This window comes from Clytia hemisphaerica, unplaced genomic scaffold, assembly GCF_902728285.1.
Source record: "Clytia hemisphaerica strain Z4C2 unplaced genomic scaffold, Clytia hemisphaerica genome assembly, whole genome shotgun sequence".
Taxonomy (NCBI): Eukaryota; Metazoa; Cnidaria; class Hydrozoa; order Leptothecata; family Clytiidae; genus Clytia; species Clytia hemisphaerica.
In genome coordinates, this window is record NW_027104412.1 from 280,306 (window position 1) to 352,394 (window position 72,089).

Sequence of the window (72,089 nt, forward strand, 5' to 3'; positions counted from 1 at the left end):
ATATCAACCCGCTTATGCTCCCTTACGGGTTGTGCTTTCCTTACAAAGTATTATACAACTTTAAATTGTATATCGAAATCACGCAGACATTGATACGAACTTGGGTAAAAAGTCTGATTCCAAATAATAAATGACCATTAATATTCCAAGTAATTTATATTTCTCCAAGGTAACAAAACTTCCGACAAAGTCGAGGATAATATTTAACTTTCAACAAAAATGTCAGCTATGTCTATCCTCTCCTTGAGGACTGGTCTCCTTTTGACCTTACAGAAACGGAAGGGAAATAAAGAAAAATATTTGTACTCTCAAATCGTTTATCACAGTAGAGAGACACAGGGAAACAGTTTTGATCTTTGAAATGATTTATGATATTCCATATTCCAAATAATTTTGTAAAGGTCGGATTTAGCTCAAGAAAAGGAGGTATTTTCAGGCGACATTCTAAATAGATGTTTACATGAAGACCAAAGAAAGTCCAAGGGAGATTGTACGAAACATTCCTTCTTAATTCTAGCTTCGTTAAGCCACACCATTGAAAACCACACGACTGGTCAATATCCTTTTTTAAGAATTTATACTTCGTGATTCCTGCCTTTTCGTTTTGACCCACTTATCATTCATCATCGATCAATCACCGTGATAACACCATGATTTCTGGTACTGCATGGTTTTTCAAAGATTTGTAGCAAACTAAGTCAAATGCCCTGCATATAGAGCCAGAAAAATGTCCAACAAGCTTTGGTTTTCGGTCATTCCGACGATTTTATTTTGATATGTTTAACCTAGCATAGAGTATCAGATCAATATGGAACAATTCTCTAGATTGTGACCACAGGCTACTCTAGGAATAAGGATTTTATGATATTTTGACATTCTGAAACTTCCCTCCTGTCTGACATAATATTCTTACTAATGTTGATTGTATAACAAACCAGTTTTCCAATGGTTGATTTATAATACTTTGAATTTATGGTCAGTTCCCTCTTATGTTAGCAAGACTCCAGTATGGTCTTAAGAAAAAATGGTTACCAAGTGAATGAAACACGATATAGGTACTTTTTTCCACACCTCATAAACTTTTTGACTGTATATTTTTCCTCGTAAAGAGTCAAAATTTCCGAAAATCTTTACCAAAATTTGACAGAAATCGACCAAATTTTAGGGAAAAATCTATTTTTCGTCAGCTAGCTAATCTAGTCAGTTGAGTTGAAGTTTTTACAAGATGCTCGCATAATTGGTTATTCAAAACAATAGAGATGACGCGTTCTTTAGAAAAATATAATAAAAGTTTTTGTTTGAATAGTTAACGACCAATCCAATGACAAAAATTCTTGTAAAATGTTCAACTTGACCCAATCTAGTACTAAGTAGCTATTCGACTAAGGTTCTCAGGTACTGTATAGTGTTTTTTTCTGAGCTATACCCGTATTGGCACTATAAAATGTTTGTTTATTTAGTTATTTTTTTTAATGCCAAATACCGCTGTTTTGTTTCTAACAAAGAAAGAAAGAAAGAAACAAACAAACAAAGCAAGAAATGATTTAAGATTTCAGATTGTAAAAAAACAACATTGAAATAGAACATATTTTGATGTGCTATGATGAAGCTCTGGCAAACTTCCTTTCATTTAATTCCGTAAAACGTCAATTTCATTGTTTGTTTTCAAACTATTGTTACCAATATACAGTTGGAGGTTTTCAACTTAATAGTTGAAGAGATACAATATAAAACAAATTTCAAACCCAGGGTCTTTCTTGCATACAATACACGCACGCTTTTTTTATAAGAAAAAGAAAGGTGTTTTCATTTCATCATGAATATTTTTAACTTTTTGGGGAAAACCACCCCTATGTCATAGACCCACTGGGAAAATCTGGCAAAAATTTCATCCCCGGTAGGAAAATACAGTAACCCACTGGGAAATCAACTTATATTTCATCCCCACTTGAATTTAAATGTTTAAGAATTGAACTCCAAAACCATCCCCACTGGATTTTTTAACCTTTGAACAATAGAATTTCTATTCCAATGGGATTCCAATAGGAACTTTTATCCCCACTGAGGAACAAAGTTTCACTGGGGCTGTGAGGCAGGGGTGTATCCTGAAATATTCTTACGGTATTCTTAGGTTTGAATCCAATCCCAGCCAAAATCTAGACCGTGTGTTTACTACATATCATGCTGAAGAAAGCAATAAAAAAAGATGTTTTTACACTTGAATCTATCTCGAAAAGGGGAACGGACGAGTTTGTGATGTTTTTCCGCTATCTCCTGCACGTTTTTTTATAAGAGCATGCAAAAATTTTGAAGCCTTTACATGTTCTTAACTTTTTGAGTTTTAAGCCTAAAAATGTTCTAAGCTTGTTCTTATTAATTTGGTCATTGAAGGCTTATGTTCTTATACCATAAAAACTTGTAATTCTTCACCGCATCAGCTTCCCAAGGTCAAATTCACATTCTGAACAAAAATGACCTGAAGAGTTCTATAAGCCATTCTGAAATAAATCACAAACTACATTAACAGGTAGGAAGGAAGTTTGTAATATTTTGAATTTATTGGCCTGGGCCTGAAGTTGGTTGTCAATCAAATTTTACTTTATTTTTTTCTTATTTATTGTGCTAAAACCCTCCTTATATGGTCCATGAAGCAAATATATGACAACGAAATTGTGAATTCTTGTTACAACTTGCAATTTGATTCTGTTTTGATTTTAACAACCATGATGATTCTTGTTTTCAAAGAAATCTTCAATATTTTTTTTCAATTGCGTCAAAGATCTTATCTAACATACAAACATATATGCATCACTGATCTTCCATACTTTGGCACAACACGAATTTAATTTTGGAAATATTCTAATTCGAATGACGTAATATGACATCATAAAGAGATAAGCCCACCACCTACGTATCAAACATGTTCTGCATATGACGAATTCAGCATTGGGGATTAACGGGGAAATTAATATATGGTAAATTACAAAGGATATAAATAGATATTGAAAAATGCTGTTCGTTAAAATCAATCTCAGATTTTACAAAACAATGGATTCAAGTGCAATTTTAGAATAAAAAAATGAAGACCATTTTAAAGGGGGGTTTCAGGGGGTACCTGATACCGCAATTCCGCCAATTTTTTCTCCAATTTTCGTCAAACCGTCTCAAATTGAACCATAATTCCGTCACCGAAAATTCCTTTGAAATTCAATATTTTTGTCGAAAATTCCGCAAATTTTGAATATCTTTTACCAATTCCGAAATTCCGCAATCTTTTTTGCTAAATTTCGTTTTTCCGCAATAAAATTGTCTAATTTTCCGTCTCAGTCAGAGAACCCAATTTCCGTAATTCCGTCTAAATTTTCGCCAAATTCCGCCACTCCGTCCGAAAAAAGGGCCGATTCCGCTCCTCCGCCAACCATGAAACCCCCCCTTTAAAAGATCGCATTTTACTCATTGAGCTTAAAGCATCGAATGGGCAAAGATCATTCAAGGAGGGTAACGCCCTTAAACTCTTCATCGCATTTGTTGCTGGATGAGAAATGAAACCAGTTAACCACCTGAAACACTTGACATGCACGGTTGTAGCACAAAAGACAGATTGAAAGTAAAATTCATCGACATACTTTGAAAGATATGCCACGTGAAAACAAAGAACGCGCTAGATTCAATCCGTCACACTAAAAGTGGAGCAAAAGGCTTTAACATTTCTTCCTGGAGAAAGTTTGAAGATCCCTCTAGCTCTTCGGGCTTTAAACTCAATGATTTTATTGATCTCAAACGTTGTCATTGATCCTGCCATCTTTTTTGTCATTAGCAAGATCGCCGAAGTGCTGACATCCCGGGCTGACATCTCTTATCAATAGTAAAAATTGAAGTTCTGATGAAGCAGTTTCATATTTGGAAAAATAATTTTCAATATCTGTTCTAAACATGCTACTTACAAAAAGGGGAGGCCCCATATGCTATAGAAGACATACAAATTGATTAGATAAGTGCATCAACGTCTTTCGACAACGTCAGGATGCCAAGCGTACGTGAGTTTTCGAAAAGGAATTGATTTGTAAAACGGGAATAAAATTCCAGGAAAAGGAAAAGCCTTCGTTAATGCATTCACCCCTGTCTTAGTGAATGATGTTGCACCATCCAGAAAATACCATGGCTAATACACTAAAGTTTTCTTCTTCCTGTCAGGAATCCTCTCCGAAAAAAAGTAGAAATTTTCCGAATTTTTTCAAAGAATGGTTTAGGAAAGATCTTTGCAAAGAAATTCCAGCTTTATAAAAAAAGGAGGAGGAGCCGAACAAATACCTCAAAAACATTGTCATCAAAAAGTTGACGACGTCTTTCTCTTGACAAAGAATGATGATATTGGCTTTTCATTGTATTCACGTTGACAGCTCAGTTTTCATCAAAAGACATCACACAGAAGGTTCGTTGTAGACCGCGGGAAAAGAGAAAAAGAGTGTGTCAAGAACACAAACAATTTTTCAAGAAAATAATACTAGCCAGTGCCTTACTCTAAGTTATACATGAAAAAGAGTGAATTTTGCCTTCAGAATGCTTTTTTTATCACACATTGAAAATCAAATTGAAGATTAGACTTTTTGAACTACCAAGAACTGTAGCGTAGAACTTCATCAGTGAAGTCAAACATCAAACTCCCTTATCGGCAGTGTTGCCTGCCAGGGTCAAGCTAGCTAAGTTTGCTACTAAAGTCCGAAATGAGCCGTGGATCTCTCTTTTTGTTATAGCTATCTCACCAAAGCCCAAAGGTGCTCGAATCGACCAGGAATTAAACCCGCTATCTAACACACTGTATCAGGCATTTGTGCAAAAACTAGGCGGGCCGCGCTAGGCCGCGCAACCTTAGTAGGATTTTTTGGCTTCAAACCTACCAAGGAGATTCGCTTCTAGCCCTTCGGATTTATACTTCATTGATCAAAACTATCAAATTGTCAGAATGGTCAGATACTGGCTAATGGCTCATTGACGCTTTCTATAAATAGGTACAGGCAGTCTTCATTTTTTTTCTTAATTGACAAACAACGACCAATGGTTTAATTGAGTTCCGCTCTCTATTCTCTCCATTCTCCATTCTTTGTCGTCAAAATAATGATAGACATCACATCATTAAAACCGTCATTAACTTTGGAGAGAGAATGTTTATAAAAGGAACATCATTGCTACCATATACAATGTCATTTAGATTCCAACAAGAGTTGTTGCATTTGGATTAGAACGTAATTTACTTTTTGATAATCACCACGAAAAGATAGAATTTTCACCATGATGTTAACCAAATCGAGGAGTCAATCAATGCTACTTTTAATTCTATTATCATTGAGATTTGAAGAATCTTACCAATTACCGACGCTGTCAGAGGATTTGAAGTTCTGCAAAGCACAACCAAATTTTAGCCAAGAACAAATGGAGTTTTGTTACCAGAATACTAACTTGGTAAAGAATTTGATAGAAGGATATCAGTTAGGACATCAGCTTTGCCAGGAAGCTTTCCAGAACGGTGCTGGTGGTACACGGTGGAATTGTACAAATAAAATTGCTAAGAACAACAAAAATGTTTTGTTTGGTGTTGCTCATCCAAGAGGTAATTTGATTAAATCTTTAAGCAACCTCGTTCCCAGAGGAAATTGTACAACTCATAATCACTATTATAAAATGGCAAACAGCAAAATAAGGGACGTGGTACGGCTTTGATCTATAATATGTACACCCCAACCCCTAGCATTTATTTTCTTATAGGCTCCTTAATTTTATCCCTACTGCCAAAATTATTCTTGAACTACAGTTTCGAGTAAAAGGGCTGCAGCCAGGAGGTAGCTTGTGTGTATCAAATTCTTAAAAGTTTCTTCAAGCAGGAAAAATAATTCAAATATTTTAGACACTATGGCATAATATAACAAAAAAAAGAGACAACCAATTTTTGTAACACGCTCATTAAAGGGAAAACAATTAAGTTTCAGTAGTTAGGAAAGAAAAAACGATCGTAAAATTCTATGAAACATCCATTTTGGTCAACCACTAGGTCCATTTGCTAGCCAAAACATACCTTGTTTTCCTATCAATTGAAAGCCATTATCAGAAATTTTTTCCCACAATGTCAGTAAAAAAAATGTTGTTTTCGTCGTAAAAAATATTGCGGGTGTCTGTAAACTTTGGAGCCATCTTAAATGTAATTTGGTTAGTTCTACATCAGAAATATTTCTGTTTGTTATATTAATAATACAATAATGACGTCAGACTAATTATCGTACAATTAAATAAGGCATTTATCTCAGCATTAAACAAAATTGACAAAAAGTAGCAAAATTTCAACATCTCTAAACCACTGTACCAAAATATTTTACCTATTAAAACGTGTGTTCTTACTACACCCATAAAACTCCAATGATAGCTCAATGGTCAGTATCTTCTTCTTCTACAATCATACCCAAATGCACATTCAAAAGAGTCCATAATATATAAAAAAGCAACAGGAACCCTTTCAGCAAAATTTCTTCTTCTTTTCATTATAGAAGGTTCAAAGGAGCATGCTATCCTCATGTCATTCACATCAGCCGGAATGCTATATAATCTCATCAAAGCATGCCAAAGTAACGAATTCTCATCTTGCAAATATACCGACATTTACAACTGCCGACGGTCTTTATCGGGAGGCTGTTACCACTTGGACACTCAAGTTCCCTTACGATTGATAAGAACTTTCTTCTCATCCTCAAAATTCTCAAAATCAAGATATCAAAAATTGCTGAACCAACATAATCGGGAGCTAGGCTTACAGGTAAGAAAGACTTTATCAATCAGATTACTGTATAATCCATTTGCTTTCGATGGAATAGCAAGTCTATTGTAAAATAGGCTGTTGGGATCCTCGAACAAAGTGTGCTAGCAGTGACTTCGTAGGGCTAAGCCAATTAAACGACAGTCTCTTTAACTCGAACCTCTATAATTCGAACAAGTTTCATGGTCCTTTCAGTTAATAATGCCTTATAAACCAATTTCCATATTTCGAAATTTTCTTAACTCGAAAAAATTTGTCCTCCCCATGAGTGCTCGAGTTATGGAGACTCCATTGAAATTCTGAAATGTCTCTTCTCTTTCATCTCAATTTGAAACTTCTTTGTTAATTTCCTTTGTAATAAATCGCATCTTAAATTTCATTTTTCTTTTCTGTTTGTAGAAAGTAAAGAGTTTGATTCGTATACGATTCGGTCGTGAACACTTATCACCACTCAAAGGCGTTATACCATCTTTAAAAGATATTTATATTAACCAAAACCAACGTATCAAACGGAAATACACCAAGGAAAAAATACCTACAAAACTCTTAACACTAAGATCAAAACTGGTATACACATTGCGAGATGGGCGCTTTAATTATTGTAACCAAAATGAGAATTGGCTTTGGAATGGTATAGGTCGTAGAGCTTGTGAAATTGAAACTAAATACTACCACTCATTTGAGAACTGTGTCAATATGTGTTGTGATTATGGATACGTAAATATTCCAGAACTCAAAGAAGTCTGCGTCGGCGAGAACAGTAAAAGGGAGTGTCAAGTGCAGACCATTAATAAATATTTTTGCAAATATGCACATGAGGCTGTACGGTCGTTTCAAGATATACCATGGCATGATTTTCGCTGAGACTTCTTCACAGCTTACACACAACCTCAATACGACGTTTTATGGATGTTATAAATATTGGATATGGAGGAACGAGGTATGGCAGTTGAGTTGATAATGGATTCCTTACACTTAAAAGCGAGAAAAACTTCTGTGCTAATTGTTATGGAAGATTTATATAAACTTAAGATTTCAGAATAAACTTGTATTTAAAAAATGTGAATTTATTTTTATTTTAAATTGATTGTACAGAAAACGTTGTAGATAATTATTTGTGAAATTGTTATATAATTTGAATTTATAATAAAGATATTTCGTATATTTATAAAATTTTAAAAGATTAATTTGAAGAAAATTCAATCTCTCGTAGGAAAGCTAGAAAATTCAAGAGTCTATTTTACTACCAAATGTTATGGGACAAGCTGGAGTTTTTACAAGCTCTTATTTGATTTGGTTGGTCGTTAAGATGTAATAAAAGAATCTTATTACTTTTTCTAAAGAACGCGTCATCTCTATCACTTTAAATGACCAATTAGTGAAGTATCTTGTAAAAACTCCAAGGCATCTCAATGTTATGTCCATCAAAAAATTGAAGTCAAACTTGCTTAGACCACGTTCACACGCAACGTTCCGTTGCGTGTTTCGCTCCGATAAACGAAACGAAACGGCTCCGAAACACTGTGTGAACGTCAAAAAAAAAAGACGTTACGGAACGGAACTGCTCCGTTTTCTTGCTCCAAAACGTTCCGAAATGAGTATGAACACTATTCGCAACAAATACCACACCGGAGTGATACGAAACCGTAACGTCTAAACATGTTCTTAGAGTCCACTTTTAAAACTCAACAGCTCGCCATTGTTAACTCGCAAAGATAGTAGATAGGCGTTCCCTCCAGACTTTGTTCCCTAAATACACAAGCTTTTAGTCTAATAAACCACATTAAGTCAATATTCCGTGCTAGGTTTCGACTCCACAATAAACCATGGATGAGGTGATAGTGCGCTGGCCTTGTTCCCTAGTGGTTCATGCCGAATTAACGCACTCGATCAAAAAACTGTGTGTCAGTATTTCGCAAGCTGGTAAGCAGAACAAAATAAACTAAAGCGTCCTCTGTAAGGAGAAGCCAGTCATCACAATCAACAAACTAAGAACAATCACATTTCCTTTTTGAGTCAAGAAATAATCAAAGTAAATGTACCATGAATATCTGGCCAAGCATCGGGCCTTTCATTAGCCTGTCGCTGTCCGTATTGCTGAATGTCCGTTTTTGAAGAAGCACCGTTTTACCAATTTAAGTTAATTTTGGAAGAAACGGCATCTTCTGATACGAAGTGCATAGATTGCGAACAAACATTCGATTATTGTTATGTCGTGATTGTCATGATCGTCAGACATAGGAAATTGCTTGTGTGTGGGATGGAATCTGCCACATAGATGAATGGCTTAAGAAAGAAAATCAGTACTCTGCAAACATTATAATTTGTATGTTGTATAAGGTATAAAAACTATTTTCTATATATTCCTTATAGGACTGTTGTACTGAAATCGACCCAATTGAAATCACAGAAGAATGATCCACATGCACATAATCAAAATAATTGATTTTTTACATATGCTGTAGGCTCACTCGAAAGAATTAATTACTTCTACTTTTCCTGACCCTCTTTTATTGCTCTTAGTGAAAAGAAAACTTGTTTGTATAGAAGTGCGATTCCTAACCTTAATTTTTAGGTGACAATTCTTGTAAAACCCCATTTTGGGACTATCTCTTCTTTAGGGGTAGTTGTTTTCGGTGAAACTGGGCTGTTTAATAATTTAGAACAAAATATCATAATAGAAAACTTTTGCTTGTCTGAATAGGTTTGTTATACCCTACATAGCTGGAGCAAGAATCATCCCCAGCCAATGGCGCAGTGCAGCATGGTTGCATTAAGGCAATATATTGGAGGTCTGCAGAAAGCAATTACCATCGGGTGAATCATTGACGCCATAAAATAATATTTCATTTTTATATTTCCGTTTTTCAACAAAAAGATCTCCCCAAGATTTATCATTTCCACAATCAATGAAATATTGTTTTGCCATTGATTTATATCTTAATGGCGTTCGATTTAAAAGCCAATATTAATCTCTGTCTACATTGTGCATCAAATTTTGGCTAAGACATCAAAAGCCATCGACAAATGTGCTAATTTTGATTTAATCACAGTAATCAACTCTCCCGCTCTATGGCTACAAAAATATATCTTCAATGTTCAAAACAAATACTTGATCAAAGTAACAAAACCTTTGAACACCGGAGGGCATTAAAACTTCCCGAAAAATATTATTTCTGAATCAAATTACCTCCCATTAACAGACAACGATAATTAAAAAATTCACCCCCTCCCCTCATTCAGATGGATGGAATAGTCAGTAACTGGATACACTTTTTCACCATTGAAGCATTATATTGTATGGGTTAGTTGTACAAGAGTTTGCTAATCGAAATACCAAATCAAATCACCCTGAAGATCTAAACCGAGTTTCCGCATCTGCAATTCGAGCTTTACTAATCTCATTTGAAGGCAATCGATACTTCGATTATCAGTTGATTTAAAGAGAGAGTCATATATCAGTGAAGGTAGCGATGTTTCCCTAACACCCTGTTTGAAATGTTTGAGATTCGAGCACAGCCGATTGCTGTGGTGAAAGTTTGTGATTGAAAGCTTCACACTATCAATCGGTAGAATGTTAGTGAGGCACAGTGATAGCCTTATTCAGATGGCGAGACAATGTATACCGAATTAATCGTTCTACATCTATGCAATTCTAGCCTTATTTAGCTCCCCTAAGATTATTGGAAAGACGCAATCTACTTTTGCCAAAGCTGGGATCATTTGATTAAAAGCTAGTAGAAAATGTTCTATTTCTTGAAATCTTCCATAGTGAAGAAAGATTTCAGTAATAAAACTCGATAATGAGCCATGGTTGATGATGGATTGCATGTGTAGAACAAACAAACAACTACATCAGTTTCACAATACAGAGGGCAAAAGAAATACAAACTTCCAGACTTATTTATAGCCTTATTTGGATACAAACTGTCGATTGGATAGTCAGAGAATGCATAATTGAAATGCTTTCAGTGTCAGAGAGACAGAGGAAAAAATATGTCTTGGTAGACACGCCTCCTTAATAAGAATATTCATTAAATTACCCTTCAAACTGTCTGCAATCGTTAAATACTTTATACCACAGCAAGCCAAATTGCAGACGAAATTTTCCATACAAATTATGCAATATGTCAATAATCTCTGTGTTAAACTAAATGTCTTTTCCTGGCCTTTATTGGTTGTGTTGATAAATCACTTTTTAACTGGATATCCGATGATGATGATGATGATGATGATGGGATAAATCACATGAATGATATATTTCGAATTCCAAATATTTCCCCGTTTAAGTTAGGTTAGGCGACCTTTTGTTGAGATGTTCATCTTTTGACGGAGTACGTGCTACTAACTTTGTCAACGGCTAAAAGGTGGTCTTGAGAATTGCAGTTGTTGGAGATCGTTGGAGATCGCCGGTGTTAATCTTAAAGAATGAATCAGATGGTTTAATAAGATATTTAGCATGCAGATTTTTTTTTCACTGAGGATTGTCATCCTGGATGGCATGAAACTTTGAGTATCAAATTAACTTAAATCGTTTTCTTCACTCAAACTAACATATAGATTCCTTCTATTGTTTTGAGCAAAACCGTTAGAAATCCCAAATTGTGATATCTTGACTTTGGAAAATAGTTTTTAAATATTGGAAGGTTTTACCTAGGACCACAGAAGGTTTCAGCAGACCAAATATCTCAAACCATCTGGTTATCTGTTTAAAAAGGATTCATAGCTATTAAAAAGAAGAAAGGAGACAATAATTTACAAATGTAACCTCCGGGTGGGCAGTTCAGACAAACATGGCATATGTATTTCGGCAAAATATTTCGGTTTCATAAAAGAATGAAAATTCCGGGCTATTTTTATGAATTCGTTTAACGAGATATTGAGCACTATTTTAATAGTTGTTCGACTACACAGCGAAATTCCGGGCAGTATGGCAAATGTCACTACGCCCACACCAGCTTATAAATAAAACATTACTGAAAGACAATATATCAGACATTCTTCAAAGGCAATATGCACCAATATATCCTTATCCTCCTCGAGAGAAGTAATTCCTATAGAACCCAACACGACATTATGACATGTGCCTAGAGCCAATATATACCATATGATTTCCGCTTGCGATACCAGCTGTCATTTTAAATCACTTTGCATCGAAGTGGGCAAACTATTTCAAGAGACTCTTTCCTTCCTGTATTATATGTTAATGCCTCATCATAAAAAAGAAGTTTCCGGGTAGCACTAGACTTCGAAGACAATAAAAGTGTAACATGAGGATATCTATAAAGGAAAGCGACAACAACACGTTTCTACATGCGTGAACAGGTGCTTTCTAAGAATGTCTAAAGCGGTTCTCTTTTGGATAAAAATATCGCCATGTTAGCTAAATGCTCTTGTATATTTTTTTGCTCAATTTTTTTTGTAGTATCTCCATTGGCATATGAACTAGAGGCGTTGGGTCAACTTTTGCCACCTACCAAATATCATGTATTTACTTCCCGGTCCAAAAGTTAAATTGGACTTTTCCAGAAAAAAAAATTGAATATGGGGGATGGAGGATATAACAATTTTTAGTGATTTACAGTGAAGGGTACGGGTATGTGGCTTTTTGGAACCTGACAGTCCCAGTAGGGTAAGAAAAATAAGAAAACTAAATCTCAGTCTAACAATGGGTCTGCTAAAAGATCGAAATTTGGTCCCAATAAGGGTTGTAAAATTCACAAAATTTTCCTTATTTTTCCTCCTTTTTAGTCCACAAAGGGTCCAAAAGGTGAAAATTAAGGCAGCACATACTCCTCCGCTCGCAACCCTTGTACGTGGCCCGAAAGTAACATTTTTATAGGCCTCCATCATGACGAAAGAAGATCAATTGTTTACGGGGTTACTTTTTGTCAAGCACATACAGTACGGATCAAATACACAATCAATATTTTCATCTGACTGTATTATATATTTATCACTTTTTAAAGTTAAAAGATCAAAATAATCTACATAATGCTGATAGTAAATAATTTCAGTATAATTATCTCTACTATTTGACAAATAAAAGCCTATTGTACAAAACTTACAGTACTTTCAATACACAATAATGTCACTGACTTGTGAGACCCTCTATTCACAGAGATATAGGTGGAGAGACGATTCTAAGTTGGAAAATAAACCGAAAAACCATCATTTATTCATTACACCCCTGTCTCACAGCCCTGGTGGGACTTTTTTTCCTCAGTGGGGATAAAGATTCCTATTGAAATGCCAATGGGGATAGAAATTCTATTGTTCCAAGGTTAAAAAAGCCAGTGGGGATGGTTTTGGAGTGCAATTTTTTAAACATTGAATTTCGAGTGGGGATGAAATCAAATCAAATTTCCCAGTGGGGCTGAAATTCCAGGGTATTTTCCCACTGGGGACGAAATTTTTGCCAAATTTTCCATTGGGGCTGGGGTCCCATTGGTTCTGTGACACAGGGGTGTTCACTCAAAGTTTTAATAATAAATCTGGTGGAAAAACTTTGGGGTCCTGAGCGGTCTCAATAAATTTGTTTTAAAGATATTTACTCAAAACCATAAAGAAAATTTAGATTTATTTGTTAAAATATACAGTTTAGGGATTACAGGATAGATTAGAATGGAAGACAGTGTTAAAATCAAATCATCCCTAAAACCATAATCACAGCTCTATAAGAGACATACAAACGAGAAAAAAAATCGTATTTACGAATCTGCTTATACATTTAAAGTTTTTAAACAGCTTGGATTAAATTTTTATAATAACAGTTCTTGAACTTCAAGATAGACTCTTGAACTTCAAGATAGACAAAGTCTTAGTGTTCAAATGATGAATGATGAACAGAGCCTTAGCCTGTATTCTATTCAAAATGTAGTCATTGGAAGCATACAAATGAACCACGGGGATAGGTAAAAAGCTCACATAAGAGTTTTGCCAAAAATGATGTAGTCCCGACAAGTCGCAGTCTTCCTTACACCGACAAAGTTTCAGGCATCATATACGAAGCACCAGTCTTATACACCTTCGACGTTGGCAGTAGATATCTTTGATGGACGATAGATATCAGCAAATTGAACTGAAGTCCAACCAGTTGAAGAACTTGAAGAATCGAACTTTTCGGCACATTGTCCACCAGCGCATGACGCGCCATCTTCTTTAGAATTAGAAGAAGACGAAATGATATTACTGCTTCTCCATTTGTTGTAACTTCTGATCATGCGCATACGATATTCTTTGTTCGAATAAATAGCATAAATTACTGGGTTACAGAGAGTTGAAGACTTGGCTAGGAAGGAGATATAAAGAACAGCATTCTGGGAAATAAAATCGTCACCCATGTTTATGGTCATTAGGGAGATAATAGCGTATGGGGTCCAGGCTATTAGATATGCTGACGTCATCAGAACGACCATACTGACAGCTTTTCGTTCCGATTCATTTTTCTTTAATTTTTCTTGAATTTCTTTAGGTAAGGATGCGTTTCTGGATCGTTGGCTATCTACGCTCTTTCGAAGGACTTTCAAAATAATGAAATAGCAAATTATGATGATGAGGAACGGGAGAACGAATTGACATCCAAAGAGAATATACAAATAAATACGATTGTGTAGCGATCCGTCTTTCCAATTAATCGAGCAACGGTCCTTGGTTCCGCCGTAGCCCGACCAGCTCACCCAAGGAATGAGAGCGAATACAAAGCTGATCAACCAAGAGAACGTCACGGAGACGTATGAATAAAACTTTTCAGTTGTCAAGGTACCAAACGGATACAGGACGATACAGGCACGTTTGATCATCATGAAAACTAAATGATTGATTGATGTCAGGCCGAAAAAGGTAACGGCGAAAGCTGTAAATTTGCAAGCAGCTGATTCTGCATCTTGCAACTCACCGTTAAAAAGTGACCGGATTTCAGCCGGGTATCCGAAAAGTGCTTGTAAAATATCACTGACTGCTAAACTGAGGATTAGGAAATCTCGATGAGCGTCGTGTCGCGATTGACGTGTTTTGAGGAATACGATAATGATGAGACTGTTCAAAGGTATGGAGAGAACGACCACACTGGTTAGAATGACAGCAAAAATCAGAAGAGCCATCGTTTGATGAATCTGAGTTCACTTTCTTGGCCCGAGTTCTTCTTTATCGATCAGTTAATTTCCTTCTACAAATTTGAATTGTCCTCACTTTCTTGACCTGAGCCCTTCTTCAGTGATCAGTTAATTTGTTGTGCTGACATAAATTTGACTCGATTGTTATCAGTTGTCAGACAGGTGAATTCTGTTGATTTCTCAAGATATACTTGCTGTCTGTGATTCACTCTAGCTGTGTGCTGTACTGATGTGCAACTGCCTTATTAGGGCAAGGAACAGTCATCTTTAAATACTGAGAGTTTAACCAGAAATATTGGTATTTTTAGTAATATGGGGGAAAGAGAAATTTCCCCTATTTTTTTGTGAAAAAAACAGCCGTATGATTTTTGGTAGGAAACCCAACTTAACCCACAGTGTCTATTTTGAAATCAGACATCTTGCAGTTGGATGTGGTTTATGAGAAAAAATGAAGACTTCCAACGATTGTAACTTATCTTTTTATCTAAACTAACCATAACATATATTCTAAATCATAAGGATTGATTGTTTCTTTGTACTTTGTCTCCTAAGGAACCTTTGAGTGGGTAATTTTAGCAATGGGAACTGTCTGGAGCCGCAGATGTTACAATGAAATCAATGAAATCAAGGAAATCAATGAAAGCATTTCTGTAGAAGTAAAAGACAACTGTTTTTAAAGCATTATTTTCCGAAGAAACAACATTCAATATTTCACGTAAGCTAGTATGAATTCTCATTTGGGGATTTCCTTTCTATTCCAGATACAAATTCTCGCCATAAACTTTTTTTTTTTATAAGCAAGTGTATGCCCCTTGGCCAGGCTCGTGTATGCTTAAGTTCTCAAAGCATCTAGGCATGGTTTATGGTTATTATATGCTTAAGAATTATGCTTATGATTCACCCCGAGCCAAGTTTTTTAGTGAAATTTCAGATATTTTGTAAAAAATTTTGGGAGCAGTGGAATGTAGCTAGCCGTATAATGTCTTATTTTTTACTTGACCTCTACCAAACCAGATAAAAATGAAATAAAAACAGATAAAAATGAAATAAAAACAGATAAAAATGACCACTTGAAAAATATTTTAGGTTGACATATATGCTCATGTTATGCTTAGGAATTCTGCAAATCTGAGCCTTCATATGCTTATAAGCGTTATGCTTATAAAAAAAAACATGTAAATCATAGAAAACTTTTGTATTAAATAATTGATATATAATTGATTTGCATTTTTTAAACTTGTTCTTGAAACTTTCCGCCTTTTTGCGCGCCATACGACACCACACGGAGGAATCATGGATATTGGTTTCATAAATCAAGATCTATAGTATAGTTCATCGAAAGTCGATGGATTTAACATCGATTAACGTCAATTGAAACACAATCACAAACTTTTCCTGGTCTCGATTAATCAACGATTATCGATAATTATTTATATTAACGATTCTAATCGATATAGTGACCAAAATATTATCGATTCTAACCGATATAATGACCAAACATTATCAGTTCTCATCGAATCGATATAATGACTAAACCTGATCAATAACTAATCGATGCAAGATCGATAACTATGTTACATTTTCGGATACATAACTCGTTAAACGAAAGAAAATCATTTAACAAGCACGAAGAAGAAGAAGACTTGAGGTTTCGACCCTTACATAAATTAACCATCAAATTGCGCTGTAAACACTATCAGAGATATCTTTATTATTTACATTTAGAATCTTCAAAGAATAAATAAATTTGATTAAAAAAAACGTACCTTTCAAAATTCAGCAAGCATCACACGTTCCATCTCCAATTGAAATGGTCGTCCAAGATGTTTCAATAAAGTTCATCAGTGTAAAGTTCATTTTTTCTCATAATTTTTGCTGGAAAATAAAAATTCAATACAATTTAGCTTAGGATAAACCTTTCCTTACCAAGAAAAATTTTTGATAAAAAGGTTTCTTTTCGCGTGGATGAAGAATCTGGGGATATTTCGTTGGAAATGTCCTTAAACTTCGGGCCTTTTAGAGGTTATGGGGACTAAAGCTTTCTTGGAAAAATTCCCAGACTACAGTATTCAACCCTGGCAAGGGACTTCAGCTAGATCTATGTATAACTTAAAATAAAATTTTCCACGAAAAAGTAGGCTTTGAGGTAAGGTAAAGGTAAGTTTCAAATGAGATTTCATTTCGCGAACAACAGAATTCGCGAAATTTTCTGAATTTTCTTTTGCATATCAACCTTTTGAAAAACTTTTGTGTGTATTAAATTTCGCGAAACAGGTAAAAACTTGGTCCTTTAAACGTCAAAAGGAGCTTACTTACAAGTGTATTTTAAGTTAAAAACCATTTGTTTTCGAAAATTTAATTTGCTAGTTTTATTTTCGCGAAAATGGCAAAAATATTAAATCTTGCGGAAATAAATCCAATTAAAGTAATCCTCAACCCTCAATATTCACAATACCATAGAGGTTCAATCATTATCTTATAACTCAAAGGTCACACATCCCTTGGTTTGGATTTCCTCAGCAAAAGATGAAAAGATAGCTTGAATAGACTATTCTAAATTTCAAAACATCAGAACTGTAATTTCAGTTTTAAATGTAATTTTCTCCAAAAGATTCATAATTATAATATTTTCCTAAAATTACCACAAAAATATATATACCAACTTACTCTATGAAAATGATACTAAAAAATTACAATGTTTTGAAAGCTTGATTATATAGAACAATTTGAAAATACAAACTAGAGAAACCTTCTAATGTTAATGTATAAAATTAGAAATTGTATGAGTTATAAAATAGACAGTGCCTTTGAAAAGCAATAGTCCATCTATTGCAGATGAAACATTTCTCAGCTTCCCAAGGAAATCTTTCTGTCAGAAATCCCCCTAAACCAACCCTTTTAAATCAACCGACAGTCTCTATTATATTGACATTGACAACTCTTGTGATGGGAATAAAACTGATGAAAGCCTACCTCTTGGTAAGATTTGAATATTTCGATACATTGCTAAAATTGAAGACCGTGATACGAAATTATGGTTTTTATTAAAGAAAGTAGAGAGAAAAGTATTTTGTAATAATTCTACCTACCTACCTTGTTGTTTGCATGCATAGAAAGTTCAAGAAATTGTTTATCTCAATCGAATCATCTCCATATAAAACATCAAGTTTATATTTGGTTCAGGTCTTCTGGAGACTTCATATTATCTAGAAATCCAATATGTAATATCCAATTTTTCATACATATAAATTAAATTCAAAATTTCCAACACTACAGTAATTATCATTTTTGATTTTTTAGGATTTAAAACAATCCTTTTCGATGCGACAAAAGGTGACAGCCGGGTCAGCTTCCATAAAAAATAGTTCAAAGTTTGATTAAATTTCTACTTGGTGGTGAACTTGTTTTTTATTTTCGGCAACTACACTTTCTTTTTTCTCTGTTGTTTGTACTTGAGACAAATCAAGGCATTCTTTCATGAATCCATCGACCAAGGCCTTGTATTCCTCTGGATATTTACGGTAATGTAACACGTGATCAGAATTTTCCCAAACTTTCGATTTCAACAATGGAACACCCATTTCTTTCTGGTGTTCAACAAAATTTCTTACACTCTCAATCGAAGCTATTTTATCATTTTCAGAAGATAAAAACATTTGTGGTAACATGACTGGGATATTACGTAAAAACTCAGGACCGTAATTATGCATTTTAGACGTGCGTACTGCATAAGCATATACCATTTTGCCAAGAACATTGAAAACCATATTACTTAGAGCACCAGTCGAGTTGCCACGCATACCATTTGCAAATTGATGGGCATTACCAGATTCAACTGTTGCAGAATCATAAATGACACCACAAATATTAGGTTTTGTTTCATCTTCACTCAATTGAAATTTAGGCACTGTACCAAAATGTTGCTCGATATATGGGAAATAATAATTCATTATGTTGACATACATTGCTGGACCTGGTGTGCTGAACAACTTGAAAAATACTTTACGGCTTGTGTTGAAATTACGTTGTGTAGTCATAGCATTGATAACATTTTGTGTGTCCTGAGCAAAAAGTGTATCATAAAACATTGAGAACCGATACAACTGCATGGAAGAGGATACAACAGTACATCCAAGATCTTCATAAATTTGACTGTATTTTTCAATTTGCCGTAAATTACTGTTACTCCACCCAATGATGACTACTAAAGGAGATTCTTGAGATTCATCCACATTTTTGATGACAATTTCTTTGTTGTATTTAATAGTATTATCTTGTGCTGTGGTGCTTGCAGACCGGATCAGGATACCTCTTATTAATGGTTTGTAAAGGTCTGCAGTAGTTTTCTTCAAAACATGGGTAGCTAAAAATTAAAAAAAGCTCTGTGATAAAGAATGAAGTAAAATCCCTTCGCTTTATGTTCAGTACGTAAGATTTTAAAAGAATTTTCATAGGTTGGTTATCATTCCAGACTGTATGTAAAAGAACAGGCTTAGAAAAAAAACAAGGTAGGGAGAAGGTAAGCAATTTTCAATACACTTATAAATACAGAGCGGAGCGAAGAAGGCTGGTAACAAAAATATCTTCCTTGTAAATTCATTACCAGTTCCCTAAAAAGCTGATCGTGTCGCTAAAAGTTGATAGGTGTATTCAGTGTTAATAAAGTATGGAAATTATACCTCGTACAAAAACCATTGTATTGTATACTTTCTACAAATATTTGTATTTTTCCTAAGATTCAGTTTTCCTTTTTTATCCTTAAAAACAAAAAATTGTTATTAGACATATATATTTTTAACAGTCTAGAAAATAGAATTTTTACCTAGAAAAACCCTACTCTCATTAAAAAAATATACCTTTTAGTCAGGGAGCAGAGCGCCAAAAAAAATGTCAAAAGTTGTATTTTGGTAGGACTTTTTAAAACTTACATGAAATGAAAGCTTATGCTTCATAGAGTTCAAAACACTTTACTTGCCATCTTGAATTTACTTGTGGGCTTTGAAATCAATCAAAACACATTTCATTTTTCAGTTACAAAAAAGTTCAGTTTTTTGTCGCCATCTTTCTTTCTCATAACACAGCGTTCAAAATATTTGAATCTTTTCAGGGGGTTCATACAAAATGAAACGAATAAAAGAAATGAGAGAATCATTTTCTTTTTGTATCTTTTGTATATTCGCCTGTTTTATAACATTTATTTACATTTCTGTTTACTTTAACAAATGTGAGATAAAAAAGATTCTTTGATCTTTTAGTGAAAGAACTAGCCGTCACACCCGGCGTCGCACCCGCCGAGTAGAGTGTTGTTGAACACATCAAAAGCCCTTTGGATGGTGGGGCACGGCGGGAAGGTAAAAAGATCTGATTTGTAAGCCCAAACAACAAAAAATTACCACTTTAAATGGTTGAAAACTAAAAATATTGCAAATTTCATGTTTGGTGATGTCATTTTGGTCATTTTGGCCCAAAATGACGTCATCGAAAGGGTGATAAATTTTTTACTCCACTAAAATGAATTAATCATTTACCCAAAAGATTCTCTCGCTGATTTCTGATCCAATGAGGGGTCAATCATGGCTTAAATCCTTCTCAAACTCAAGATATTGTATTTTTCCGTTTTGATGACGTCATCGGACCCAAAAAGCCTCAATTTGAATATATTTATTTTTGAAAGTCTCTAAATACTCACCCTAAACCTTCCCAACTAATTCCACGTAAACTTTCCGATCAAATGAGGGGTCAACCATTTCCTAACTCCTATCCAATCTCAAGATATCGCATTTTTCCTGTTTTGATGACGTCATCAACTGAAAACGCCTAAAAATTCAGCCAAATTTCAAAGTCACACTCAAGCCTCATAACCCCTCCCATATTTATCTCCATAAAATTCTCGATCCAATGAGGGGTCACCGACCTCCCAACTCCTTTTCAAACTCGAGATATCGCAATTTGAAGTTTTTCCCAAATCTGTGACGTCATTGGGTCCCTTTACCCCTAATGTTGTCAACGGTCAATTCGCGAATTTCGGAATTTTTGCGGTCAACGGGTAGCTTATGCCCCAAGGGTCCCAAAAAACCGAAAAACGTCAATTATTTCCACGGGAAAGTGGCTTTTTAAATTTGCGAAAGATTTGCACTGCAACGACTTCTTAAAAAAAACGCTAATTTTCACACTCTTCCCCTGACCACTTTCGCTTTCGTTTTCAACCATCTAACCAACCAACCAACCAAAATCGGTCACGTAACTCTCGAACCCTCATCTCAAAAATCCATAATGGCTCCCCCACGGCTCATAGAAAATTAGACTTTTAGTATATAGATAATTTGTATACAAACCCCCGTCTATAACTTTTATAAATGAATACATTCCATTGCATTTCGTAAACAACAAAGATTAAAAGTACGCGAGAAAAGCGCGGGAAACCTTTCTACCATGTGCAATGTGTATTGCACAGCAGGCTCACATATGTTTACACTTGTTTTTTTATTAGAACACAAGGCTCTATCACTTAGGCCGAAACCCGGGGGTACTTAAGCAAAAATGGATGCTGGGTATGGGCGGACCTTGGGTCGGTTTTTTCACCTTCCAAAGTCTCTCTAAAGGTTATATAAATCGGAAAATTTCAAAGTAATCTCTCTAAGGTCTAAGGGTCGGAACATTCGCTTGAGTTTTAGAAAAAAAATTTAACTCTAACAGGAAAAATTGTAAAAAAGTCTCTCTAAGAGGGAAGGAAATTTTTCGAAAAAGTCTCACTAAGGGTCACTTTTTCACTAAAATTTGGTCTCTCTAAGGGTCGGTTGGTTTTCATCGGAGGTCCGGTCCGCACACATACCCCTCTCATCGATCCGCCAACCCTAGTACCCCCAGCAGCCGAAACCTGAGAAAAATTAAGAACAATAAGGTTCCAGCCAGACCTTTAATCTCAAAATCGGCGAAGAGTATGTTGTTACTTGTTGGGGAGATAATGGAGAGCCTTTTCAAATATCTTACGGATCTTACGTACATTCCCAGTTTAAATATCACGAAAAAAGCTGGTTCTTATAAAAAGAAAGCATGTAACAAAATGCATATTAGGCCTGGGCCCTGGCCTTTTTATTTGACTAGATAAAGGGATAGACCAACGGGACATATTTAAAAAGATTTTGTCGTAGGATAGACCTTACCTAGTCTTAGAGACATGTATTTTTGGCACTTGACGCTGAGAAAAACAAACATATCATATCAGGTCCTTTGAGGTGTTCGAGGTGACTGTTATGTCCGTCCTAAAGATGGAAAACTGGCCCTTAGAGAAGCGTTTTTACGACCCTTAAAGAGACCATTTTCCCAAAATTTTAGTCCAAATTTCCCCAGGGTACTACTAGGGTTACGAGCTTACGACATACGAATATGTACCGCGCCCAACTTTCTTAGCCGGACTGAAAAAGAGGGAAAAAAAGCGAATTTTATGAGCCTTATAGGGCTTATAGGGGATAATTTGACCAAATTTTGATCTTTCAAGCAGCAAAAAGTAGAAATTTCCAGTCCATGGGACTCAAATATAATTTTTGTATTTTTTTCAACCCTCTTTTGTCTCAAAAAATGCACCCTTGGCTGGAACATAATATTCATATCCAGAAAGTGGCGTCTCGCGATTTACAAATTTACTCGAATTTACTGACTCAGTAAAGGGTCAAATTAAATTCCTGTCAACAAGATTTTATTTTCAAGAACTTAGATTATTAGTCTGCGGCTCAACTTTGAAAGTGATAGAGTATAGTGACTAAGGAGGTACAGATGGAAAAAAATTATAATCTAAACCCTGCAATCAATCTTGATTCAGACCCGGTGGAATCTTCTATTCAGACCCGGTGGAAGCAGGCAGAGGAGGCTTCACTTTAGCCTTGCTTCTTTTCAGCAAAATGCACTATTTTCTCCATATCCTGGTCTAGTGAAATTTAACTCATTTAATAGGTTTTCAACCCCTACATATTTACGGTCGTTCCTCCGGGTCTGTTTATTAAAGCAGAATTTGGATTGATTAGTAAATTTTCCTTTTGCCTTGAAAAAATGTGGTCGGGCAAAGCCAGGCTGCCCCCTTCCATACTGCTGTGGTCCCTGCTTAGTTAAATCAAAGCAGAATTAGCTGTCTTGTTCAAGAATACACTTCACTGGCTGATGATACACGAGGGAAAATTACGTACAGAGGTGACAGTGGAGTGATAGCAGCTCATTTTGAATGTGTTTCAGCATTTCCTCAGCACCTCTTACAGGTCAATATTTTAAATCTTATCATGGTAGTTTTGAAAGAGCACTTCGTCGCATCAAAATAAGAAAGCCTTAAGTCCATTTTTGTAGTTTTGAGAAAATCAAGTTTAAAGGTTTGAAATGGCTGCCATTTTTGACCATGTTGGGCTAGCTAGCTGCTTTTTTGATATGAATATAAATGAAGAAAGATCTTTCAAGTTCTAAAGTATCAACATTGTCACTTATACCATTGCGGAGATATGAATGCTTCTTCATAGCATGTTTTTCGAGAATGGACTTAAACCTTTTTTTCTATGTAAATTTCCTTGATTAAAACTGAAAATTTGAAAAATTTCCAGTGAAAAAGTGTCTTAACTCCAAAATGGACTTAAGACTTTCTTGCTTTAAACTTTCTTAACTTTTTTGAACTCTTTAACTAAAACCTTAATCTAAAAGGTCCTAAAGTCCAACTAAAATGACAATGGACTTAAGACTTTCTTAACTTGAGAAAATTTCAAAAATAAAAATTCTTATTTTTCAAAAAACTTAAAATTAGGCCACTTTAGGTTGGTTTTTGATGGATTTAAGCCAAAAATTCGATAAAAAATGGGGTGTAAAGCATCGGTATGGTCATAACTCAATTTTTGAAAAAATGGACTTAAGGCTTTCTTATTTTGATGCGACGACTTATGAATTCGAACTAGAGTTTTCAGGACAAAAATATATCGCTAAGTACTGGGATGTTTTCCTTTACCTTTCTATATATTGCAGTTCATCCGTATACTTTATAACACATTAACATTCCCTTTAAGAGTTACCTTTAAGGGAAGAAATTTTCGCGAGAAGAAATTTTCGCGGAATTTAATTTCGCGAATCAGAGTTTCAAAATGGCAAATTTCGCGGAATTTAATTTCGCGAATTACACCCAAATTTGCGAAATTAAATTCCGTGAAAATTTCTTCCGCGAAAATTTCTTCTCGCGAAAATTTCTTCCCTTAAGGTAAGTAATTTTACAGACCGATCGACAGGGTAAAAAATAAACTTTTCTCCAGCGATATTCATCAACTCCCTTGACCAAGACACATAAAATATTAGATTTAATATGTTTGTTACAATTTCATTGGTAAAATCGTTACGGTCAAAGAATTCTAAAGTGAAAAGAGTGCAAAAGTATTGGTCTGTAAAATACCCTCTAAGGTCACGTGGCTAGACCAAAATACAATACAATCATTTTGTCTTATGAAGGTCTTTTAGTGGTCAAAATTTGGAATCAATAGCATTTGGCGATCCCGAGATATCAGGGGGGGGTCAAATATGTCCCCCCTGGGATTAGCCATACAGTAAACTTTTGTCCGTGCAAGGCCCCACAAGTAAATTCAGAAAGGCAAGTAAACGGTTTTGTGACCCTTTAGGCCTACTAAACCATCCCTGAAAGTTTCAAAAAGTCCCGAGTGTTATTTGATTTTTTTGGCGCTCTGCTCCCTGACTATTTTATTAGTATACTTTTTACATAAAAATAAAATATATACCACACTTTTTATATTTTTTTGTTTACCAGTGCATTAAAATTTTCAAACTGACCCCAAATTAACCTTTCAAATTTGATTTCAGCACAATGAAGTAGGAGATGTCCTTAATGGTTGACAGTCCTGCATTGCTTAACGTGCAAAAAATGTAAAAGATTACATATATATAGTTCATTATGAGTGCCTCTATATCAACTACAAATATTTGTAACATCATGTAACTATCTCAAATTGCATGCAAATAACAAAGAACCTACAGTGAGGAAAAACATTCACCATAAAGACCACGTCATACAAAAACTGAACAAGAAAGTTGACACCAACCAGCACCAACACAAAAACAGTGATTCCTTCAAAAATGACCGCAAAACTTTCCGGCAGGAAACTACAAGAAATGAAGGAAAAGACAAGAGTCTGAGATTTAAATCCATTTTTGACCCCTAAACTACAATTTTGCAAAGTCTCATGCTTGTACGCCTTTGTTCACAATTTTTACACAATTAGACCGTACTAATATATGACAATCTACACACTGGCAGGTTGCTGATAGAACAATGATATGCAAAAAAACTGACAAAATTCTTTCTTTTTCATTCTTAGGTGACGTCAACATTGATTTTGATTTTGACATAAGTAAAAATGGAAAACAAAATATGACAATGCATAATTATTACCTTACTATTACCTCCAAGAAAACTAAATTAATGCTGCGAAAGCGCTATATCGTTTACTTGACTCGCAAGCAAAAAAATGTGCCGCATAACTTCTAAAGGGATTCATGAAAAGATAAACAGGCACTTTTTAATAATTGTTTTGGAGAACGTGATCAGCTAATAAAAACATCTCTAGGTAACTGTTGTGGAGTAATTAGTTATTCAAGATAGACAGATAATAAGATAATTATATATATCACCGTGGATGATCATAAAGAAAAAATTTACACTGACCTTCTAAACAGTGCGTCACAAACAGCGATATTTCGATTGCACGGAAGCGCTTCAAAACACCAGCTTTTTTGGAGTTTTGTCTCGTTTACCAAAACGCTTCAATCTCGCGTAGGCTTAGGGGTCAAGACTAGAACCCCAATACGAGACATTTGCCTGACCGAAAAAAATCATCATCATCAATTTTGTTAATTGTCAGATAGAATCGTTTACTCACTGGACATACGCAACTTTCTGAAGTTTCGTTTTTTTTCGGTTGTGCTTCATTTTAAAAATAACGAAGATGAAAAGTTACCATCACTCCCGCAAGTAAAAAAAGTACTCCGACTAGTCTAGGAAAAATGCGCTCGCGCGGCGAATAGAATATCTCGCAAATTAATATATGCATAAAACTGACAAAATCATTTCTTTTTTAAGCTTAGGTGACGTCACCATCGATCCTGACTTGACAATGGAGAACCAAATTTGGCAATGCATAATTATTACGAGCGGCCGAGAAAGTTTGTGTGACGCAAAAATTGCGCGATAAACGAAGCCCTAAAAAAACTCCCACTGAAAATTGAAACTAGGAATTTATTGAATATTTCACTAATGAAGTATCAAACTTTTTGTTTTTTGTAATTATTATAAATTTATAATTTTTAAATGCTATCTTTTGAAAGTCAAAGGACAATTAAAGTGAATTTAAGCTGATTGGGTGGATATTGGGCGGACGGGCGTTTTGCACGTTCCGAGATCGGAAATTAAACGAGAGTAAAAGACGGGGGCGTCTTAGTATGTAATATTAATTCATTATTCTTATTATTTTTATTTTTCGCGAATCAAAAATGAATTTTTGATTTTTGAATTAAGGAAATATAGTATAATATATTATATTTGATTGTCAATGCCAAAAGATATTTGTTTACTTTACGAATAATCTGCTGTGTTGCTTCGCCACTTACCCCCGGATTGTTTTAGTAGGCACTTTGGTCACGTAAATAAAAACATGTGTATATGTTGAAGCCGACTGTGGACTGACCGAAACTGCAATTACATAAATTATTGTGGAAGTGAACGCTTTAGACGAATGTTTGGGAAATCAAAAAGACAACTTTTGTGAGAATGTTGAGTTTTGTTTATATTATGGCTGTTTGTGACGCACTGCTAAGGGGTCACTCACATATCGATGTTTCCTGGAACTAACGTCATTGTGACGCGAGGGGGTGACGCTAAGAAATTTCAACAGAATATCGATTTTCAAACCTGTAACATTTTGTATTCCATCCTTCGCTACACCTGCCATCTTAATTCAAACGCATAAGATATAACAGAGATGATATCCAATACCCTTTCGTTACGTTTGTAGGAATATGTTATTATCATAAAAACAGAGATACCGCAATAAAAAATAGACAGGCCGTATTTTGATATACAAAGGCCGCGCTGACGGACCGTCTACATAACAAAACAACGAGCCGTTTGTCTGGGGACAAACAAATGTGAAAGTCATAAGTCAAAACCACTTGTTTTAAAACCGTGCGAAACGAAGCACAAAAATCAATGTGGCTGGAATAGAGAAGAAAAATTACTTTCATCGATTTTTGGTATATTTATGTAAATGACGCTAAGAAAGGGGGCTGGGGGGGGTTCTTCAGATAGCGTCAAAATGACGTTAGTTGCAGGAAAAATCGATATGCGAGTGACCCCTAAATCTAAAACTATGTACTATGTTACATTTAAAAATTTCTTTTTTAAGGTAGCTAAAGTTATATACAAAGTGTCTAGGGTATATAATCTTAAAGCAAAATGTCCATATTTGTTAAATATAATTTTGTTGTAACAAAAAAAGTATAGAACTACTATATATACGTGTTCCAAGAGGGAGACTAAAATGAGATTAAGATGTTTGTGCTTAAAAGAATTAAGGTAGCCTGGGAATCCAAGCTCATAATTTTAGAAAAAACAAAAAATACCTCACCTCACAAAGTTCTAAAATTATAGAGCTTGGTGCAGGTAGATTAGTCTGACACAGAATGTTATAAACAGTCTGTGTGTGAACCCTTGTTGACAGACTTTCTGAACTTTGGAAACCCAGGCAAACACACATAATCAACTTACCATAAAAACTCTTTCACAAGCTCTAAAGACTTTCAAAACTACTAAAAACTACATCAAAACATCAGCCACATGTAATTAGACTTCCAGCCAACAGCCATTTTGTTTTGAAATGAGTCTATGTTTTCATTTTTATTTGTTTTCCTTTTTTCTGCAGAGTCAGCTTTTTCCATAAATTATGCGTGCGCATCGAAAATATCAAAATGCGCGCGAAAGTACTGCTAAGTAATACGCCAAAAGCTGGCCAATCAGGCCGAACCTGCATTGCAGGGAAAAATCTCCCTGCAGGCGAGTTACCTGCACCAAGCGTTAAACCAGCAGCAAAAATATCATAAACTAGACTGTGAAAAAAGTTTAACGCTTGGATTCCCAGGCTAGAATTAAGGGTGAAAATTCACAGGCTGTCTGGCTGTAGCGTTCTCAAGATCTCCAAACAGTTACATTAAAAAAGTACCATTAGAAGTCATAAAAAATCAACCTGAATAAATGCAATCAAAATTCCAGAGAACGTCATAATTCCCCAAACAACGTTACATTTACTAATCATACTCCCATCACATAAATTTTACAATTACGTCAGAGTAGACTACACTCGCCACCGAAGAGGTTTATTTGGAAAGGGTAATTATATTTTATTGTTCGCTTCTTGTTTAAAGATTTGCCGGGTTGGAAAAGTATGAATTTCTTTGTACATATTTCACCTACCCGAAATATTTAGGAGGCTGAGTTTTAAACGAATCGTCAAGTTGAAACGGACGATAAATTTATCAAGGTCTGTTTTATTTACACCCTGGTGACTTAACAAAAGAGACTCAACTCGATGTTACAATCCAATTATTGAAAGTTTGTCTCGGCCTTTTTATAATGAGCGAGACATACGTTCTTTGATTACGCAATTTTCATATTGATATTTTCGAGGCATTTTGATGTAACTGCCAAAACAACTACCGTGAAGTCGGGTAACTTGCATCAGTGGATTGAAACTTGCATAGGCATCAATTGACTAACCAATCAAAGCAGCAAAATTATTCATTCATATTTCAGAGCACAAGGAAGGTCTATACAATCAAACCTTTAGTTTTAGTTGAACCAACAAGATGCAAGATTCTTCCATGCCATAAGACGACCCTCGACATGGCCCGAGAATTCTCGGGCCAAAACTTTTATTGGAATTTGCGTAAAGCCCGAGTATGGCCCGAGCTGGCCCGAGAATTCGGGCTGTGTTCGGGCCACACGCGGGCCACGCACGGGCCACACTCGGGCCAATTTTTGAAAACATGATTTAAACAGGCGTGTAATTTCAGGACTGAATTTTTTTAACATTTTCTTTGAGAAAAACTTGTTTTCTCTTAATTATATTAAATATATGAATGTTGTAAATTATTATAAATTAAATGTCTTATTTGGTATGAAAACATAGTTATAAATATACTTAGGGTGGAAATATTTGCTAGTAAACTGGTCCTGGTTTTAAGCTGAAGCGTGTCCACGGACGGGAAGCTCGTAAAGTTTTTTTGAGCGATATAAACAAAACAGACAAATCTTATTTTGTACTATTTTGTTTGACTGGAAATGCTGAATCAATTTAACATTTAACATGGCCCGAACATGGCTAGACAGGAGACCCGTCGTGTGTTTTTTTATAATTTGATGTACACAAGACGGGTTTGAGCTGTGAGTCCAATATTGGACTCACATTTTTTACAGTGGGAAATTCGAATTTAGCGCTGTCCGCACTTACTAAAATAAAAACCAAATTTCGAAAGTTGCGCTTTCTCTAAGAAAGTGTGACCAGTAAAAGAATAACAAACTTTGATTGGCTATGTTTTCAACCGTTATTAGGATCTGAGAAATTCAAACTCTCAACCCATACCATGCTATACATTTCGCCATCAGTTTATCAAAGAAGAAATCATAGCATGGATTCCCAGGCTAGAACATGGCCCGAATGACTCGGGTCATGTTCGGGCCAAAAGGATTGATAGGGTCTCTCGGCCCGAACATGGCCCGAAGAGGCCCGAGAATTCTCGGGCCATGTCGAGGGTCGTGCCATAAGATTTGAGTAAAAAGATTTCATTTACTGCAGAAGACAAGATAACTTTGCTTACTTACTGAGAAGCTCTAATAGCATATAAAAAGACAGTAGTAGAAATGAATTCTTACATTTGTTGTGCACCTATAATAAAAAAGCCACGAAAAAGCCACATCATCGATGTCGGTCTGGTCAGCTGAACATATTCTCCAACCAAAAGTTGAAATCGAAAGTGGCCGCCATTTTTGTTTTCCGGTAGAGGAGAAACTGGGAAAGCGGAAACCTATGTACGGAAAAGTCCGGATAAATCCCGAGTTCTTAGACGAGTTGCGAAGAAACGATTTACAATGTCTAATTAATTAACTACTCATTTTCGATTTCTTAACTCCTTTTTTCTTAACTTTTGAATTATTTTGAGTTATTTCGTGGTAACTCTTTCCTTATTATTACCACCCTATATTTCGATTTGGCTCTCGCGCTTTTTTAAAATTTGTGGTAGGTAGTCCCTGTCCCTTAAAGTAGTTTAAAAAACTCAAAGGAACGCACTACGATCTTAGGCTCTTCCTGGTCTCGCAACCTTTGTGTGAATAGTCCAATCTTCCTTTAATTATATAGTGCAAAATTCTTGTCAATATTGTGCTTACGGATCCTTTTCTTCTTCACAATATCATATCAAAATTTTTAATGAAAATCCTCATCTGTTTTATCACTCACCATTGTTAACAAATCAAAAGTAAAAAATAATAAGCTTGTCTACCGTGAGCCCGACCGTGAGCATCACAGTCTAGGACAGACATAATAATTCTAGCCTGCATGTCTCAATCATTATCATTATTCAAAGAATCGAAAATAAGGAGCCGCATATCCATCGTGTTAATAAGCTTCAGTCGGTTTTATATCATTACATATATCTAGTTTTTTTTTTGCTATTCTTCTAAGACTTAATACTTCGCTAATACTTTGCATCTTTGCATGCAACACCAACTCTCTTCTTTAATTTCTCAAGCATTTTTCTTCGTTTGTAGGCATCAAACAAACAACCAACACACGGTTGCCCCCTAGGCTGCACGCATCCCCAGAATTTATTTTGTTATACATAACAATAGTTTGAGAAATTAAGAAAACTAGAGATGCATTGATATCAATCAATGATATAAAATAAAGTAAACAGCAAAATTGCACGATTCTATTTTTATTTGGGTGTAATTTACGCTGAAATACTCAACAAATGAATCCAAAAACACAAACTCGACAAACCTAATCCCTTTCAATCGCCATTTACGATTTTGACTGCACAGTCTTTGTCCTTACATTACATCTATCAGAAAAATAAAAATCCTGGCTCTGATAGGTATACAAGATTGCAAAATCAATTTTCTTTCTTAAGAAAATTTAGGATCTATCATAGAGGAAAATAAGTAGACCCTTCAAGTGACTGTCGTCAGCACAGACCACGAAAAGTTCAGTCGTGCTAAAATGTTGTGAAATACATTGTTATTCTAGACGCAACACTTTCTATAAATGTTTTTTGCTTCAAAGAACACGACAAACATTTTTAACGAATTTTGAAATATTGCATAAAAACAAAGGATCTCAATGCTGTTAAAATCATAAAGTACATCGTACAATTTTTACCAACGTGACTATCAAAAGTCCAAATGCTTACCCTCCTCGTGATACTTCTTTCAACAATCCCTTCTTTTAACATCAAACACAATTTATCTCTACATGAAATAAAAGTAGGGTGGCGAATTTTATCAATATAGACACGAAACCAATTAAACCACAAAATATCTTGATAAAGAAAAATTACTTGTACGGCTGTATAGTTTTAATAACATGTTCATACATACCATAGTTCACGTGTAAAAACCAGAAAGAAAAAATGTAAGTATACTGGAAAGCTGCACAATTCTAATTCTCCTCTACTAGTATGCAAAAATCGCTCCCGATGAAAGCTCAGAGCTAAAAAAATAATGCCACGAAGCGTCTAATTATATTTCACCGATAACTTTAAATTGGCCTCTCTCACTAGAGACTTCACATTGAACTATAGCGCAATTTTATTTTATGTCGAAAATAAACAACGCGTCTCGACGATTTTCCACAACGCTTCATAATAATTAAAAAGAGGTTCTTGAATAAATACGTTTTCTAGTTTGCGGTTTTTTAAAGATTTTTTGCTTGCTATTGTTAATTGAATCCGATGATAAATTAAATGAATTCAAATTGTAAAAGACTCTTACTCGGACTCTTACACAGCATCGTCTTTCGTTTACCATTTAGCGACCAGACCGTTTTTGTTTTCAAGGTTTGAAATGTCCGGATTTAAATCGATATCTTCGAAAGGACTTTGGAATAATAAAAGCTACAGGTAGTAAACATTAGAATTTTTCAAAAGACAAAAGAGTCTACTAGTACAACCGAACCAGAATCTTTAGAAAGACAATTTTAATCAAATCTTGGCCTTTCGGACACCCCTGTGTCAGTGACCTGATGAAGTTTTGAAATTCACCGGAGTGGTGATGAAAACAGTAAAATTTCACCGGGTCTGATTTTGAGATGTAAAAATCTAACTGGGGTGAGAATTCGACTCCATTTTTCAACGGTGTAAGGAAAATATTCAATAACATTAGCGCGAGTCTGGTTTTCCTGGAATTCGTTAAAATTATTTTATTTCGCGATCTTTTGACCGGGTTGACCTAATTACAGTTGAGCTCATGCAATTCGAACTTCTATAATTCGAATACTCACTTAATTCGAACAGATTCTATGGTTCCTTCAGAATTTACCTTGAAAACCTTACAAGAAAACTCCTTTAATTCGAACCCATGTAATTTGAAAAATCATTTAAATCGAACAGGTTTTCAACATCAAGAAATTTTAATCATGTAATTCGAATTAGACTTTTTTGATTGACGAGGCTATCGACACTCTCAAAAAGATAGCCCTTTTCAAATCATCGAACGTCATCCCACTGGTTCAGAAGATCTCCAAGGAGATTTCCAAGAGACGAGAGCAGAAAATGAAGCAATTGACAATACAACTGTAATACGATTATTGACCGGGGTAAAACTCCTTAGATTTTGATCGTGGTAGATAATTTCAATAAATTTTGACCAGGCTTACTTATTATCCTACCTGGGCTTCGAATTAGGTCAAATCTTTCACCGGGTTATCAACCGAGGTGTGTCACGGAAAGGCTTTTCTTCCTATAAGCCCCCCCCCCGGCGAACGCAACAAAGAGAAGACGCAAATTTTTCATTATAAAACAACATTTTTACATTTTTTATAACTTATACACCTTGTAATCTACATAATAAAAGAGTATGGTTAAAACACCATCAATATCCTTTTGTTTTTTATTGACATTAAATCTAGAGTCCATCAATATGATGTGATCAATGAATATTACGAGTTTTTCATATGACTTTCTTGCCGAATGAACACGTTTTGCTACGCTTTTTACAATACCTCCTTCAACAGTATCGAATATTTTCGAGATTTCTAACCAACAGATTCTCTACCAATCAACTCCCACATTAACATTTAGCACCCCACGTTTCCAAAGCTTTCAGTATAGATTGATTCCCTGTTGAAACAGCATATTCCCAAGGTGAAAGTCCATCAGCTGTACTCTCCAAGTTTACAAAAGCACCTTTGAAAAGCAAGTAATTCACAATATCTATGTGCTCATATTTAATGGCATATATCAATGGTGTATAACCATGAATGTCTAATTGGTCAATATTGATGGATTCGTTCTGTCCCTCTAAATATAGGATGGTTCTATCTAAATGTCCTTGGATAATACTCTGATGTAGTTGAAAGTTGCTGAGAATCTGGTGATTACAATTTGAATCATTGTTAAGATTTTGTCGGAAGTTGAAGATGGTATTTTTACTAGTCACTCCAAACTTCTTTAAGAACTTGTTCAACACTATCACATCCTTCATTTTGAGAAATTGTTTGAATATGAACTGAAATTCTTTCCGTGGAGCTCTTGTGTTGATTTTGTTGTTGCTTTTACTGACTTTAACCAACAAATGATTCAGTAGTTATTGGAGAATTTGTATGCGATGCCAAGTGATGATAGACTTCTCACAAATATTTGTTTTTTTTCTGGTACTGAGCACTTTTTGTGTTTACACCAAACACGTATTACAGTTATTAGACTTCTGATACGATACTTCTAAAATCGTGGTACTAACACTTTAGTAGTTCACACAACATTGAGCAAGCTTCACAATTTATACTTATCAATAAGATCAGGGAGAATTCTAATGAACTCGCTTTTTTGAAAATTAAAAGCTTATGAAATCCTTAAAGCATTGGATAAGTATGAGAATTCCCCATTGATACCACTTAACTATAGTACTTTGCCTGATGTTGGGAAATTCAGAGATGACAATTATTTTAACTCTATTTTTAATCAATATTGTCTTCGGAATCTTTGGAACTATTAGCAAAAAGCAAGTACCGAGATATTACCCCAAGGGATGATCCCCCGAAAAACTACCTATGTCTATCTGGTTTTACCCTGTAACGTTAGAAATAAGATATTTCGTAACCTTGTACCATATTTGGAAAAAGACAATTACGCAATCTTGCTGTGCTAACAAAAGTATGATGTTATGAGGTGATGACGTCATAGTCATAGCAATAGTCAGTGAATAAAAAGATTTTTTATTCTACGAAATTACAAGCTGATCAATATGTAAAAAAACACTGATTGGACTCTGCCCTGCGGGCTTATCTTGCGTTGTTGGGTTTTACCCTGTGTCTTTTTAACACGGAAATTTCTTAACTTTTTCTTATCATGGGGACCAAAGGATTGTTTTAGACTGATGTTTTTGAGAAAGTGACGTGATGACGTCATAATATCCAAATAATAAAAAAATTAGATAAGTAAAAACTGTTTTTACAAAGATTGTTCGCAGAGCAGATTAGGAACGTCAGCTCAGTCAGGTAAACAATTGAATATTAAATTCATAGCATGATATAGTATATCTATCTATCTACATGTTCGTTAGTAGGCTGCTTCTATAAAAAGTACCGAAAAGTGTTTAATACAAGTTTTAAATTTCCTTAATTTATTCTCCCTACATTTCCAGGAAAATGATAGAGATAATGATATCTTTAATCACCGACACTGGGGAAATAGAAAAATAACTTCTGTCCGTAGACAGGTATTTCTTTTATCAAAATCTTGTTGTTTTAATAAGTAAAAAAATCAAAATATTATTCATCATGCTAAACTTGAGGGAAATTACAATTTGGTTACTGGGTTTAATTCAAAAGAGCAAACACATAAAATTATCATGTGATTACAAATATTGAAAACAAGCAAAATAATAATGCTTTTGTTCCATATAGCAAACTACGCTTATTTAATGAACCCAACTGACAAATGATTGGGAAATATTAAATGTACCAGCCATTTTATATATATAAAGCGAAAACAGGCTTGAGCATGTCCAGAACAAGTTTGAAATTTGAAGCTGAATCTAACTTCGTAACTTCAACCAGGAAGAATTTTTCAGAATTCAAAAAAACATTTCATTCTATTTACTATTCTTCCAAATGAGAAAGGTTTTTAAAGTTGTCAGGAATGCAATATGTGGTGAAAAGCTAGCTGTTTTGAATGATTTGATGACAGTAATGGTGGAGAGTGAAGATAGATGCCTGAGGTAAGTTTAAAGGAATTTCATTCTAGCCACTCCTTCGGGGGTAGGATACTTCATAGGATAGGATGCTATCGAAAAATGTGAAAGGTACCACCGAAATCTCATTTCAATAGAAGAGAAAAAATTCGAAAATCCCCCCACTGAGCAAGAGAGTTATCTATATGTATTTTCATTTACTTCTAGCAACCTTTCACAGACTAACCCCAATCTCCAGAAACATCGATTACCGAATACTACAGCTACAGCCGACAATCAATTGGACCGACCGATAACAACACACACTAAACATCATCAAACTCAAACAAGAAGGCAACGTGTAACATCACCATCTGCCCCACCTCAAGAAGATGTTATCAACTCTGGCGTTATCACATCTCTCTTTGACGTGGATTAACATTGACAATAAAAATCTGGGCCTGCGAAAATTGACAGACACAAAGAATGGCCAATATCGTTCGATGAATTGTTTGGTTTGGAAAAGCTCGTATGAAAAATCGACAAAAAGGAAACGGAAACAAGTTTAGTACTTTTTTAATTGATCAAAAAATTCAAACTTTTCTTCCTCGTTATGTAGAAATGATGTATATCGATGTAAATATGTATATTTTTATGATATTGGGTATTATACAGTATTATATGGTATTTTTAAATGTGTATATTCTATTGTAAATTTGTGTGTATGTTATGTAAATATATTAAGGTATCGTTAAATATCATAGAGCAAAGTTTCATGTATTTTATAGTGCAATGAATTATTTCTTTTTTTTAAAAAGCCAGTACTGTAGTCGACTGTAGTAGCAATAACTAATAAGTGGCAGAAGGCTATAGTTATACTTAACCCAAGTCTCTCTTATCTGATATTCCGATAGCATATTGGCGGCCGCCCACGTCCCCTCGCTCCTATAGAGTTAAGGCCAAGGTAAACGATTCCAACATTTCATCCAACATCATCCAACATGCCATTTTCTCGCTGTTGGATGGAATGTTGGAATCGTTTACACGAATGCAAAAATCCGGGTGGAAGAAAAAAATATGTTGGAAGAAGGAAAAAACTGTTGGATGAAAGTTTGATCGCCATTAAACATTTTGTCCAACATCTGTCCCTTTTTTTCTCTCAATTCTTGTGTTAGATCATGTTGGATTCGTTTACTCAGCTTCTATCAAACATTTGAACAATAATGACATCATTGGAAATTAAACCGAATGTTTTTTAATAAAAACTTCGAAAATTTTCATAATAAATGGAGAAAGATTTTTTTTTTGTTCGGTCTCTCATTCGAGAGTATATCAAGTCGTTGATTTGACTCAAAACAATCTCAAAATCTTCCACGCTCATACGAAATATTTGTTTGAAAGACATCCTATCCTCGATCATCAATTCTTTCACCAACGTTTCAAACATGATGCCATAATGCCCTCTCCTTTTGATCCACTCCCTTTTTTTCCTCTTCGTGGTTTCTCATCGTCTGAGTCTACAAGCTCTAACAAAAGGACGGGAAACATGTCCTCCGCTGACGCCATATTTGATTTGAAAGAATGAATTAAAAAAGAACAAGTGAATGGACACCCGTGTTGGATGAAAACGATGTTGGACACTGTGGGTAAACGATTTTTAGGAGATCCGACATTCCAAAATTCATCCAACATTTGTCCAACATTCAATTTTCAATGTTGGATAAATGTTGGAATCGTTTACCTCGGCCTTTATCAGCGTGGGCGACCGCCAATCCGCCAACGGGATATCACCCATCAGATAACGTAACGTAAAAAAAAGGAAAAACTTGCGGTTTGCGTAGTTTTTTAACCAATGTAGAAATTTAATTACAGACTTTTTAAATTATCAAAGTACATTTATTTTGTTTTCTAAATAAACTTATTATAATTTATCCAAAATCTTTAACGTTTTTTGAAGCCTTTGGATGTTCTTGACTAACCTTTAGTCTAGCAAGCTAGACGACTAATTTATACATAGTAGAAATAAAGCAAAAAGTAATGAATGGAACAATATTATTATTATTATTAGTATTGGTATTATTAGTATTACACGCATTATAAACGACTCCAGTCTAACTAACCTTTTGAGTTTGAAGCCTAAAAATGTTAACATCATGGTCTTCTTTTCCTCGTTTTTTTAAGTATTTTCCCCGTTTTTCTAAGAAATCGGGTGTTTTAGAGTCCGCAAAGCCTTAAAATGTTCTTTACTTGTTCTTAATATTTTTTGCCATCGAAGCCTTATGCTTTTATATAGTTTGTTCTTATAAAAACAAACGAAAAAAAAAAGTTAAGATGGTGCGATTTTTTGTAGGAAATCCAATCAAAGAGTTCTCTAGAATAAATGCTTGTGATGAAAGTAAACATTGAAGGGAAATAATATCTCAATCAATTGTCACTATGGCAACATAAACAAGATTAATGATAAGTAATAAAGTTCCCCTTTGAACTATCGTGGCTTGGTGGCGCAATGGTAGCGCGTCTGACTCCAGATCAGAAGGTTGCGTGTTCAAATCACGTCCGGGTCACTCAAGTTGATTTTTAAATTTTCAATAGAGTTTTTCATATTCAGGAGTCATTGTGGTTGTCGGCCTTGCCTTCAACCCAGCGCACGAGAGCTCGATCCCTACTGTATTTAGTACAAAATTTTGATGAGCAAGTAAACACACCATCGCCTGGGTCAACCATATCGTTGAAGGAATTCTGGGTACACTGTAAATCTCTAATATAAGGGCGATGTGAGCATTGTTATTTTAAGCTGGTTTGTAATATAAAAACGTGTGTTTTTGCAAAAGAAGAAAGAAGTTGATAGAATAAAAAACTACCTGCAATATAGCTCTTTAAACCATGTAAGACTGGCGTCAAAATGATGTCATTGTCCAATCTCCGTTGATCGTTTCTTTTTGCTTATTTTTCATATTTTTCTATTTTTTCCTGAAATAAAAAAAAACATAATCACAGTACGGTAATAAAATCAACATTTGTATTTATAAAAGTATTATCTTTCTAGTAATTTTTTTGTAAAATTATGTAAATTTCCCGATTTAGAAGGAGGTGAACCTTCCCCCTGCACAGAGGATAAAACCATAAGTGAAAGTAGGTTTCACAGTGCTAAGTTGTAAACATTAGCACAGGGAATAGACCCTACTAAACTAGGGTACTAAGTAGGGTACACAGCGCTAAGTTGTAAACATGTAAATTTTAACTTTTAAGAGTAATAGTTGTTTGTTTTGAAGCTTCTCTTAATACGCTGCTTCCAATTATTTGATACAAAAATATTGATATCTACAAAAATGAAAAAAATTGAAAGCAAAACAAAATTACATTGTTAAGTTATGCTTAAATAAAATAAGGTAATAAAAATTTAAAGTTATTACATTAAAAGTTGATGGTAAGTTCATATTTGAACAAGGACATAAGGCATGCCTAGATGACTGAGTTATCGCCGCGGGTTGGAGTTGGAGCATCTAATTTTCCTAATTTTCATATATTATGCACTTTATGCTTAATAGCGCAAGCATCCCTAACAGTTATAAAAAACCTCTTTTTTTCAAGGAAAATGCTTTTAGAACTTTGTGTAGATAGATCTTAAATTCCTCCTAAGAAAGTCGGTCAAGAAATGTACAGACGTAAGTGAGAGTCAAAGATTACATAGGATTCAGCTCCTTTGGAGGTCTTACTGGCTATGGAATCGTATACGCAATTTCAGTCCCTCTAAGAAACAAAAAGTTAAAAATCGGTCTAATTACTGTACAAATAATTTTAGCGATAAAAAAAGGGTAAAATAGATGGTGTGTATAATGCGGTCATTTTGGAATTCTTTATTTTTTGTCCTTCTTTTTCTTCAATGTTTTTTCACGTTCTTTCTTGGGCGGTGGGGCGGAGTTCATCGCTTTCACCGCTTTGTAACGCCTGTAAAATAAGAAAAATGATCGTGTTTTATTAACTTTAGAATTGTAAAGAGCACATCCAAAAATTAATTCTGCTTTACAATTAGATTAAGTCCAAAGAAACAAAATATCTAATCGGGTATAATGTATGGTGGCAGAAGAGAGAAGGATGTTTGAAAACATTGCTTCTGACAGTGCTTCTATAATATTTATCTATAGCCTTAAAAAAGGGAAATATTATACTCAACCCACCTGAACCCACTACCAATAAGAAAAACTTTACGAAAGAATGCAAAGTCGAAAGCATAAAACTTACTCTTCATAGCCATCTTTGCCAGTGGTCCTCAAGTAGGTCAACACGTGTGAAGTTCCAAGAACCAATTGGTCGGCAATCTCCTTTATCCAAGGGTTGTTATCTGCACGTAACATGTGTTTAGGGCTAACCAAATCAAGATATCCTAAAGTTAAAGAGAGAAAACAACAACAATTAGTTTGATAAACATTAACATATAATACAGCTTTTTTGTGCCAACCATTTACTTTTCTTTGATTGTACAAACTGATAAGCCCTGAATAAGCAGTCCAGTCTTGAAATCTTTTTGGGTTTGATTGGATTAATGAGAATACACATGAACGAATACAATAATATCAGTGGCACTACTTTTCTGGTACAACTGTTCAAGACCACAAATTTAACAGAAGTCCAAGCTGGAATTTTGAGCAATTTAGACTTTCCCTCCAGCTTGAAGATGGAGGAAGGGAGAATACTTTAGTTAGACATGTTATTTGTGTAATCAAAAAAAATCGAGACCAGTTATACCCAAGGACATAAGGTTTTCCCCCTGGGCACTAGGATTTACCAAACAAGGTTTTACCACTAAGCATAAGGATATACCCTGGACACAAAAATTTCACTGTATTTACCCCTGAATACAAAGATTCACTCCTGGACACGAGTATTTACCCCAAAACACACTGGTTTAATGTCCGTTTTATTAATATCATAAACTAAAACTCAATTTTTATATTTTTGATAGAGAAAAGAAAAGGTTTCCACTTGAAAGAAGTTAACGACTATCCAAATGAAAAGTTCAATGGTTATACCAACATACTCAATGATTTCGTCCCCTGAACAAGAATTTAATGAATTTACCCAGTTCAGGTGGAAGGACTTGTAATCGATTGTTTTGAATATGAAGTTCTCTTAGTTTGGTCAACTCTCCAATTTCTTTGGGAATGGAAATCAAATCGTTGTCTCGGACCACCAACTGTAAAAATAATGGTTTCAAAAAACATCATTGATTATATATGAAAATAAATTTCATTTTAACCAAGAATTTCAGTGTCATCATTTAAACGTATTGATGATGGAGATGTTGTTACAACAGCCTCGATCGTGTTGCTGTTTGACATTTCAACAATGACCGCCAACACATTTTTTTTAACTTTCTTTCACTGTGGAGAACTACTTACCACTTGTAAATTCACCAAATTTTTGATTTCTGGTGGAAGGACTTCGAATTCGTTGTCACCAAGATACAAAGCACGGAGAGGTGCTAAGAAAATAAAAAAAACAATTGTTTTCAAAATGTGACACGTCTTCTGCTCTTTTGTATTATTTTGTTTTTCATTGGCCTAGTGGTTTATATGAAAGTTTTCTGGATAAATTAACACAATGAGTTAGGACGGTTTTTAAAGTCATACACTAATTCATCCTATTATATTAACTTGCATACTTAAACAATTATTACTTAGTTTCCATATGAATTCCAAGTGCTCAAAAGAAAACTGAGGTCCTCGGTCTACCAGGGTCTACAAATAACACCAGACGACTCTGAAGGAATTATTAATCTTGTCAAATTAAGAGAAACAGAATATCAGCTTGAAAATCGATTCAAATGAAACTGTATTGATCTCATACTGAGTAAAAGTTACCTAAGTAAAAGAAGTTTCCAGGGAAGGATCTGTCAGTTAGATTATTGTAAGTTAAATCTAATACTTCCAACGTTGGGCAAGCACCAAAACCTTTTGGTAATTCCTGTAATTTGTTGATTCTGAAAAAATTTAAGATCAATATTAAAAGATATTGTCAGAAAGTTTAAAAGTATTTTTTTAACACAAGGAAGACGTATCAGTTTAGATATTGGAAAGCAACGACAATAATTCTGAGAAAATGCAATGGTAATAAAACAAAATTTGTTTCTCAATTCTATCTATAGTTACTTACCCACAGTTCAAAAATCTCAATTTTGGTAGATTGCATATCGTCAGTGGAAGAGTCTGAAAAAGGGAGGAGAGAGAATTTATGTTATCAATAAAAATTATATTCAGGTATGTTATCTATTCCTGCCTATAAAAATACATACTGTGGCTCATGGCTTATGTTAAGTATATGTCACAAAATTAATGAGTGCATAAACAACACAAGAGTACTCAGTATCATTATTTATAATTTAAGGTCGAAAGTACCACACATCTCTCACATCAGTATTTCTGCATTACAGCCTTCTTCAAGACACATTCTCTATCGTTGATGGATAGAGAAATGAAAAATATTGACTGTTTGTTTTCTGTAATAACAAATTCATACACACCTCTAGGTCATTATTGAATAAATTCAAATTTTCCAAACTTGCAAGATTGGCGACTGCATCTGGTAATTCTGAAAATAATAACGAAATTTGATTATTTTAGAATGACATTGGACTGAAGAAGAGATAAGAAATTATTGCAAAAAGTAAATAACAATATAATGTCAGGGATTAGTTTTGGTGATTTTATTTTTCATACGTTGAGCGATGTCCGTCTTGATAAGAAAAAGTAAAACAATTAAAACTTACTTGTAATTCTATTGTGACTCAGAGTTAATGTTGTAATACTTCTCATATTCACTAAAATGGAGAAAAATGGTTTTAGAAAAGCTGGAAAAACTAGTATCGGTCTAAATTATTTTGGCTGTTAGGTCATATAAAAAGGCTTGGTTGAACTTATTCCTTTATTGAACCTCAATTTTGAAAGGATTGGCAAAATCTTTTCCAGCTGACCATGTTTTTGCAAAAAATAAAAAAATAAAATAAATTCTCAGATTGAAAAAGTCTACCATCATAAATCTAAATTCTAAACTAATTTTCCTAAGCACTTTGGGTCACACAAAAAGGTTAGAATAATAATGAAAAAGACTTACATAGATATGGTACATCAGCAATATTTGTTATTCCCTTATCAACAAGGTCAATTTCCTCCAGTCCCCGATTCCGGGATTCCTCCATTACTTTTTTGACAGACTTTGACATCTTGGCTTGATTTGATCTTTACAAATTAGCCTTTACGTAAATCTTTTATTTTTATCTATTCTAAAATTGGCATCAAAATATACTTTGCTTGTTAACATTAACTTTCATAAACATTTAATTTTCAGCAGCGAAAATTGAGATTTCATGAAAAGAATCTGTGACGTATATTTCTATCAAATCAAATCATGTAGAACGGTGAAGAGAATAGTGCTCAATAACAAGTAGAGCTAAACCCATTTAATATATTTCTCTTCAAAAATTAAAAACAACCACGGTTTCATGCACAAGGCAATCATCAGATGTGGATAAATCAGTGTTGCAACTAGCTTTTGAAAACATGGACGGAAATCTTGAAGAAAACTTTGAATTAGTGAGTCATTTCACCAAAAACCCTCTTAATGACAAGACGGATTTGTTTCTCAACTGGACGGATTTCCGTCTACAGACGGAAAAGTTGCAACACTGATAACTATGGGGAAATACGGTTTCATGCACAAAGCGAGCATCAGATGTGGATAAAAATTATTTTGTACAAATAAATTCTACTTGTAGAAATTGAAATACCTAGTCCCTGGGGAAATATCTATAAAAGCACTAGAACATAATAGAAGAGTAATTGCAATGTGCATGATTAAAAAGTTGAAAAGATAAAAAGATAAAATGTTTCAAAATGTTAATTGTCCGGAGTGACTGTACTTGAAGTTTTTCAGTAAAATCTTGTCAAAAATGACAACATTCAGCTAGAAATTTTGAGCTTTTTAAGCCATATCAGCCATTTCTAAAGTTAATCAGATCAGAGAAATGAATCTACAGACATATGCTCTTCAAGCTCATTCAGATGGTACTATCAGTCTTTAAACTGGATTACATTACACTGGAGGTCCTAAATCTGAAACCTGTTCCTTAACCTTACTTAGGCAATTACTTTTTTATTTTCTGGTTTACGGACATTATAAGGAAAAGTTTCAGACAGGAGGATGAAAAAAATAAAAATAAAATTGATGTTTTAAATTTTTTTTATTTCCTTTTTAAAAATCTGAAATCGGAAGAAATAATAAAATAAAATTAATTATGAAATTTCCTAAAGTATAGATTTTTTAGATTTAAAGAGAAAAGAATAAAGTGGAAGATGTTGTTATAGATAGAGTCTATGGATAAAAAACACTAAAAATAAACTGAAACATATAAATGTACACATAAAGATTGATATGTGTATATGTCAGACTGACATAGGTTCCCATTTAGGGTTCCCACTTAGGTTCCTCCATCCCACTTTTCTGGTATGCCTATTTTTATATCTACTCTGGAATTTTAACAATCACATAAACCATAAAGGACTTTAAATGAAAGTGATTACAAAAGAAAGAAAAAAAATGAAGAAAATCCATTGTGTACACAAAGAGTTATATAATTTAGTTTGTTTTTTGTGGATAGGGAAATTCCATGGGGAAGTTCCCTGACATTAAGGGAATGATCGAAGTATCCTTACATTGGCAGAATAGGGCACAGCTGTGCTAGATCATTTAACACCCTCTCTCTTTCTCTTCTTTTCTTTTGTTTTCCTGTTTAATAAGTATAGGTTTTTTTATTTATTTGAAGGTCGGAGGAGAAAAAGTAAATAAAAGTTTTTGAAATCTCTATTTTTTTTTTATTTCATTTTGGCAAAAATAACGTGGGTGGATCCGTAAACCAATAAATAAAAAAGTACCGGGTGACCCAAGAAAAAGTTCAGACGTTTCCCAACATCTTGAGGCCGAACAAATGTCCCAAAGTGCTTGGAGTTTTGATATTTAGAAAGTAGATATCCTAACTTAAAATTTGAGCTATCACTTTTTAAATATGACCAAGTTGTTCTCTACTTATGAGCTTTTAAAGTCAAAATTCACTTTTCGGTAAGTGTAAAAAACACGTAAAAAGAGGTATTAAATTTATGCAATCAATTAGAAAATCACTTAAAAATTGACTTATCTAACGAGTTTTATGACATTAATAATTAAAAAAAACACCTTTAAATGTAATTTTTTTTTAAAACAAGACTAGTTTTTATAAAAATTGGCGCTTTTGTAGATTTTTCAGATTCTTTTCAAAAACTGTATATCAAAAACGTCTAAAAATACCAAATTTGATACCCCCTTTTTTACGTGTTTTTTACACTTTCCGAAAAGTGAATTTTGACTTTAAAAGCTCATAAGTAGAGAACAAACTGGTCAAATTTAAAAAGTGATAGCTCAAATTTTAAGTTAGGATATCTACTTTCTAAATATCTAAACTCCAAGCACTTTGGGACATTTGTTCGGCCTCAAGACGTCGAGAAACGTCTGAACTTTTTCGTGGGTCACCCGGTATTTGCCTTATGAGAAGATAAAACAAAAACCCATATATGTATGGGAAGCATCCATGATCCTGCCATACAACCAGCAAAAACTAAATGAAACTTGTAAACTCAAGTTTCTTACCATTTTCCATAAAAAACAACAGAAAACATTACTACTTTCCCAAAGCCGGAGATCAAACCAAACAAAACAAATAATTTTCCACAATGAGGGCGCTGTTTTTTGGATCTATTGTTAAGGTCATCTAAAAAAGTGGACACTCGGGTGAGTTAAGGCAAGTCCAAAACCTGTTTCCTGATTTTCCCACTGGACTGCTTTCCATTGTTACTTAACTTGATTGCATATAGCTCAAAAGAAGCATATTAACGAAATGGTTACAGAAAGTGCTAGGTCAAAAATTTAAAATAAACTGATATCAAGATATAAAATTTGTCGAAAAAACATGTCATAGGTAAGATTCAAAGGACGTCATGAACATGAACATATAAACGACTGGACATCCATCTCCTTTGTCTTTTTAAAGATAACACAGCTAGCTTCGTTGCCGCCTTGTTAAAAGCATAAATGAAACAATAGATTTTGATGATATACCACTTGGGAATACCTTGCTAACAACGTCAAAACTTTGACAAAAGTCTCTGTTGTTCTACTCTTCTCAAGTCTTTTATCTATATCATAACAAAGATAACAGAGGCAAAATCATCATCAGCTTGTCAAAACTCCGACTAATATTTCTAAATTTTGACTTAAAAGTGTCTAATAATTTTAGAGAGTGTCACATCACATTCTAATTTTAATATTCTTATTACACGGGCTCTCAACTTTGGCAAGCTATTTTTTTCAAGTCATAAAAAAAATTATTGGAGTGACAAAAGGGATTCAAAAGTATACACGCAGTTGAAATTCTGTATTTCAGAGTTGAAAATGTTGATAAAATATATTACAAACTTGTAAAAAAATTCAAAAATAATTTTTTTGTACATTATGAGTAATGTTCAAGCTCTATCAATCTTTTTACCTAAATAATTCAAAGAAATAAAATTATGACGGAATATTGTCGGATTTTTCATACCAGTTTTGAAATACAGGCGGCAACGAAGCTCGCTTCAAAGAGACAATATAATAAAAGATAGATGTCCGGTCGTTTATATGTTCATGCTGCCAGTGATCTGCTGCCCCCTTTGTGGATTGGTGTAATTGTGATTTGTTTCAGTTCGTTTGGGGCTATTCCTTTGTCAAGGCTTTTCTTCCAAAGGATGCAAAGGGGAGTGGATAATTCTTCTTTGCATTGTTTTAAGAGAATTGCAGGAAAGCCGTCAGGACCAGGAGCTGCACATTGAGATAACTCATTTACTGCTTTGACAAGATCATTCTCTGTGACTTGGAGGTCTGGGATGTTGTTTACATTGATTTCATTATTTTGGCGTTGTGTTGTATTATCTGGTTTTGGAACACTGAAGACTTTAACATATTGCTTTGATAGGATTTCAGCCATTTCTTTATTCCTTTGTGTCAGTTTACCATTCTCATTCATGAGAGGGCCAATTTTTGTCTTTGTCTTTGATTTCTTTTTTGCATAGGAGAAGAAATACTTTGAATTTTTCTTTATTGAGTTTATTGCAGGTCCTTTTCTGTTTGAAGAAGTTCCTTTGTTATTTTGCCTTTCTTTAATTGTGATGTGCATTTTGTTAGTTGTTTTGTGATTTTCCTTCTCCTTTTTGTGAGTGAACGGTGATATCTATCAATTTTAGACTTTTTCTTGGTATACCCTTGCAGGGTTGCCACAGGTTTGCCAAGTTTAGTTTAGTCTAAAAAGCCATGTTTTTCCAGATTTTTTACCTGAAAATATATCAGAGAATTTCCAGATATTTTGACAAAAAACCCAATATTTTCCCGATTAGTGTAAAACGCAGGTCACAGGTCACAGGTCGCAGGTCACAGCGTCAGTGATGACAGGTTAACTCTAATCAATGTCATTGCAGAGGAAAATGTTTGGAAAACACAAAGAATTATCAAAAACATAATTCTCAAGCATTTTCATCCATATAAAACCATTTCAAACATCAAAATTTAACCATGTGCTTTTATTGATCTTTCGCAGTTTGCGCCGTGTATATTGCAGACCAGAAAATAATTGAAACCATATTATACGTATAAAAGGTATATTACATATTGAAATGTTTGTAATGTTATGCTGGTTATATGATGGTTACATATAATAAAACAAATCGCTTTAAAACTACCTTCTCAGAGAACTCACGAGCTTCTGATTGATGTAATTTTATATCCAGCCATATTGTTATCATCACATTCGGCATGCTGACTATTTAATAATTATTTAGTTTCATCCTTTAAAACCACTCTCTAAGGACCTCACAAGCTTCTGATTTTGTGGCCGTTTTATATCCATTCACACTATTACATCACATTCTGTATTATAAATATTTCGTTTTTTGTCTGTTTCTTGCATCATATTTCCGTTCTGTAATATTTTGTCAAAAAGCATTAAGACATATTATAACTGATAATAATTAGTTCCCTCCTTCTAAACACTCGCTTAGGGTCCTTGCAGCTGGTTTGGTGCCATTTTTCCATCCCACATCCACATCAACATTGTATAATAAATATTTTTCTGCTTTTGTCTTGTTAGGCATCATATTTTATGATTTTGTCATATTTTTGTAAGTAAGTGTACTATGTCAAAATTTTTTATTCTATTCAATTGTCATTTATAATATCTAAATAGCATTGTTACTTTTTTGTATTTAATGCTTATGTATTGATGTTTGTTATGTATATGCTATGATCTTATATTTTTTTTCCGGTCTGCACTTTGTTGACCTGTGACCTGTGACCTGCGACCTGTGACCTGCGTTTTACACTAACCGATTTTTCCAGACATTTTATCCATTAGGAAGGTTTTCAGTCTTTCCTTAACGTCATTTGAAGGGCCAGATTGAGTCTTTTCCAGACAGTATGCCAATTCCAGACTTTCTCGAGGGTATGCAATTCCAGGACGTTTCCAGACTTTCCAGCATTTTCCAGACTTTAACCTAATTCCAGACATTTCTGGCAGACGTGGCAACCCTGTTGGTTGTTCGAGCTGGAATGTGGCTTTCACATTTGTCCAGGCAAATTTGGTTGAATATCTGTAGGATTTCTTGTGGATCATCACTGCTTAGTTTGTCATTCCAGTTAATTTGATTCAGGTCATTTTTCAGCTTTTTCCATTCAATTTCATCTGAGAAAAAATTAAGCGTTGAATTTTGAACGAGGGTTTTGGTTTGTCATCATTTTGTGGAAAAATTCTGAACATTAAGGTTGGGCCGACCCTAAAAGAAAAAAGTTTCCAGTCCAATGGCCGGGTGAAAATTTTTTTTCGTCGCACCCGGCGCATTTTTTTTTAAGAACCAAAGATACAGATGAAAATTTCTCTTAAAACCTTTACTCATGCTCATCCAAAACTGTTCTCGTTTCTATATATCCACTCTTTCAAAAGTTGTTTATTTAGCAGCTTTCTGGACGTTAAAGACAAATAAATGTGTTATGCAAAGATAATTTATTAGAATGAAACGTTAGTGATTCTTAGAAAAAAAAAATACCGACAGCCTTTTTAATTAATGGAACAAATTTCTTTCAGTGAAAGAGAGAAAAAATATAAAGGACAGAATGTGAGGCACACTAAAGCCAGCGAGAGATTTTTTTTCTTCTGATTTTTTTTATTAGAAATCATGAAAACGGACCAAAAAAAATTTTTCCCGGCCGCCCGCATTGACTTTTTCGTCACCTGGTGACCGGAAACGAAAAAATTTTTTAGGGTCGGCCTGGTTGATACCATACAATACTGATGTGATGTACTCTGTACTACTGGTATAACTGTGTAGTCAGGGGGGGGTTCAAGCGTAATCCAGAACATCATCCGTAGTAACTGATTTTGGATGATATTTAGGACCACCCACCCATTCTGACACTTAATCCACACTGGATTTACTGTTTTTCAGTCACAATCTTTTATACCACCCCTAAAAAAGTCCACCGGGGCATTTTGGCCTTGCATTAAGTTTTTAATTGATGTTGGTGAACTTTCTAAGTAATTTCAAGCATTATTTTTTTAAAAAACATGAATGCTATGACAAATAAAATCTAAAGAAAAAATATCTAAATCTAGTATGAACAGGTAAGAAAATAGATCAAACAGCAAAATTAAAAGGCAGTAAGTAACAAATATAGAAAACGTTATTGCATACCTAAAACTAGTGTATATGTATAAGAATTGCGAAGCGATCCAGGCAAGTCACTCGATTCGCAAGTTGCAAGCAAAATATTTTATGGGTCACACACTAGAAATTGCAAGTTAAAAAGATTCATATCCAATTCGTAAATTAAACCCGCGAAAACCCCACAACTGCTCAGGTTCTGGAAGACCGAGCCTCTTTAGAAGACTCAAACATTCGGTGTACAAACTTCAAACGTTTACTTCTACGGATTTGAGGAAAATTATATGTTTTTCAGAATCGTTGTGAAAAAGTTCAATAATCATTTGTCCGCCCGAGCCTTGAGTATTTTTTTTCTAGTTTTTGTTTTCGACTCGTTTTACTCCGATTTCGAACTCTTTGCGTTCAAATTCGAATTTCGAATCTTCTAATTAATTTAATTCGGCCAGATTTCGAACGTGAATAAAAAACATTCGAAAACTTTTTACCTACATAAACACCCCTGTGCCGGGGGGGGGGTTAGGTTTGCGAGGGGGACGGGTATGTCCGAGCCAAAAATCGAAAATCGACCTTGAGAGATAAAAATGGGGATTTTGGACCCTGAGAGACTTTTCCAATTGGTCCATTTTTCCAAATTTCCTTTTCACCAAATTTTGGTCACAAATTTTTGGAAATGTGACCTTTGAAAGAAAATTTTGATTTCGTGATTTGGGACCCTTTCAGAGACTGACTTTTGAATTTGTACCCCTTTGAGAGACTTTTGAAGATTGAGAAAAGGTACCTTATGGCTCGCACATACCGGCCCCATTTTGCTAAGTACCCCCCCCCGGGCCCCTGTGTCATAGACCCGCTGGAAAACTTGGCAAAAATTTTGTCCCGGGAGGGAAAATACCTCTCTAGCCTCTTCAAAAGGTCTTCCTTGCAAAGAGCCAGAGAATCAAAAAAGTTAAACAAACGTTAACATCACTCGTTTATTGAGACAGAGATGTGAAATACAGAGGATTTCAAGACTAGAATTTAATAGAAATAAGTTGACTTATGTAGTTTCAAAATTCAATAAACCTAAAATTAGGAATATTGTCATTACATTGCATCGTAAATTCTGAAAAATTTAACAAAGTTCTAAAATTGTATCTAAACTATTAGCGCTGTAAAATCCTGAGATAAAAATAAAGAAAAACCAAATAAAAAAAACTGAGATATAGAAAAGTATTCTTCAACGATTCTACTAAGTAAAACCTCTAAATTTCGTTGTTACTAAAAGTGGTAACACATGGTAACAGGGGGTAACACTAGGGTAACAGGGGGTAACACATGGGTAACACATGGGTAACAGGGGTAACACTAGGGTAACAGGGGTAACACATGGTAACAGTTTGAAAATGGTGGCTCTGAGGGGTCGGAAATTTGAAAATTGACTTAACCAATGTTGTTGGTGAATACAATGATAGAATGAATGATGCTGGTCAATGCAATGATGGAATCGATGTTGCTGGTGACTGAAATGATGGAATCGATGTTACTGGTGAATGCAATGATGGAATCAATGGTCTGGTGATTGCAATGGTGGAATCAATGGTGCTGGTGAATCCAATGAATGATGGTGACCGAAATGATGGAATCGATGTTGTGGGTGAATGCAAATGGTGTTTACTGGTGAATGCAAGATGGAATCAATGGTGCTGGTGAATGCAATGGTGAATCAATGGGTGCACAGGGCTTAAATGGAATCATGGTGCAGGTGGAAATGGGAATCGATGTTGCTGGTGAATACAATGATGGTGTTACTGGTGAATGTAATGATGGAATCAATGGTGCTGGTGAATGCAATGGTGGAATCAATGGTGCAGAGGGCTTAAATGATGGAATCAATGGTGCAGGTGACTGAAATGATGGAATCGATGTTGCTGGTGAATACAATGATGGTGTTACTGGTGAATGTAATGATGGAATCAATGGTGCTGGTGAATGCAATGGTGGAATCAATGGTCAAGGCTTAAATGATGGACAATGGTCAGGTGACTGAAATGATGGAATCGTTGTGGTGATGTGATGTGTCTGGTGAATGCAATGGTGGAATCAATGGTGCTGGTGAAGCAATGGGAAAAATGATGGCAATGGTGAGGTGACTGGAAATGTGGATGATGTTTTGGTGAATGCCAATGGATGGATGGATCAATGGGTGTGTGGAATCAATGGTGCAATGCTACATGTGCTGGAATCAATGGTGCTGGTAAATGCAATGGTGGAATAAATGGTGCTGGTGAATGCAATGATGGCATCAACGTTACTGGTGAATGCAATGATAGAATTAATGGTGCTAGTTAATACAATAGCCCTGAGGACTGAGGGGTAAAAATATAAAAGCCACGGGTTTTAAAGCTATTGAAAGTTAAATAGGGTTTCATTTTCTATCCGTTTATATCATCTTAGATGTAGGGTAGATCTTTTCAAAAATTAATTGATTTTTCATATCCTGTAGAACAATTTCTTACTAAAATAGCCTAAATTATAGAATTATCATTTTCCTTGTTCTGAAAGTTTTAAACTATTGAGACATATTTTTGATTACTTCGTTTGCATTTAGGGGGAATGTAAATTGCATTCACCAGGACCATTAATTCTACCATTGTATTCACCAGCACTATTGATTGCATCATTGCATTCACCAGCACCATTGATTCCATCATTGCATTCACCAGTAACACCATCATTGCATTCACCAGCAACATCGATTCCATCATTTCAGTCACCTGCACCATTGATTCCATCATTTAAGCCCTCTGCACCATTGATTCCACCATTGCATTCACCAGCACCATTGATTCCATCATTGCATTCACCAGTAACACCATCATTGTATTCACCAGCAACATCGATTCCATCATTTCAGTCACCAGCAACATCGATTCCATCATTTCAGTCACCTGCACCATTGATTCCACCATTGCATTCACCAGCACCATTGATTCCATCATTACATTCACCAGTAACACCATCGTTGTATTCACCAGCAACATCGATTCCATCATTTCAGTCACCTGCACCATTGATTCCACCATTGAATTCACCAGCACCATTGATTCCAGCATTAAATTCACCAGCACCATTGATTCCATCATTGCATTCACCAGTAACACCATCATTGCATTCACCAGCAACATCGATTCCATCATTTCAGTCACCTACACCATTGATTCCAACATGAATTCACCAGCACCATTGATTCCACCATTGCAATCACCAGCACCATTGATTCCATCATTGCATTCACCAGTAACACCATCATTGCATTCACCAGTAACATCGATTCCATCATTTCAGTCACCAGCAACATCGATTCCATCATTACATTGACCAGCATCATTCATTCTATCATTGTATTCACCAACAACATTGGTTAAGTCAATTTTCAAATTTCCGACCCCTCAGAGCCACCATTTTCAAACTGTTACCATGTGTTACCCCTGTTACCCTAGTGTTACCCCTGTTACCCATGTGTTACCCATGTGTTACCCCCTGTTACCCTAGTGTTACCCCCTGTTACCATGTGTTACCACTTTTAGTAACAACGCTAAATTTTACTGGCTGTGATTTTTTTCAAAGTTGGGAAACTCTTAGCTTAAGTTTGCTGTGGAGGCAAGTACTTGACAGTCTTTTACCCTCTTACTCGAGTTGTTGACAAACAGGAGCAAACTCTTCACATAAAAAGTAAAAAATCTGTGACTTTTTTCTCGGCTGTAGCACAGGAATTTAAAACAGTTAAAATGCATCCATAAACATAATGTCATGTTTTGTCGTTGTATTTCGACATTTTACAAGTCATTACCATTAATTACCATTACCAACAATAAAATCTTTTAAAATACAATCACATGTCAATGTTCTATTTCTCTGACCCTGTCTGACCACCAATGCGTATTCCCAGTATTCATAAACAACAAACAACAACCAAAGATCCCACATCATCGAGGGTCGGTCAAGCCAAAATTTCATAAACAACGACAAACAAACATTTCTCCTTCCACTGAATAAGGGGAGGAATAAATTCTTCCAGGTTAGCCATATCCAAAAGTGCAAGATATTTTTGTTCCCATCAATTCAAAATATACAAAAAGTCCAGCACTTCAACATAATACCAAGATTCAATCTAAACCAAAAGGAATGGCTTTCCCACCATATGTATACAGTTCATTTCTTCAGCTTAGATCCTCTTCTTGCAATGAAGCAACAACTCTGTTGAGCCTTGCCTGTTGATGAAAGAATAAAAGTTCCATCTTCTTTCTTCTCATTCCGCAAGTTCAGCTGCTTTCTTCGTTTCTTTTCATCAAGCACCATCTCTTTTCAAAACACCAATTTCTCTTTTCAAAACAATGTTGTTTTTAGTCAACATTCGAATTTGGAAAAGTTCGAAAGCCTTTCGAAAGTCTTTGCTCAAGTCAATGCAATGACTTCTTGAAAAATGAGCGCCATTTGAACGCTTCTTGAACGCTTCCAGCCTGCGCTGATTTTCCAACCTCTTCTTTAGATTTCCTAATTTAAACCTTAATGAGATAAATTATCTAGTACCGGTAACCGCGTGTATTATCTCCGTAGCTTTTAAGAATTGGTATATCTAAACGCACGAGGCGACACTTTTTGAAAAAACGAATTTAACCATCCGTAATTCCAGGTCTCTCCGCCGCGATTCTAGATTTGATCCAAGGAAGGGCGGACGGCTTTCTCAATCATTTCTGCGTTTGAAAGATTGGATATATATAGTAATTTTTCATTTGCGCTCCCCAGCGTAGGTGAGATTTAAAGGTACATATACAAGATAGCAAAACTGCTTCGCTCAAGTATATTCGCTTCGCAAAAAGATTCAAATATCTCATTTTTTAAATCAACATTCAAAGTCAGTTAGATCCAGTTAGATTTTGTGGTTTTAACTAGGCTGCAAACCCAATCTTTAAGTGTTCCCAACGATGTAGAACTTGCTTGGGGTTAGGTGCCCCACTCACCCTATAATTTTTTCAAATTTTAATCGGATTTTTGTTTACAAAAAAAGGGGCGAATGACCCGATTTTATAACAGCTTGAAAATTAGTGAAAACGGAATTTGTAAACAAAGCAGGAGAAAGTTAAAGCAAGACTTTGATGCACTTTGACGTTTTAAAGACAGAAGAAGAGGCAAAAACGAGCATGAATCAGAATAAATGAATTTTACAGAATGACAGAAAATGCAGTTAGTCCACTTTTTTTTCCCAGAATTCTTTCAGAGACCACCCCTTTGGCAGTTAATCCACTCTTGGATTACCTATATTTTTCAAAATTTGAAAATGGACCACCACGGTCAAAACAGGCATAGTGTTTTGGATTAACTGCTTGACCCCCCCTGGTGTAGTCATGAATAAGAAAAGAATAAGAAAAATTCCGCGAAAAATGTCAAAGTTTTTATACTATGCATGCACAGTTAGAAAAAATTAAATATCTCCTATTCTGGAGCTGATTAAGGGATATTTGGAATATACATTAATTGAGTGATTAGAGATTAATCTGAGGATTTATAGAATGCGACTATTAGTATTTGGCTCAAAAATCAAATTTTTCTTCATTATGAGCTAATGTCTATGAAATGGGCTAATTTGCTTATTCTAGGCTAATTAGGTGATATTCCGAGATGATAGGCTAATTTGAAGTTATTCCTGACTGTTTGACAACTAATTTGTTTTGATAACTCCACCAAGTTTATCAATCATACTTCTTCGTTCCTCTTAGAGTGCACAGACACTCGCGTGTGTTCCACTACGGAACTTTTTCATATTTCGATTTAAAAGCCTACTCGGTGTGAAAGAGAAATTGTGTATTTTTTAATACGCCGTTCATTAACTCAAATCAAATGACTTTGGAGGATTGGTGAAATGGTGACCGAATTGCCGTCCCATATTTTGTCAGATAGTCGTCCCAAGTTAGAGCAGTTGACGGTACACATGCGTTTGCGTAGGGTAAAATAGCCAAATGCGAAAATCGATTTTGGCTAAATTTTTTTGAAAAATGACCCTACAAGATTAGAGATTACTTTCAAATAAAAAATATATTGACAATGAATGGGTAAGCTTTCTAGAAATCCAAACATAAATTGCATAGCTTTTACCAAAAAATAGCACTTTAGGATCAGAAACAGTCAAAAACCAGCTTTTTCCAATTTTCTTCGAGTTACAGGAATTAATTCCTTGTTTATTTCGATCTGAAATTTTCAGTAGGGGTGGCCAACATGGTTCCCTTGCTCATATCAGGGGGGCCCGAGACGGGGTAAGATAATTAAAGTTTCTAAATAAAATCTTAATTATCACTTAATTATCACCCAAAAAAGTGCGTTTTTTTGTCCATATCTTTTAAATAGATAGTCCCAGCCTTATCCCTCCTTGAACAGTAAAGCTTCCTGTACCTTTTGTCCTTCAGAAAAACCAAAAATATTGGCCTTAATTGCTTACTTTCAGTGAAAAATAAAGTTCATTTTTTAAACATAACTCTACTTTTCTATGACAGTCTATAGCCTATATTTCATGGAAATGTACCTTGACACCACCTTTTAAGGCCTAATAATAAAGATATAGGGGCTCATGGAGCTGTTAGAGCGTATGAAAATGGTAAATTTGTGGTAAAAAAAAATCAAAACTAACTTGCACTGTAGAGAGTATCACATATTATAAGGGTTGTAACAGGTGATATTTAAGTATCACTAAACTTAGGTGAAATCCTTTTTTTGTTGCATTCTTTTGATTGGCATGTAGATATCGAAAATGATTTCGGACGGACAAAATTTGCAAAACTAAAGGCTAGAATACATCAGAAAAATGTATTGAGGAAGTAAGGAAGCTGTAGAACAGCCTGAAATTGTTTGTATAAAGGCCTTCCTCAAATTAGAATAGATCTTAAAAATCTGTATCACCTTTTTCATCTTTTTTTTCAGGGTGATTTGCAGTAAATTTTTCCTGTCCCCTATTTTCAAGGTTAAAATAAAGGTATAAAAACTTACTTCAATTGGCCTGTTTGAACATTTTTCGTACCACTAGGTCTTGCTAATAACTTCCTGAATTAGTCGCGCGGCTGAGGTCGAAAAACGTTTCATTTCGTGATACATCTTTTAGATTCCAAAAAAAACAACGGAAACTCGCGAATTAGTATGTGTAGATTACAAAATCAAAAAGTTTCCACGATATTATCGTGCAAGTAACGAGTAATTGGCGATTTTTTGCGTTTCCAGGCAAAATTGCAAGGCCTGGAAATTCATGATTTTTGGGGGGGGTCTTCAAATTAAAAAAAGACCTATATCACATGATAGAGCTCTTCAAACTGAGCAAAAAAGTTTATTACACCAAAGTCCCAACTTCTCTAGATCAAAAGTTATGAGCCTATTTGTGGTCAAAAAGGTGTTTAATTTTGCATAAATTAATGCAGATTGTGGGGAAATTCCCTGTTTTCCATCAGTTTTTTACCACAAATAGGCTAATAAATTTTGATCTAGAGAAGTTGGGACTTTGGTGTAATACACTTTTTTGCTCAGTTTGAAGAGCTCTATCATGTGGTATAGGTCTTTTTTTAATTTGAAGACCCCCCAAAAATCATGAATTTCCAGGCCTTGCAATTTTGCCTGGAAACGCAAAAAATTGCCATTTACTCGTTACTTGCACGATAATATCGTGGAAACTTTTTGATTTTGGAATCTACATATACTAATTCGAGAGTTTCCATCGAAAAAAGTGGAATCTAAGAGGTGTATCACGAAAATCATTTTCTAGCCACTTTTTTCAACCTCAGCCGCGCGACTAACTGTTAAACATTCATTTTATTACAAATTGAAACATATTTGAAAAGTTATGATTTCGGACAGGACAAATGATTTCGGACGGGACATTTTTTCTAGTACCCCTGGAATCAAATATGAAGAGCTTTGAATCTTAGATTTACTCAATTAAAATATGCTCTTTCCTAGATTACAATATTCAGCCATTCAAATCTTTCTACCCTGCAGAATTTCAGAAATATTGTCAATCTTATTGTGATTTCGGACGGGACATTTTTTGGTGTCACTTCCAATCACCAATGCACTGGGACCTGTAGAATGGTAACCTAATGGTAAAATCATACTTTTTGACAGGTTTTCAAACACATACAGATTGAGCTTACTCTCAAACTTAAAAAACCTTCAATAAACACTCTTAAAATAGGGGCAATGTGCAATGATTTCGGACGGGACACATTTCGGTGTCAAAATGGACGTACAGAAAATCACTGACTAGAGTAAGATGGAAAAAAGGTTTTAAAACACTTTTTTTGTAGAAAAACACATGAATAAATTGCCTATATGGAAAATCAAAATTCCAGGTCAAATACCTTCCTGGAAAGAAAGTGCTACAATAAAACTGGAGCACTTTTTTGCTAAAAATTGCCAAAACGAGGAAAAATTGACACAAAATTTATGATTGCAGACTAATGATAGACAGTTAAAACATGAAATTTTGCAGAAAGTGTACCATTACCAAGCTGTATCTGATGAAAAAAGAAAAAAATCATTAACACTTAACCTTAATGAGCTATATGCAAAAAATGATTTCGGACGGGATGGTACAGATTTAGTGCAAATCGCCCCCCCTGTATTTCTATTTTATTCCGTGCGGGTTTTTCAATAGAGATGTCACATGACTCAAATCCCGCAGTCTTATTGGACTAGAAAAAGCGAAAGTGAAATTGCGCGATCTGATTGGATGAAAAAAGACCGTGGGAACTGGAACCGAAAATAATTCTCATTCTAAAACAAGATGGCGGCGAGAAAAGCACGCCTTTTTCTTTGGATGAAAGGTTGTAAATTCTGGTTGATTTTAAGGTTTTATCTTATATATCTCATTTACTTTAATCAGTAGAGGCTTCTTCAATGTTTGTGGAAGGTAAGTCTATAAAAGTTATTTGTTTTTCGGTGTAAAAAAGTGTTTAAAAAACCAGGCGTCCGCGCTCGATAGGATCGATCATCGGAACGGCTCGATGACGGATCGATATGTGATCGATGGATTACTTATCGATCCGGATAGGAGATCGATAGAGGATCGATACTCAAGATTTTTTTAAGCTTATGATTAGTTATAGATCTATCATCGATCTTTTATCGATCTTATCGACCCTATCGACTCTTTCTAAAAATCGAGTCTAATATTAATCGATCTTTCTCGCTATCGATTACCTATCGACACCTATCGATTACCTATCGACACCTATCGATTACCTATCGACACCTCTATCGATCCAATCAAAATATTGACCGTTTTTTTATATTGATTAATCGATCCATATCGATCTAATGGCGTCAAACCGGATTTACTTATCGGTACTTATCTGGCACCCGATGTAGAAATTTTCTTTCGACACGCTAAGAAAGCTCTGGGAAAAGGTCGGGGAAACTTTCAACATCTGGCTGGAAGGTTTAGATTACGGAATTTCGCCTGAGCCCTAGCTCTGAACTTAAAAAAGCGGAGGGGGCCGGCTTAAAAATGGCCGATATGGTACTCTCGGGTACCTAATATAATAAGCGTCCCCAACCCGCTAATTAATTTTATAATCGATGCATAATCGATTTATAATCGATGCATACTCGATTAACGATCGATGACAAATCGATTAACGATCGATGACGAATCGATATACTCGATTGAAATACTAGCTCGATAATGGATCAACGAAGGATCGATACTCAAGACTTTTTAATGGCTGAATCTTCCATCGATCTCCTATCCGGATCGATAAGTAATCCATCGATCACATATCGATCCGTCATCGAGCCGTTCCGATGATCGATCCTATCGAGCGCGGGGGTCTGGAAAAAAGCATTTTTTGTGCTCAAGGTTTATTTTTCTTCGCAAATTTTTGTCTTAAATTTTAAATAGATGAACGAGTATTTGACTGATGGTGATGATTTTTTCACAGAACATAGTAAAACTATTCAGAAACTTGGAACTTTTTACAGAATTTCAAAAAATCTGTTAGTTCTGGAGATATATTGAAAAGTTTAGACATGGGTACTTCGCGTTCGTTTTTCGCGTTCGTTTTTCACGTTCCCAAACCATCAAACGCACGTGGGTAATCGTTACAATCGAACGTCAAATCCTGGGTAATATTCTATTGCGATTCGATCGCGTTCGACAATCGAATCGCAATTATTCAATTGTGTTTGATTGCATTCAATTCATTTGGCGTACGATTCATTCGATTGACACCGTCTGGAAAAATTCCTTTTTTTTTCACGAAATATTTCTTAATTAAAAATCAACGTGACGTTGTCTCCAGTCAAAATTTGGTGTTGATTGCATTAATAGATTTGAAGTTAGTATCACCGTTTTTCAATAATGAAAAACTTTTTAAGACAGCCTCAGATCCTTTTCATTGTCACATGTACAACCAGGTAGTAAAGACTGGTAAAGATATAGTCAATTCAATTTGGGAAATTCAATTCAATTTTCCATCTTTTCTAATACTAAAAACAGTTCTATCTTGCTATGCTAGCTTCTCTGTTTTGCTCTATCTAGAAGGCTTAATCAGTAAAAAAATCCTGAAAAATACAGTATCAAACAGACAAAATATTATTATACCTAGTAGGAAGAAGAAAATACGTCTTTTTGTGTCCCATCCCACTTCAAAATTTCGAATGTTTACATCCGCCATCTTGACTTGGGCAAAACAAACTATTTTGTCAGGATTCCTCCAATCGCCGGGTTTTGAGGGATCGTAAAAATTCACAACTACGCCTTGGTGACGTCATGCGAACGCGCGGCTATTTTCGGGAATTAACAAGAGTATTAGAGATGTGGATAACTGCCGTCGTTTTTTATAAGATTCCCATTTCCGCACTAAGATTCTTGTCACTTTTCCGGAACCTTACCGCTATTTTCCCCAAAGATAATCGGCATGAGATTGGAAAGGGTTTGCTTTTAAAGGTACATAAATTGTGTGTTTGCTCACGAAACTGCGTCTAGCTTCTTTTTCAACTGCCCGAAGCCCTGTTCTTTTTTTGCTAGAAAAATGACAAAGGAATCTTAGTGCGGAAATCGGATTCTTATAAAAAACGATGATATAAATGTCTATTTGGCAATAGGCTTAACACCTTCATGTTTTTTATATAGGGGATGCTAATCGTGTATGAAATTCCCGCCCAAGAGTTACCCCAAATTTGGGATACCCAGAGCTCTACCACTATGATCGTTGGCACTGTTGCGTGTTAGAAAATGCTTATCACGTTCGACTATACTATTATACGCGAAGATACACTTTCCTACCCCCGCAACCGAGTATACACGCCATCAGGTGTGTTGAGGGCACGAAATAACAGCGCCAAGTGAGCTCAGCGATTAAAATTCCTTATCTTATTTATAATGATATAGTGTACTCTGCTGGATAGGGTGTATCTCTACCGTGAGTATCACAGCTCGAACAAATATCTGTTCATATTTTCTCTATGAAAACTTGGCCTCTGGTACCCAGGGTAGTGTATCCCGTAGTTCATTGGAAAGAATGATCTCTCATCTCTCTTTTGTTTCCACGGAAGTGTAGAATATTTTTTGGTAAATTTAAGGACATCAACTTTAGTATTCTAGATATAGATATCATCAGCTGACGTTAAACATGAAAATAAAACCGAGAAATATATCGAGTGATTTTTGTTTTTCTGGTGTAATTTAAGCATAATCAATAAGGCTAAGAACGTAAATCCTTGACATAAAGGGGACATAAAGTCCTGGATAACTACCCTCAAATCATGTAATCTTCTACAGACTAATTTTTAATCATTTAGTAGGCACATCACGTTCGCAATTTTGTTTTGAAAATAGAATTTATTCCTGCAGAACTGAGCGAACCAAGGCTATGAAACTTGGTCAAATTATGTTAAAACCTCTGTCAAGTTGCTACTTTTGACCTACTTAACTTTTTCAATGTTTTCAGTCTCTAAAATCCCTAACGTTCAAAGTTTAAACCGATATCAATTACTTGCGTGGGCGCAGAAAAACTTCTTTCTTTTTACAGTGCCGAAATAAAAAAACTGTTGGAAGACATAATGTAAGCAGCCTCCACATTAGACAAACCAGACAAATTCCTTTTCATTTAAGTACCATCCATGTTGAAAATTTGAAAGGTCTTTCTAAAACTTCCATTAGCGCTTTATTTTTACATTAGTCGCCACATCATTTTTCTTTCGTTCTTGAATGTGGCACCCGCTCCAAATCTCATAGAGCCTCTTGTATGGCTTTTTGATTTTACCGATGGACGTGATGCAATCCTTTCATGAGGGCTATCGGAATCAATAAAAAGGCGAGCTAAGGGCCTGGGATCGAGTTTGGCGCCTCGTTTGATATGGAGCGAATAAATGTCCAGGTATGGCTTGAATCGGAACAAAGCCTTTAAATATCCCCTTTTTTAAGGCTAGACTTTGACGGAAATAATTTCTTTCTATTTTGTCTTCAATCATCATCTGTCATCGTCATTGTCTCTTTGTAAACTTCTATAATGTTAGTGTTACCCATCTCATAGAACATCACAAGATAGGGAAATACATGCTCTTTAAGGATCAAAGAAGAAATGATTTGGGATGTTGACCCTAGTAAATTAATGAAAAACTTCATTCTACCTTGGGCGTCACGCAAGAAAAAAATATTGCAAAACGTTGACCTGTTTGCTGTTAAAAGTTTATAAGTCTATCATAATACGGGCTCGATAAAGCTTTAAAAATTTAATTCTGTCGTAAGAAGTTTTAAGTACAACGAAAGTTAGTTTTCTAACAAAGCAGAAAAGTTAAAAATTTGTAGGAAGTGTGCCGGCAAAGAAAGTACAGAGTTCTTTTCTATTGATGATTATTTCTTTTTTTCTAAGTTGTACTTTTACTTTTAACGCAAAAACTTTCTGGTAAAATCTATGTACATATTTACAGGTATTTATAAAACTAAAATTCAAGTATAGCTTTACAAGTGAAATCATGAGGTATACAATAGGCATATAGTACCTTTTGGGTCAAAGAGTAAACTCGAAATACATTTTACGTGAAATCTAATTTATTTGCTAGTGTGAATTGAAAATCCCAAAGAAAAATTATAAAACTGATTAAAGAAATAAACGCTTATGTTTGCTAAAGAATTATTTGCTAAGTTGGGACTATGTGCTAGTGCCTTAAAATTGACAAAAAAAACAATGCTATACTCCGTGTTATTCTAAAAAAAAAGTGAAAAATAGGTACCAGTAACAAAAATTGCAGTAACGTAAATCCAGTAATCCAATATCCAATGTCCGATATCCGAGATCCGAGTAAGCTAAAAAATCAGTTTATGATTGTGTCCTTTATGGATTCGGTTGTTGTCCAGTTGAAGGTTTTCGTTCATAAATACGTTTAATGATTTTCTCCAAGAAAACATTGCGAATGCCATCTTCAGGAAGTGGTTGTCTACATTGTGGGCACATCAAACAATCCAATTTTGGTTTACAATCTCCACAGTACAAATGACCATTAAAGCATTGGTAAATCTTGGTGGTGGGTTTGAAGTCTTCGAAGCAGATTGGACATTCCATGCTGGTGATTGACAGCTTTGGGATTCGATTGTCAGGTGCTGATTGCCTTTGTTTTGGAATAAGTCGACAACCACATTGGTGATCAACCGATTTACGTTTAGCTTCTGGTGTTGGTACTTCGTACAACTCTTCGTTTTCGGTTACCGGTTGATTGACCAATATAGGAGCAGTTGAGATGATGACTTCGGGGAGACTGGTACTAACGTGAGCATCACTATCACGCGTGCACATTTCAATAAAATCGTTAGCAATGCTGTTTTTGAAAAACAACTTCTTGAAAACTTTCATTTTTGCAATAGTATTCTCTCGTAGGCGTGTTATCAATGATATTTCAATTGTCCTGCAAGATTCTGTTTATTTTTCGCAAATTATCATCCGCCAACCGTACTCGTGGTTCATGTACTTTTAACTAATGATCAAATCTTAATATCATACTCTTTTAAACAAACCGTTGATAAAATATCGGGTTTTTCCCTGACTGATTCATTCCTCTTTATGACATAAACCTCGCATAACAATAACATACACGGTATGACGTCAATCTGCTCAAACAACAACAAAAAGAGATAATATAATTCGTCAAAAAGCATAGTTGACATATTAAAAAACAAAAGAGACATTAGCAAAAAGTAATAGGCAGGTCGGAAAAAAAATCCCCTTTGAGCGGGAAATAATGCTTATACGACAATTTGTATTAGCTTTAAATCATGTACTTAGCAGAGAATAATAGTATCAAGACAATAAAAGAATTGAATGAATACCATTAAAGTTATTGTAAACGGGTAATATGTTCGTAATATGATATATCTATTACGCAGGCCGGAAACATTTATGAAACATTCGACCGGCGTTTATCCCGTTTATGTGAAAACCTACGTTATAGCGTATCTCGGTTTTCTTGGAAGAGCTCCATAAGATTTCCGAAATTGTTACTGTTTGACATCAATGTGTATAACCTTTACATCAATTTTCTAAAAATATTCTCATATTAGTTGATATTATCTTTCATATTTACGCATTCGAGCTAGCCATTGACGCAAGTTCGCAAACCTTTTTATGATTTGTCAGTAGGTCATTCACTTTTGAAGTAAATTCCCTAGCTTACAAATGTACACTTTTAGATAATCCTAAGCAAGGGTCTTATTTAGGCCCAGCGAACGGCGAATTTTCGATTCGTCGTTCACATTCGTGCTAATTAATAGGCTGAGCTTGCTCAATATTCACTAGCTAAAAATCTATAATTTACAGGAGTTGATTTTTCCTTCGCCAGCATATCAAAAACAAAGAAAAACTTCTGTATAAGTGTTTATAATTTGTTATATTCAATTTCAATTTGAATAAAATCGAGGACTTTTCAGGACAGCCAGGAAAATTGATTTACTTTGAAGCCATACAGTACATTAACATATTAAGAGTATTAATGAACTGCACGAGTATGAAATCCAGTGTCAAAAACTTGGTGGTACTGACATTGCGGTACTGAGGATCTTAACAAAAATGCTGGGTGCAGTTTCATAAACATATAAACTTATTAATGTCCAAACAGTGTTAATCAATCTATAGGATTTGATTAGCTGATAAAATTCAAGGCGAATGATTCATGAAAATTTAAAAGTCTATTGTCTATTTAGTATTATAGATTGTGGGTTGATGATAAGCTGGAATTCTTTCAATTTAATCGTTGCTGGGTCAATCAACACTATACTGAGTGTATTATCCGTGAGCGTATAAGGATTAAAATGATAAGAAAATCTTATTATTCCTATTGTAATAATCAACACACCCCTGTGTCACAAACCCGTTGGGACCCCAGTCCCACTGGAAAATTAAGCAAAAATATAGTCTTCGGTGGGAAAATACCCTTGGATTTCAGCCCCATTGGAAAATTGACTTTGATTTCATCCCCACTCGAAGTTCCATGTTTTAAAATTGCACTCAAAACCCATCCCCACTGGGTTTTTTAACCCTGGAGCAATAGAATTTTTATTCCCATTAGGATTTCAATAGAAATTTTTATCCCCACTGAGGAAAAAATGTTCCACCGGGGCTGTGAGACAGGGGGTATATCAACTAGGCAGATTTTTCATGAAAATTATTTATACTGCAGTTGATTTACGATTTAACCAGCGATTTGCTCTGAAAAACTTTTCTGTTATTTTTAGAGCAACACATTTCCTAGAGCTCATCCAGGAAAGAACGTTGGAAAGAACATGAAATTTTGGGTTAGGATGGGAGGACTATTTGGGGGCACTATTACCACCAGAGAAAGTGTCAATTGTACAAAACGGGGGAATATCTCGATTACTTTGGTTGTTTCTGTAGGCGGTTTTTCTCTCGTCCAGAAAAAGTAAAATAATGTCCTAATATCAGATTCGTATAATCAAATCAAACCTACCACGCAAGTCTCTCTACTAGTTTTGAATCTAGACCTAGACTATATCTCTGTATCACTTTCCCTTTGGCGGAGATGAAAAAAGGGAAGTAGTTCGAATCCAAACTGTACCGGAGACTTTGCTACTACTATTAACGCTATAACATTTGAATCAAAACCAGGGTCACTGTAGGTCACTCAATTAATGATAATAGCTTTTGTTTATTGATTATTCAACATTTATGATTTACGAGGAAGGATAAGTTTCTCACGAGCCAGACATAATAATCTATTGCAAGCCTCACAATACACAGTGGTGCAAGTTTATTACTTCCAAACTCCTTGACAACAAGATTTTGTGATCTCACATTCCTTCAATATTATCTTTCAAAACCGTTGTTCAAATACTAAAAACCACAAGATCCGATTACTCTGACAGTAAATTTGTTATAAGACCAACTTAATGAGAATATAAACTCAACTTTGACAAAAAACTCAAGAATAAAGTTAAGAACAATCTGAGAAATAGGTATGATCAAACCGGTGCTTCAACTTCAAATCAAGCTCGTTTGAACTCTTGAACTCTTGAACCATTGTAGGCATGAATAACCACCGAAGATGAAAAACCACCTCGGTTAAATCTAGAATTCGTATAAAAAGTTTGTATAACACATTCTGGAAACAGCGTGAAATAGGATCTCAATTCCATATACAACGTCACATATTTTATGGATTGAAATGACGTGTTCCATATCTCGCCCTTGTTTGATTTATCATCTAGATTTTTACGTCTGTACGAAATGTTTTTTTACGTTTTTAAGGGCTCTGACCATAGTGAATTTCTAATATTTGCCACGTACAAATTATAAATTTCTGTCAGATGTAGCTAACAAGACTTTGGCATGTTAGGTAAAAATTTTCTGATAGGCCTAAGAATCTAAGAATCGCGATGATGAAAGAATTTGATGAAGAAGAAAGAAATAATTTTTGATGCATCAATTTAGAAAATATTTCCGAAAAACTTAAAAGCCGACAGTTTGAAAAAACTTTAAAACAAAAAGGAAACTGAGCACTTTTTGTAAAAGAGGGTGATGCAACATATTATTAACGTCTTTTTAAAGTTCATAACGTCATTTTTGCATATAAATTCTTACTCTTAAGGGATTTGATTAAAAAGCAATGTTTAAAGGCGATTCTTTGTTAAAAGTGTCAAGGAACCTAAAAGCATTGAGTTTCAAGCCCGAAGGGCTAGAGGCGAGACTCCTGGATGGGAAATGAAACCACTTATTTCTCATCCAGAACGCCGGTGCGAAGTTTTAAACAAACGCCGGATTGAAACTAAAATCTATTGCTAGATTTTAAGAAAATGCAGTCCTCCAAAACAAAGGAACCACTAGATACAACCCATCGTCATGATCACCGCGCGTTCTATGCGCGTTTTGGATGGGAAATAAGTAGCTTCAATTTCTCTTGCCTGAGAAGGGTTTCGCCTCTAGCCCTTCGGTCTTGAAACTCAATACCTAAAACATAACTTTCATGTTCCAATACTAAAACCGTTTTTTAGACTACTGTATGGTCAGAGCCCTTAAATAATAAATCAAAATCCTTAAAATATGTTGGAAATTTTATCTGAAATATGACCTATGAAACTCAAAACTCACAAATTGTAATGTTTTTATGCTGAGCTATTCATTTTATAAATGTAGGAAATACCCTAGAGTTTTACTCTCATATTTTGATAACCAAACCTTTTGGTTTGGAGGTTTGCCAAAAGGCCCATCTGATTATCTGAGATAATGCATGAATTGGAGTGCATTGATTACTTTGGCTAAAAGCCAATTTAGAGTTCTTTCAACGTAATATTCACTTTCAGAAAAATTTAAACTCTGTTCATAAAAGGTTTTCGGTGTCAGTATTTAAGGTTGAGCTATTATTGAAGAAAAGATAGTCCCAATTTGACTGTCAGATAAAAGATTGTAGTCCCTTGTGTGCGAATTTAATGAGAACTCGAATTTTTTGTTAGCGACTAGTGAATAGCCGAGGAAAAGTTTAAGGCGTGGATAAAAAATCGAGGAAATTCTTTGGCTAGGAAATAAGCAAAAGCAGCTTGAATTTTTAGCGTGGTGCTGAATAGCAGGAACAGTTGCTTTTACTTCAATATTTCATTCTTTTCGTTTGTGAAATGACTTGGAAAATGCCTTAGAAAACTTTAATCCGCAGACTTTGAATACAATGAACTCCAGAAGGAAATCAGTTTTATAACTCCTAAGACAAAGGAAATCCAATTATTTGACCTTTGAGGCTAGCAGAAGTAGTTCTTCCCCTTTCATTGTCCCTGATTGCTCTCCCATGAAAATTATTTCCGGTCAGAATTATTCAGCTTCCGTCTATCCTGTTGTTTTTGAGAGTTTGATGTTATGGTTTGGACAGGATATAGGTTTGTTGACAATGCTGACATTCTTTTGTACGAAAAATGTTGATTGAAACAACAAAGAACAGAAAACAAGCTCTACATCATTTTTTTATAAGAACCGATAATTTTAGCTGAAGCTCTGTTGTTGTAATTTTCAGCATTAAATATTCTAAAATTGTTATTTACGTGCTTACTTTATTCACTTATTGATTAAAGTTGGTACGCCAGTCAGGTTGAAACGATATTACACGGGAAAAATGAGCGTATGCATAGGCGCAGTGAGATACCCTGCAACATTTATGGATGAGAGCGGTTTTTACGACAATGTAATTGTTGTCTTTGTTTTATCAAAAGATAATGAATATGTCATAAACGTCTGCACTCCCTCATAAATTTTGCAGGGTATCTCGCTAAACCTATGCCGTATGAGTTAGGTAAGTGTAGGTAGAAAATTTGTCTGCGACAGGGGCTGAAAGCACCCTCTCGCCAACTTTTGCTCTAACTCCTGTTTTAGCAAAAACCCGCCGCCCTCTGACATTATTAATAAACAGACTAGTTTGCAAAAAACAGTCTATTATTGACTTGAAAGGGGTTTGAAATTGAGTCGCATATATTTTGTTCTTATGAAAAAAAGTGTGTTTTGTTATCGGGAAAAGGAGTTCTCAAATCTAAGGAAAAGCTTTTGAATGCATACCTAATCTTTTTTTGTGTAGATGTCAGCGAAAATATTTTTTACTAGTATAACATTTTGGGCCAAGGAAATGGAAAAATATTGAATACATGAGAAAGAATAATTGACTTCCTTCTTCATAATTATGCTCTTCATTGTTTTGAAGATAAGTGCATACTTCAAAGAGATTTAATGACCTTTAATGGCTGATTACTATCGATGAAATTTGGTAATTAGGTATGACACGTCATCGATTGAGCGTAATTTTTTTGAAGAAGAAAAACTGCAGAAAAACCTGTTCTACCTTTTATTTTACCTCTCCGGCACATTCATATCCATAATATTCAAAGTTGGTACATTCTTCGAATTAGAAATTTTCATATTTTCTTTTCTGATTCTTTGCTAGTCGGAAAAAATTATGAATAAAAACACACCCCTGTGTCATAGACCCAATCCTTGGGACCCTCCTACTGTTGGAGATAGTTATACCTTTAGTCTTTGTGTATATACTTTGTATCTCCTTGTATCCTTTGTATTTTATTTGATATTATTTCTTAGTATTTCTAGAACGAGAAATGATATAATTGTATCACAGGATAGCATTTCATTTAATTAGTATATTTCAGATGTCTCGCTCATCTGAGCTCCCACACTTGTTGACTGCCCAAGGTCTATACTGAAAGTGTTTCTCAGTCAGCAAGTCCCCCTGTGACATTTTGCCTCGCCTGCCCAACTGGCTGTCATGTCTCTGTTAGCTCTCCCCAGTCTTGGAATGTCTATATAAGTCTGACAGGCAGCACAGTTGGGTGGAGAATGTGAAGCCAGCTACCGGTCTGTTATCTTAGTTGAGTACCTATAACTATTAGAACAGTGGCTATGTTTATAAGAGATATTTTAAAGTGAAATATAACACAATAACTTTGTACTTGGACTGGTCTCAAATGTTTAGATTCAACCCACCTAACATTTGGTAGCAGAGGGTTGTTTCAGGAAAGACCAGTTGAAGAATTGATTGAGAAGGCTACTTGGCAAGGAGAGAAGGCTACTGTACTTGGCAAGGAGAGATTGATGGTCAAGGTGATTGCTGGTTGGTTTATGATTGTGTGATTGCTCTCGTAGTGGTTGGTTTTGCTGGAAGGTTTGTTGGTTTGTGATTGCTCTCGTAGTGGTTGGTTTTGCTGTTGGTTTGTGGGCGTGGTCAAGTGGTTGGTACAAGAAGTCATCATGAACATTGAGAAGTTAGAGCAAGAGGTCTTTGATATGGTGAATGACTTGGGGGAACAACACTTGGGTCAAGTATGCGAACACCTGGAGATACCAACACAACAAGGTAATTCATCTTATCATCTGAGACGGAAGGTATTCCGGAAACTAAGTGCCATGGAGGGGGAGGATTTCGAAGGGGAGGAGGTCCAGATGGGATTATTGACCCAAGTTAAAAGCTTTATTGACCATATACAGTCACCACCACCACCATTGTCATCTCATAGAAGGGGGAGCATAGGTTCTACCAGACAACCACCGGAAGACATAGATGAGGACGAGGAAATGACTAGACGATTCCGAAAGATGTTTATGAAAGAGCTTAAGCTAGGGGGTCGAATTGGGGATACTGGGAACAAGGATACTATGACTTATGCAAGTTTGTGCTACCAAATCCGAGATGCACGTCAAAAAGGTTACGGAGACAAAGAAATCACAAGTGCAGTTATCAAGGCCATTAACCCGAATCTAGAGATCCGGGCTTATCTTGAGGGGAGACCAGAATTGACCTATAAAAGTATGATGAAGACCTTAAGGGCTCACTACAAAGAACAAGATGCAACCACGCTCTTCACCACTCTCAGTACAGCTAAACAATTGGGACATGAATCCGCCCAAGATTTTACGATGAGGATGATGACTTTGAAACAAAAGATCCTTTTTGTGTCAGAAGAAGAACAATGTGGGTATAACGAGACATTGGTACAAGAGAGGTTCCTTCACACACTATTGACTGGACTACGTAGTAACGGAGTTAGAGCAGAACTCAGGCCACTGTTAAGGATTCAAGACACAACTGATGATGAGATCCTAGAAAGCCTGACACTTGCAGTAGCAGATGAGACAGAACACGATGAGAAGTTCAAGAGAAAAGCAGTTGTCAACAGTATTGAAGAAGACAGGACAAGTCACAACCCAGGAAAAACCAAGAAGGAAACCAAGGAGAATCCCATTCTAAAAGAATTGGGGGAACTAAGAGCACAAGTGATGGAATTGTCTACAAGATATGAAAGTCAGAATCAACGTTCCAATCAAGTTTTATACCCACCTCCTGGTCAAAACAGCGGCCATCTTGGAAATCAACAACAACAACAAAGTCGAAACGGAAACAATCGGGATAATCGAAACCGATACAACAACCGAAACGGGAATCGTGATCAAAATCGGGAACAATATCGGGAAAATCGGTGTGAGTTGTGCATTCGAGAGTATAAACAAGATTGTGACCACTGTTTCGTCTGCTTTTCAACAGAACACTTCATGAGGGGATGCAAGCAAAGAAGAGTCGGAGATCAAATCCTACCCAAGTCAAAAAACGGTCAGTAGTTGTTTCGGGAAACAGGGCCGGGACAACACAAAGATTTTCTCCTGTTGGAAAAGTTTTACCGATTGGGGATCCCTTAGAGGCAAGTCAGGAACTACCTCAGGGGAGAAAAGGACCAAAAATTCATTTGAAGGCAAGTCAGGAACTACCTTCTGGGAGAAAAGTTACATTCAAAGGGAATCATGAACTACCGCTTGAAAAGTCTGGAGGGGCAAGTCATGAACTACCGCAAAGGACAAAATCTATCTTAAAGGCAAGTCACGAACTACCTAAAACTGCGAATGCAAATGCTACCGTCGCTGGCGCTGCGGCCCGGGCTGCGGCGAAAAATGCAAAATTAACTAAAGATGACCAGCATGCTGAATCATCAAGCGCTGTTAGCTGTAAAAAAGAAATAGAGGTTTGCTCTATTTCTGATATTGCAAAGTCTGGATTAATCAAATTGGTGGGACCAAAACCACTGGTGAAATTTGAGATTGGGGAAAAATCGTGTGTGGGATTATGGGATACGGGAAGCATGGTCTGTCTCGCCAGTCAAATGTGGCTGAAGTCTGTTAATCCCGACACCCCAATCGTCAATATTCATGAAGTTTATGATGGTGATTCACCAGTTTCCTTGAAAGCGGCGAATGGAAGCCACATTGTGATGAAAGGGGTTGCTATGCTGGATTTTTCCTTACCGGGAGATAATGGTTCTTACACCGTTCCTTTCTTGATTACAACCCAGTCTTTGACCCACCCAATCATTGGATACAACCTCATTCAGTATCTTATTTCAGAGGAGAAAGTGTCTTCAGAGAAACTAAAGAAAATGATGCCTTCCTTAGCTGATCCTACTGCTCTGATATCTCACATACATATGGAAGACAAGAGTGTCAATGTCACGACAGTTGAAGAGGTGGTCATTCCAGCAGAAGTATTGTTATGCTCAATTGTTTGGTAGCAGGAAAATTCAAGGCTGGTCCAGTGGCATTTCAACCCAATTTGTTGCTTCATGCTGAATTATCAAGTCCTGAATTTGTCACAAGACAAAGTCTGAAAAAGTTGCGCATCCCAATTCAGAATAACTCCCAGTTTGACGCCACTTTGCGGAGAGGAGAAATCTTGGGTACAATTCAACAAGTAAAGGAGGTCTCAGAATTATGGGGAAAAATGTGTCCTACGCAGAATATTGATTGTAGTCAAGTGGCAGTATCAGAAACACCTCCTGAGGACTGGATGCCACCAGTTGATCTATCACATCTAACAGAGGAACAGAGAATCAAAGCGGAACAGTTAATCGTGAAATACAAACAATGCTTTGCGAGAGATGAATTTGACAT

At 35.3% G+C, this 72,089-nt stretch overlaps 4 protein-coding genes and 1 non-coding gene across 5 annotated transcripts; 2 read left to right on the forward strand and 3 right to left on the reverse strand.

Moving 5' to 3' along the window:
• The first annotated feature begins 5,191 nt into the window (after window positions 1-5,191).
• On the forward strand, window positions 5,192-7,856 carry LOC136820252 (protein Wnt-11-like). Its single transcript, XM_067076446.1, has 3 exons — window positions 5,192-5,608; window positions 6,537-6,802; window positions 7,202-7,856. Exons 1-3 carry the CDS (start codon window positions 5,290-5,292, stop codon window positions 7,664-7,666), a joined length of 1,050 nt encoding a protein of 349 aa, XP_066932547.1. The 5' UTR covers window positions 5,192-5,289; the 3' UTR covers window positions 7,667-7,856.
• A 5,927-nt stretch (window positions 7,857-13,783) lies between these two features.
• LOC136820237 (blue-sensitive opsin-like) lies at window positions 13,784-14,968 on the reverse strand. The gene has a single exon (XM_067076429.1). It carries the CDS (start codon window positions 14,902-14,904, stop codon window positions 13,822-13,824), a length of 1,083 nt encoding a protein of 360 aa, XP_066932530.1. The 5' UTR covers window positions 14,905-14,968; the 3' UTR covers window positions 13,784-13,821.
• Window positions 14,969-17,496: 2,528 nt separating this feature from the next.
• LOC136820238 (transmembrane protein 53-B-like) lies at window positions 17,497-19,680 on the reverse strand. Its single transcript, XM_067076431.1, has 2 exons — window positions 19,596-19,680; window positions 17,497-19,279 (listed from the first exon to the last, which is right to left on the reverse strand). Exons 1-2 carry the CDS (start codon window positions 19,609-19,611, stop codon window positions 18,294-18,296), a joined length of 1,002 nt encoding a protein of 333 aa, XP_066932532.1. The 5' UTR covers window positions 19,612-19,680; the 3' UTR covers window positions 17,497-18,293.
• An 18,192-nt stretch (window positions 19,681-37,872) lies between these two features.
• Trnaw-cca (transfer RNA tryptophan (anticodon CCA)) lies at window positions 37,873-37,944 on the forward strand. Its single transcript has one exon. It is a non-coding gene; the product is annotated as a tRNA-Trp (tRNA).
• Window positions 37,945-39,147: 1,203 nt separating this feature from the next.
• Window positions 39,148-42,678, reverse strand: LOC136820236 (ras suppressor protein 1-like). Its single transcript, XM_067076428.1, has 9 exons — window positions 42,491-42,678; window positions 42,147-42,197; window positions 41,901-41,968; window positions 41,534-41,586; window positions 41,242-41,360; window positions 40,780-40,862; window positions 40,460-40,574; window positions 39,623-39,764; window positions 39,148-39,328 (listed from the first exon to the last, which is right to left on the reverse strand). The coding sequence occupies exons 1-9, from the start codon at window positions 42,597-42,599 to the stop codon at window positions 39,238-39,240; spliced, it is 831 nt and encodes a 276-aa protein (XP_066932529.1). The 5' UTR covers window positions 42,600-42,678; the 3' UTR covers window positions 39,148-39,237.
• Between the last annotated feature and the right edge of the window lie 29,411 nt (window positions 42,679-72,089).

What these genes read in the sequence shown, in the direction of transcription:
- LOC136820252 (XM_067076446.1), top strand. Translation starts at nt 5,290, where the DNA reads ATGATGTTAACCAAATCGAGGAGTCAATCAATGCTACTTTTAATTCTA. An exon ending in TGGTGTTGCTCATCCAAGAG is followed by an intron (nt 5,609 to 6,536) that starts GTAATTTGATTA and finishes TTTTCATTATAG; the next exon opens with AAGGTTCAAAGGAGCATGCT. An exon ending in ATCGGGAGCTAGGCTTACAG is followed by an intron (nt 6,803 to 7,201) that starts GTAAGAAAGACT and finishes TTCTGTTTGTAG; the next exon opens with AAAGTAAAGAGTTTGATTCG.
- LOC136820237 (XM_067076429.1), bottom strand. Translation starts at nt 14,904, where the DNA reads ATGGCTCTTCTGATTTTTGCTGTCATTCTAACCAGTGTGGTCGTTCTC.
- LOC136820236 (XM_067076428.1), bottom strand. Translation starts at nt 42,599, where the DNA reads ATGTCAAAGTCTGTCAAAAAAGTAATGGAGGAATCCCGGAATCGGGGA. An exon ending in TGCTGATGTACCATATCTAT is followed by an intron (nt 42,198 to 42,490) that starts GTAAGTCTTTTT and finishes TCTCCATTTTAG; the next exon opens with TGAATATGAGAAGTATTACA. An exon ending in GAGTCACAATAGAATTACAA is followed by an intron (nt 41,969 to 42,146) that starts GTAAGTTTTAAT and finishes TATTATTTTCAG; the next exon opens with AATTACCAGATGCAGTCGCC.